The 72,089-nt window shown below is 39.7% G+C and overlaps 5 protein-coding genes across 5 annotated transcripts; 3 read left to right on the forward strand and 2 right to left on the reverse strand.

The window, feature by feature from the left end:
• Positions 1-13,032: 13,032 nt before the first annotated feature.
• LOC138869141 (uncharacterized) lies at positions 13,033-15,181 on the reverse strand. Its single transcript, XM_070146736.1, has 4 exons — positions 14,565-15,181; positions 14,212-14,350; positions 13,940-14,044; positions 13,033-13,509 (listed from the first exon to the last, which is right to left on the reverse strand). Exons 1-4 carry the CDS (start codon positions 15,179-15,181, stop codon positions 13,033-13,035), a joined length of 1,338 nt encoding a protein of 445 aa, XP_070002837.1.
• An 11,438-nt stretch (positions 15,182-26,619) lies between these two features.
• On the reverse strand, positions 26,620-37,425 carry LOC138869142 (uncharacterized). Its single transcript, XM_070146737.1, has 5 exons — positions 37,293-37,425; positions 37,176-37,248; positions 36,962-37,019; positions 36,677-36,790; positions 26,620-26,718 (listed from the first exon to the last, which is right to left on the reverse strand). The coding sequence occupies exons 1-5, from the start codon at positions 37,423-37,425 to the stop codon at positions 26,620-26,622; spliced, it is 477 nt and encodes a 158-aa protein (XP_070002838.1).
• A 2,676-nt stretch (positions 37,426-40,101) lies between these two features.
• On the forward strand, positions 40,102-41,460 carry LOC104222303 (uncharacterized). Its single transcript, XM_070146738.1, has one exon. It carries the CDS (start codon positions 40,102-40,104, stop codon positions 41,458-41,460), a length of 1,359 nt encoding a protein of 452 aa, XP_070002839.1.
• Positions 41,461-41,818: 358 nt separating this feature from the next.
• On the forward strand, positions 41,819-42,733 carry LOC138869143 (uncharacterized). Its single transcript, XM_070146739.1, has one exon. It carries the CDS (start codon positions 41,819-41,821, stop codon positions 42,731-42,733), a length of 915 nt encoding a protein of 304 aa, XP_070002840.1.
• Positions 42,734-44,143: 1,410 nt separating this feature from the next.
• On the forward strand, positions 44,144-45,607 carry LOC138869144 (uncharacterized). Its single transcript, XM_070146740.1, has 3 exons — positions 44,144-45,104; positions 45,204-45,259; positions 45,362-45,607. Exons 1-3 carry the CDS (start codon positions 44,144-44,146, stop codon positions 45,605-45,607), a joined length of 1,263 nt encoding a protein of 420 aa, XP_070002841.1.
• The last annotated feature ends 26,482 nt before the right edge of the window (positions 45,608-72,089 follow it).

Below are 72,089 nucleotides of genomic sequence, written 5' to 3' on the forward strand. Positions count from 1 at the left end.
TGCTTCCCATCAAAATTGCTCCATGAATCCTTGTTAAATCATTGAAGATAATCAAGTGAGGGACCTAAACTTTCATCCCAAGAGGTAAGACTTCATCACCTTAGCTCTTATTTTTACACATAGCTACAAGTGGTCATTAGTGAGGTAATTCATGGGGATAAGGGGGATTGAATTGCATGCATGTGTTCTTGAAGAATATGGGGAATTATAAATAAAGAGGCATGAGTAATGGGCTAGTGTAATCTTGCATAAAAGAACCATAAGGCCTTAATGAATATTAAATGCTCGATAAAATGCTCAAGAGAGCTTAGATTATGATCTTATCCTGATTTTGAGTTAAATTGTCTATATTGCTTAAATAGATTGATGTGCAAACATTCCGGAACGTTATAGGATTAAGGAAAGCTCGGTTGAGGTATGTATGGCTAAAACCCCATCTTTTAGAAATTGAGCTTTATCGGTGGTTGTGTGAATACGGTAAGATTAAAATTGAATTGTTGTACTGATTGTTATTTCACTTGAATTAGTGTTGCAACCTTATATGCGTGGAAAGTGTGTCTCAATATGATAAATATGTTATTCTTGATAACTTGAAAAGGTGCAAGGACTATGAATCATGAATGAACTGCTTGAACCTTAAATTGAAATTGAAGCTGCATATGTTGTGCCATCTATGTGAAGTCTCCCCTATTCCTACAATTTTAATAGCTCTTGTGTGCACTTATTATCCTATATTACAAATCTAACCTTGAAATTGGAAATGATGTGAAATATGGCCTAGTGCCAAATATATGACGTGATAGTTGTGGCCCCAAGTGCATATAGAATAATATATGTGAAACAAAGATTGAATTGAAATGATTGGTGGAAAAGGAAACCCCTTGGTAAGGCGGCCTAGCAGATCGGGCCGAGATCGGATGCCATGCCGCACACATGGTGGCAATATGTTGATATTGAACCCCAGATAAAAAGGAAAGTGAGATTATGATTGGAGTGTATGTCTCAAATGAGGAAACCTATCCAATCGAGTCGAGATTGGACTCCGCTTAAGCTAGAGGTTGTATAGCGAACAAGGATGAACAGTAAGAAATTCCCCAACCTAAAGGCTATGGAAACATAATGTGAAAAATTGCATGATTCTTCTACATTGATAATGTGGTGATCGTTTAAAGCTATTGAGTTATACTTGTGATTTCTTTATGTTTGGTATAAAAGTTCTTACTAACTAGATGGTGTTTAGTTATACATAATAGTCTCAAATGTAGGTGGCTCCATTGCGGGTAGTGTCGATCGCGCGTAACAAAGTACCTTCTTCTCAAAATCTTGGTGAGCCCCTTTCTCCTTCAAGGGGTTATATTGTACATCTTTTGTTGTTGTGGACTTCCACTTTTGAGGTATTGCCGGGGCCTTGTCGCCGGCAATGTCTTACTTGTCTTTTACATCCTTAGAGGCTCCGTAGACATATGTGTGGGTTATGTACGAGTGTTTGAGGGTTCTATGAACTATGTTGTAATTATAAACTCTTGCTATCTATAAATTGTAACTCTATGGGAATCTTGGAAACTAACTTTTAACTACGGCCTAAAGTTGTAGTATAAAATGATCTAACAATGTTGAATGTACTATCTTTCCTTGTTTAAATAAAGAGGAAGCATGGTTTCCTTGTTCATAAAGAGTTGGGTAGGAAGTGTGTGATAAGGCTTGCTCGGTTGGGTTTACTCGATTGAGCGTCGGTCGCGCCTCCCAAGGTTGGAGAGTGACAACCTTATAGGTGCGTGGCCCGGGGGCTCGACGATTGGGGCATTTATGTCGTGCCCTTAGGCATGTTGTAATTTCACTGTTTCGGGTCCAGTCTCTGAGTCGCATTGAAATTCGAGCTGTAACTGACCCTTAAGTTCTTTCCTACCTACATAGGTGGATAGCAATGGCCTTTATGTTGTTCGGTCGTAGAGACCTGTTAATATGTGGCCCGTAGGCTTGCTTAGTTAACTATTTTGGATCTGGTCTCTGAACCGAGTTATGATTCAAGCTCACTTTAATCCTCAAGTTGTCAATTTTCGGCTAGCGACAATGGCTCTTATGTTGTTTAGTCGTAAAGACCTTTTTATGTGTGGCCCGTAGGCTTGCTTAGCTAACGACAATGGCTCTTACGCTGTTTTTGTTTGTGGGCTTTTTTGTAAGCTTTGTTTTTCGCTCGTTAAGGTCTTTTTGAATATTTTTTCCTGACCCGTCGTCGGTTCCAAAGAACCTTGATTTCAAGACGTTATCAGCAATGTTTGAGCACCTCAGAAGGTTCATAGCTCGTAGATCGATGTTCTTGCGATTTGGAGCCGACATGGTCGGAGCCTGTTGAGGGAAGCCTGTTTTAACTGATTCTTTTCGAAGTAGTAGTCTGAGATTTTAGCGACAGTCGGGCTTCCCCGAGTCGCATTATTTTTGTTGTATCAGCCCTTTTGATTGTAATCATATGTGGTTGGTCGTATCCATTTTTGATCCCTAGTGATAGTTTAGGTGTCTACGCCGAGGGTAAGCCCTTTAGGGATTCTTACAAATGCGACGTATGGCCTAAACTTCGGGATTGTCATTCCTGTTGAGGTCTTACAGTTTGCCATGCCTATTGAGGTTCTGCAGTTTGTCATGCCTGTTGAGGTCTTATAGTTTTCCATGTAGGTTGAGGTCTTACAGTTTATATAATGTAGAATAGATCTGGTTATGCCGAGGCTACCCGCTAGGGGTCTTATAGTTTTGGGTTTTCTAGCGTATGGGGATTAATGGAAGTCTCCGAGTCATCGAGTTTGTTTAAGCTTGAATACAGCTTCTCATGAGCTCGGAGTTGCCTTGTAGGGGCTTCTTGAGCCCGGAGTTTTGACCCTAAGGTTGTGCGGGTGCTGAATTGCTGACGCTAAGTCTCCGAGTATCTCCGGATGCGTTCTGAGGAGAGGTCCTTATTGCAAGTATGCTGAGATCCCCATTTCCAAAGTACGAAATGCTGAGAAGATATTCTTTACTACTCGATGTAAATATATGTTGTAAATACATGTGGTATCGTTGTTCTGGTCTAGTTATTGTGATCTCGGCAGTACAGGCACGACTTTCCGGACCATTTGACATGGTACATAATTCCCGATTGGGGTTTAGTCTGCCGTTTCCCGGTTTTCCCGAGGGTGCAGTGTCCTTAGAAATTGTTCAATGCTTTGTTGTCGGGCTATGGAAGAAGGCTTGTGATCTTGTTGGATCCTGATGGCAGGACCTTTTTTGGGCGTATGCTGCTCCGCTAATAATCTTGCTGGCTAGACCCTTTTGGGGTTGAAAGTCCGTTCGAGGGAAGAGAGCACGGCGGGCCCTATTAAGGCCTTGGATCTCCAGGTGGAGTTAAAACTTCCAAATGCCCCGGCTGGTTGTCTGCATACAGGTTAGTGAAAAAAATAACAAAGGAGTGAAATATTTCGTCCTTACTGCAGGATGTGTAGGTTACCTTTCGAGGTTTGGGATGTTTCTACCATTCCTGGGTGCGAGCCCTAATACAACCTTCTACTGTATTCAACCAGGCTTAGTCGATGAAGTGGTTTGCTTACCCTCTGATCCTTCTAAGGGTGGGGGCATTGGTGCTAGCGATGCATCATATGGTGAAGGATTTCCTCTCGTTGCGTATCGCTTTATGTCGACTTATTTTTTCTGCCCTTTGCGAGGAGTTCCTTAGTTTTGGCAAAACGTGGTGTGCTGGCGGTCGTCTGAATAAGATGCCTGTGCTTTGTGCCTCCTCCGATGGCATAGAGCTCGACGTCCTGGCCCGAGCTCATACGGGTCGTGTTAAGAGGATGGTCTTTGTGGCGATTTGTCATTAGGAATTTGCAAGGGATTCAGGATGCGGGAATGATTTGGTCCGTTAGCCTGGACCGCCATATTGACTTTGGTTCAGCACCGCTGTTTGTACATGATTGAACCTCCTGAATTTACGAGCACATGTTTTATTTGAAATAGATCAAATGAGGGAGAGGGTTACCAATGCATCGATGTGATGCTGAGGCGAAGTATCGATGTCAGTTTCCCTATATGCTAGAGTGTCCTTCGGAACACTTCCCTAGGCCCATCTTTTCTTGATGGCGAACATTTTCACTCTTCATTTTATGAGCCTATGCAGGGTGACGCCACTCCTTCACTGTCGTGGTAATAAGTCATGGCATGTTGAATCTGGTCCTACTGGAGATTCCTCGAGGGTGTTGTCCTCGGGATATGTCTCTATTGTTGTGAGGTGGGTTGCATCTTTTGCCGTTCTTCCCATACGTGGCGCATGGATGGTACCTTAATCTGTTTGGATTAAGTTCCTTGTTGGGAGTCTTCTTGGACGTATCGACCCCGAGGACGTTCCCAAGCGGTTGTCCACGGCCCTGCTCCGTGGCTGGTGCTGAATGCGGGTATTCGGCCAGGTCTTGGCTGGGTTTCTGATTAGGCTTCGTCTGAAATGTCATAGAGTCGTCGGGCATGCTTCGTTTGAGCTTCGGGTGAAAGCCTGTGTTGCCCACTTATCCGAAACCAGGAGTGATCTTATTCGTTCCCTCAGGAAATGAGGTGCGGCTTCTCATTGGTCGATATGTTGTACGCTACCATCGGCGCGCGAGGCTTCGTCGACTTGTTGTGCATCCTGCGAATCTGCGTCCGCCAGAATCGGTCAGAGTGTGATATCAGGATTCTATGAAGGTTCTCCAACGATCGGGACAACTACGCCATTTCCCCCATGGTTTTTGAGGTTGCCGTTCTCTATTCCATTTATCGAGCCAGACATTTTAACCTGAAATCAAAGGATCTTGCACAAGAAAAATGTAAATTGTAATGTGTGCTTGTGTGACGAAACTAGCAAGAAAATAATCACTATTATTTTTATCCCCACGGTGGGTGCCAAACTGTTTACTGTCAAAATGGTAATAACAATAAAATTTGTAAATGGGATTCTAAAAATATATGATTTATTCCCAAGCTAGTTGTTAGGGCAGTTGATGATAATAATATTAAGTTTGATGATAAAGTGCGAGCTAAAATGAGGCAGTAATCAAACCAAAGGGACTGATGCCCGGTCGTAGGGCTGATCGATGGGGACCTCGGGGTCCGAGTTCGGATCGAGCTCGAGGTATCAGGTATAGCTGGGAATGGGATAACACTTAAGGATATGATTGAGCGAGGCTCTTTATGACCAATATTGAGCAATATGATGAAGAACAAGTAAGAGGACTATATATTAAAGCGGCCTCGGGCCAGTGAGAACAAATGAGTTAGAAAGAAAATAGAGAGAGAGAGATATTATTGCATTTGTGGAGAAATGGAGGAACATGAGTCCCTTACAATGTGGCATGGGTTCCCCTTATATAAGCGAGGGAACGCGATATGGTACAGAGTGCATTAAATGTAAAGGTACGGGGATGGGACGGCTAAGAGAAGTACTAGAGTTTGCGGAGTCTAGCTGCCTGTCTCGAGAATTTCCCATCCTCAGAGCCTTTATTGGGCCGCTGGCGATTTCCTAATTCTCGAAATCTCTGCTGATTCGCAGAAGATCCTCGAGATAGGGAGATTGATCACAATCTCATAGCCCCGAGGTGCTGACATGGTATTCCGAACATAATTCAATGGCGGGAAATCGATTCCCCTGATTTCACCGCATACAGGTTCATCTAAAAATTATTTTTAATTATACACTTATATCATATCTTTACAAAATCAGGCATATTTATTATTGAAACCTCTTTATTTAGCAACACTACCCCAATGATATAGATGATATCACCAGATCAAAGCCGAACAAGTCAAGCAAAGCCAGCGGGGATACGAACTAACCCTTCCCCTTACAAAACTCACGATTTTTCTTTGGATGTAGGTACTAGGATTGTGAAATCATTAAACATATTGTACTCCCAGAGAACAAACATTGTTCAAGAGTTTGACTCTCCGAACCATCGCACTTGCCAAACATTTGCTATCAACACACACAAGTAATGCTCTGTAGTCACAATGCACCCAGTAATCACAATGCCACAAGCTACTATCAGCTAAGAAAACTCTACTATCATTCATTATTTCATTTTTTGCATAAGGCTACCATTCTGCCTTCCGAGACTAAACGCAGTCTCCATCTGCATTTGCATTGCATAAGGCTTCCATTCTGTTGTCCAATTTGCGTAAGGCTTCCATTTTGCCTTCCGAGGTTAAGCTCTACCTCCATCTGCATTATTGCATAAGGCTACCATTCTGCCTTCCGAGGTTAAGCTCTACCTCCATCTTCATTCTTGCATAAGGCTACCATTCTGCCTTCCGAGGTTAAGCTCTACCTCCATATGCATTCTTGCGTAAGGCTACCATTCTGCCTTCCAATTTGCATAATGCTACCATTTTGTCTTCTGAGACTAAACGATGTCTCCATCTGCATCTGCATTCTTGCATAAGGCTACCATTGTGCCTTCCGAGGTTAAGCTCTACCTCCATCTTCATTCGCATCTTTTCCATAAGGCTATCATTCTGCCTTCCGAGGCTATGCTCTACCTCCAAATTTTCTTTGAAACTAAGCACTATCTCAAGCACTATTTATCTCGCTCTTCTTATGGGCTAAGCTCTGCCTTTCAATTCTCAAGACTAAGGTCTATTTTGTCCACATCATACTATTGTATTCTTCATGGGCTGAAATATCGCCAACTCATCCGAAGGCGTCATCGTTCGGAGGCACTATCTTCATAGCCCGAGAACACCATGTCATGGCTTTAGGATCCCTTTCGATCTCTTGCATATCATTATTCAAAGGCGTCATGGTCGGAGGCACCATCCTTATAGCCCGAGAACATTATTTCATGGCCTGCGAATCCCTTATCATACACTTCATGGCCCAGGACATCATGGTCAAAGGACGTCATCCTCATCGTCCGAAGACAACATTCATGGTCCGACGGGAATTTGCATCATGTTTAAATTTACGCACAATATATGCTTGTATTGCTTATTTGCAGGTAAGACAGCGAGCATCGGCCAACCTAGCAGGAGCGGTACTGCTCCAGTTGCCCAAAGACATATCAAACCTAACCATTCTCGTAAGTCGTTCACTCACCCAGCCTTAGATATTCTGTCCGTTCTTAAAAAGTCTCCATCGGCATACTCCGCCGACGGATCCTGAACTACATACGACCTAATTCCTGTAAAAGAATGGATATGTAGGCAACACAGAAGCCAGGGTGCGGCCAAAATCTTCTTCAAACTGTTTCACTCGGTCAAAATTGGCCATCATATCTTTACCCGACAACTCTTTCATCCTTCCCGGGTAAAGAGGGGCAGCTGTTGATATCCAATTTTTCCTATACTCTTTCAATATGAAAAATACTTTCAAAATAGCATATATATGCATATATAAGCATGTCCAAGTGTTTTATTATTTTTTCCATACTTTTTAAGGTTTTTAAATTGATTTTCCCCCTTTTTTACCCATAAAATCCCAATAATTATTTCTAAAATTATTATTTTGATAATTCATCTATTGGATTTTTATATTTATGCCAAAATATGGCTAAAATATTTTTTTACATATTTTTACAGTTTTATTTAGTATTTTAAAGCAAAATTGCACATAATTGCAATATTAGCCATTTTAAGTTTTAATTGTGTTTTATATTCACAAAATTGAGTCTTGTATTTTTATATTGTTAATTATGAATGGTTAATCATTTTAGTACTTTGAATTTATTTTCAGAAAAATATTTACTATTTATTTTAAATTAAAAAGTAAAAAGTGGCTATTTAACTCGTAGCCACATTTGGCTTTCAATTATAACCAAATCAAGCCCAAATTCCGCGGCCCAATTTCTAATTAAAATCCTCCCTTGACCCAGTTAAATCTTACCCGACCCAAACCCCTTCTCATCCTGGCTGTTGATTACAGAGATCAACGACCACCGTTCACCCTAACCTTTTTTAACCCAAACGACCACCGTAACCTAAATCATTCTCACCAACCCGCCGCCCTTGAATCCCCTTCCTCTCCAATTCTCTCTGCAAATTCAATCGAACCCTAGTCGCCGCCACCCAAATCCACTATAATCCCCTTCAACCCCCACCCAATTCATGGACTCTCATGGTTGTTTGAGACGTGTACTTGTCTCCTACATCCCCTGATGGCCCGCTTGTGTGATTTCATGGACAGATCTCGAAGAGATCTGGTCTAGTCCTTGCTCAACTCCTATCCATGGCCTCTTTCCGACCATCCATCGCTGTTCGAGTCAGATCCTTAACTTTTCGGCTAGATCGGTAACTTTTCGAAGTCTTTCTCATCTGTCTAGGTTCTCAGAAACCCTAACTTTAAAGGCTTTCCGATTTTATTTCAGATCTGTCTTAGATCTATGTACATTATGAACCTCTCAAGTGTTTTCCTTAAAGGTTTTCCGATTTTTCAAAACGAGTCTTCGTCTTCAACGATTAGGGTTTCTCAACCTCTTTTAAAAGATCTTTTCTCCGATTTTCAGTGTTGTTTTATGCTTTTATTATGTTTAAATGATTTGTTCATGTTTTTCTTCTACCTGGTTCATCGTGTTAAAGCCCTAGGTATTTTTTTGGTTTTATCCGGGTTCTGAAGTTGTCTTTGTTTGTTTGTATGTATACTTGTTTTGATTAAGTTCTTTGTGTTTTGATCCTCTTGTTTGTTGACTGATTCAGAGTTCTTACAATTTTTAACTCGACTATTGTTAAAACCCTAATTTCTCAAAAGGTTTTCCTCACTCATTACTGTGAGTTTAAAGGGTTCTTTACTGGTTTCTGACCTTCTTACCTGTTAGTTTGGTTCTTCACCCTGGTTCTATGTGACTACTTGACTTTGTTAACTACCATGTTTCAAGTAGGTTCTTTTACTACTGAGTCCTAGCCTACTCCTGCTACTACTATATATTTGTGTTGCTTCTTTTGTCAATATGGTTGGCCTTGCATATCTGATGCTCTTGTTCATTCTTCTCTATTTATATGGCAAAGTGCAGAATCATGATTCTTTCTTGATTGATCTTGATTTCCTCAAGTTACAACTGATTGCACATGTTTTCTTATAAACCCCTAATTCTACCCGATTGTTTGAGTTGATTGATTCCTTTCCTTTATTTGCTGTGATATTGTACCCCTGCTGAATCCTTTTCCCAATTAAGTATTTTTTGTACTTAGACTCAATTATTTACTCTATACTTTTAATATCCCCTATATGGTCAGAAATCAATCTTTCTCAAAATTGTTTTTCTCTCCTTAATTATTCCTAGCAGTATCCGTTTGAATAGTAATTCGTTGATTAAAGGAAAGTACTTGTATTAATTGATTTTGATTGTGATTATTTCCATGTTTTTGTTAAAACTTTACTTGTTACCTTATTTTATACTCGTTTTCAAAACTATAAATACCCTACCCTCTCTTCTCTAAAGACACGAACAAATGAGTTCAAAAACACACACTTACACATTCAAAACTCTCTTTCTTTCTCTATTACTTATGCTACTGACTTGTCTAGCCGGCTCAAAGCCAAGGCTAGACTTTGGAACTCTGGTTGCTTTACTTTTTCTGCACTTTGCTCCTTCAACTGGTATGTTCCTAGTTTAAATTCTGAAACCCAAACCTATGTGTTTCCTTGTTGTCAATCACTGCCTCTTTCTAACTTAATGGTTCATGATGCTGAGATGTACTATTTGTTTACTGCCTTACTCAGCATGCATAAAATTGTGCCCTTATTTAAATGTGATCAACATATTTACTTGTTCCTGTTTATGTCCTTTAACTAGCATGTCTATAATGCAGCTAATCCATGACTAATTATGTGTTTCTAATTTGGATCCTTTATGTACCCAACCCCTATTCCCTGTCTATAACTGCTGAAGCATGTAATTCTTTTTGAAATGGTTATGTGTGTGTTGTTGTTGCTCCTACCCCCTTTCCCTTTCAATAAAGCTATTTTATTAGGCAATTCTTCTGCTGTTTTTACAAACTCACTTCAAACATGTTGTTTCTAAAACTATTTTCCAACTCAACTCCTTTGAGTCCATGTCCAGCACTCTCACATGCATTCTTAGATTATTAGTTTCTGCCCCTCTTGTGTGAGACTTGCTTTGGGACCCTTGAGCTCCCTCTGAACCTAGACATATAAGGGCTGGCTCTTCCACACTGCACTTGCTCTTGGTTATGCAATCTGGGTGTGAGCACTGCCCGGGATCCCTTGAGTTCCTTAGGAAACTCTGAGACACCTAGGTATGAGAATGGCCTAGGAACAATATTGATATTGAAGTTGTTTATTACATAACATAGAGAGGAAGTCAAGATCAGGCTTCCTATGGTTGTAACTTACTATTTTCTTTGCATTTTTTCTTATGTAATTCAATCACATGGTTTGTAATAATTTGTAAACAATTATGAGGTTGGCTAGTGAAAAAGGAAGGGGTGACTATGCATGCTTTAACTATCAAAAGGGTAGAAAATATGTTATTAGGTTTATATTCCTACTTGCGCAATAGAAACCATGCTTAGGACTCATTTCATGCATTAGAGATCATGTTCCCTAGAACTTACACTTATTGTTTTCAACATGTCCATTTCACTATCAAATCACTTCGAAAATCCTGCGTTAAATGTGTTAATAACCGGTGTTTCTGTGATCATGTTTAAGGCTAAAAAACACTAACAAACATATCATCTCTGCATATTCTGGGAATCATGTTTAAATATTGGTGCATATAGAAATCCTGCTTAGAATTCTACATATATGTCATTCTTCATCTCTGTACATTAGATACCATGTCTTTAGGATTTCATTTATATTCGCTTAAGCGCTTAGGCTAACTATTAATGCATAAAAAGGAATAAAACAATATTACTCATTTTTTTTACAATCAACGGGCAATAATCCGATGTGCTGAACACCTAGAACAACATATTTTAGGTAATAATAAGCTCCAAATTGTCTCAACAATTCTGAATAATTACTGAATACTGCTTACGCTTAGGAAAGCCTTAGGTAATTACTTAAATAAAACTGGAACTGCCTCTGTTTAATCCTAGACTACTACAACCAGAAGGCAGTCCTGATTCGGACTTCTTTTCTGAGTTATATAATGAATCTGGTTCTGACTTAAACACCTTGCTTGGGATTTTAAAATTCAGACCTTAACTATGTATAAGTCATGCTGTCTATGAGCACTATCTGTGGAGGTATAACTGAGCCTTCTATATGCTTATATGTTTCCCCCTAATTGCAGTTTTCTATGTTTTGTATGTTGCCTTAGTTTTTTTACCTTTAAACATGAGGGTCTGCCTAGAACCTCCTTCTTATAGGAATAGGAGTCCTAAAATTCCTCTGGGACTGATAGGAAGGGAGGGGTAGCAACATGCACTAAGAGTCGAGACCAATTATCACTGTAATTACCTTCACGGGGTGGGAAAGGGTAGATATGGATATGATGACCCGTGCGCTAATACCACATGTATCTGCTCTTCTAAGGAGTGTCACACCGGGTATTGCATTGATGTGATCCATATTACAAACAAACCTAGGACACCCTTTTATTTTTATAAATATGCATAGATTATAACTCTTTTCAAAAAACTTGCTTTTATTAATCGTTTTTCAAACACTTGTGCATCTAAACTTAAATCCCCTATTACTTGAGCCTTTATTTGTTTATTTGCTAAATGCACAAATTCACAAAAACCTGCCTGGCCAGGAACCACACTAGTGGATCTTGAGGGGTGCCTAACACCTTCCTCTTAGGATAATTTCACGCCCTTACCCTATCTCTGGTTATCAGACATAGTAGTAGTTGAACCTTATAGGTCCCCAAAAGCACCTTAAAATTGTTAGGTGGCGACTCTTCAAATACCCAATTTCCAAAAGGAATAGTCATTACACCCCATGAATATCGAAACCCGGACTCCTTTCCATGGAGTGGAAAAAAGGGGCGCGACACCCTTCATGGGGGGAACCTTCAAAAATGCCCAATCATCTTCTTTTAACTCTAAATATCTGCGACGAATGTCCGAATAAGACTTTTGGTGACTCTGAGCAATTTTCAACCTCTCCTTAATAATCTTGACTATCTTCATTTCCTGATGCACGAGGTCTGGTCCTATCAATTCTGCTTCCCCAATCTCGAACCACCTAATGGGAGATCTATATCTCTTACCATATAAAGCATCGAACGGTGCCATCTGAATACCAGCATGATAACTGTTGTTATAAGAAAACTCTATGAGTGACAAATGATCATCCCAGCTACCTTTGAAATCAAATAACACAAGCTCGCAACATGTCCTCAAGTGTCTAAATAGTCCACTCTACTTGCTTGTCGGTCTGAGGATGAAAAGATGTACTAAGATTTACCTACGTACCCAAGCCTTGCTGAAATTTCTTGCGAAAGTTGGCCGTGAACTAAGCTCCTCGATCTGAAGACTGGAGTGCCATGGAACCTAACTATTTCTTTCATATACAACTGAGCGTACTGTTCCACTGTGTCGGTAGATTTGACTGGCAAGAAGTGCGCTAATTTCGTGAGTCAATCCACGATTACCCAAATTGAGTCAAACTTGCGCGGAGTGCGTGGTAACCCTATCACAAAATCCATATTGATCATTTCCCATTTCCACATTGAAATTTCTACGCTTTGAGCCAATCCACCGGGCATTTGATGTTCGACCTTTACTTGTTGACAGTTTGAACATTTTGCCCAAAGTCTGCCACATCCCTTTTCATGTTGCTCGACCAATAAACTTCCTTGAGATCATGATACATTTTTGTAGAACCTGGTGTACGGAATACCTAGAAGTGTGGGCTTCGGCCATGATCCTTTCTCGAAGACCGTCAATATCTGGAACACATAGGTACCCTTGCTGAAATTTCTTGCAAAAGTTGGCCATGAACTAAGCTCCTCGATCTGATATTATTGAGACTGGAGTGCCATGGAACCTGACTATTTCTTTCATATGCAACTGAGCATACTGTTCCGCTGTGTCGGTAGATTTGACTGGCAAGAAGTGCGCTGATTTCGTGAGTCAATCCACGATTACCCAAATTGAGTCGAACTTGCGCGGAGTGCGTGGTAACCCTATCACAAAAACCATATTGATCATTTCCCATTTCCACATTGAAATTTCTATGCTTTGAGCCAATCCACCGGGCATTTGATGTTCGACCTTTACTTGCTGATAGTTTGAACATTTTGCCACAAAGTCTGCCATATCTCTTTTCATGTTGCTCGACCAATAAACTTCCTTGAGATCATGATACATTTTTGTAGAACCTGGGTGTACGGAATACCTGGAAGTGTGGGCTTCGGCCATGATCCTTTCTCGAAGACCGTCAATATCTGGAACACATAGGCACCCTTGGTACTGTAGGGTACCGTCTTCCATGACATAGGAAAAAGCTATGGTCTTATGTTTATGAATCCCCTCCTTCAGCTGTGCCAACAATGGATCATTGAATTGTTTCTCTTTCACCTCTGCAACAAGCGATGATTCAACCCTATTCTGCACAATTACTCCTCCTTAATCAGAGTCCGCAAGGCAAACTCCCAAAATAGCCAACCGGTGAACCTCTCGGGCCAACGACCTTTGGTATGCCTTCAAATGAACCAAACTTCCCATGGATTTCCGGCTAAGAGTATCCGCCACAACATTGGCCTTTCTTGGATGGTAGAGAATATCGATATCATAGTCCTTGAGTAACTCGAGCCATCTTCTCTGTCTCAGATTCAACTGCTTTTGTTTGAAAATATATTGAAGGCTCTTGTGGTCCGTAAATACATGTACATGGACCCCATACAAATAATGTCGCCATATCTTTAGTGCGAACACCACTGCCGCAAGCTCTAAGTCGTGGGTTGGATAGTTCTTTTCATGATTCTTGAGTTTCTTAGAAGCGTAAGATATAACCTGGTCATGTTGCATTAGCACATACCCAAGCCCAATCCTCGAAGCATCGCAATACACCACAAATCCCCATGTACCCTCTGGCAAGGTTAATACTGGCGCTGTAGTCAATCATTATTTCAATTCCTGGAAGCTACTTTCACAAGCATCAGACCATTGGAACTTAACTTCTTTCTGCATCAATTTAGTCAATGGAGAGGCAAGAGGAGAAAATCCCTCCACAATTCTTCTATAGTAGCCGGCCAAACCTAAGAAACTACGAATCTCTATTGGGGTGGTAGGTCTAGGCTAATTCTTTACTGCTTCAATCTTTTGAGGATCAACCGTAATTCCTTCCCTGGAGACGACATGACCCAAGAACGTGACAGATTCAAGCCAAAATTCACATATTGAAAATTTTGCATATAGTTGGTGCTGCTGAAGAGTATGCACAACTACCCTGAGATGGTCAGCATGATACACAATAATATCGTCAATGAACACTATCACGAAGGATTCTAGAAAATGCTTGAAGACTCGATTTCATAAGATCCATGAAAGTTGTCGGGGCATTTGTTAGCCCGAAAGACATCACCAAAAATTCAAAGTGCCAATACCGTATCCTGAAAGATGTTTTTGGAATATCCTGCTCCCTTATCTTCAATTGATGATACCTGGACCATAGGTCAATTTTTGAGAAGCACTTAGCACCTTGCAATTGATCAAACAAATCATCTATCCTTGGTAGAGGGTATTTAATTTTGATGGTGACTTTGTTGAGTTGACGGTAGTCAATACACATCCATAGCGACCCATCTTTCTTCCTTACAAACAAAACCGATGTTCCCCACAGTGACACACTCGGCTCGATGAAACCTTTTTCTACCAAATCCTTTAATTGTTCCTTTAGCTCCTTTAATTCTGCTGGTGCCATTCTGTAAGGTGGAATTGATATAGGTTGCGTGTATGGCATCACTTTGATCCCAAAATCAATCTCCCTGTCTGGTGGTATCCCAGGGAGGTCATCTAGAAAGACATCCAGAAATCCGTTCACAACTTGCACGGACTCAAGGTTAGGTGCCTCATCATCGGTGTCAGTAACTTGAACTAAATGATAGATACACCCCTTCTTGATCATCTTTGCAGCGTTAAGGTAAGAAATAAGCTGACCTTTTGGCACTGCATTATCTCCCTTCCATTCAACAACGGGCTCATTAAGAAATTCAAGCCTCATAGTTCTTGTCCGACAATCAAGTTTGGCAAAACATGAATAAAGCCAATCCATTCCCATTATTACATCAAAATCGACCATCCCCAATTCAATAAGATTGGCGATGGTATCCCTACCACGTACCGTAACAACACAACATCTATAAACTCGAGCAACCTTAATAGACTCACCAACTGGAGTAGACACCGAGAATGGCTCATGAAGTTATTCCGATTCTATCCCAAATTCCATAGCAACATAAGGGGTAACGTAGGACAAGGTGGAACCGGGGTCAATAGCATATTAAACACATTGAGATACACCTTTCACATATATTCTTGCAACTCCAACTACTTTGAAATAACAAGTACTAGATCAATCAAATTTCGGACTTACAATATTTGCATGGACACTATGGGAGCTCAATTTCTAAGATGAAGGGGTTTTAGCCATACATACCTCAATAGAGCTTTCCTTAAATTCTTTTAATAATTCCGGAACTCCTAGAAACATCGATCTATTTTATGAGAATTACAAGTTGAACCAAGAATTAGAGGGATAATCAAGATTCTATCCCATTTGGGCACATTATCAAGCACTAAGTGTGGGTTATGATTTTTAAGACCTTTTTGTGAGAGATTCTATCATCTTACATGTCACGACCTAAACCGATGGGCTGCGACGGGTGCCTGAGTCCTACATGTCAAATGTTCCTAAGCTTGCGTCTGGGATATGAACCTGTATAACATCTGTTGATTACGAAGGTAACATATATGAAGAAAAACTGGCAACAAGGCATATGTACGTATATATGTAGAATACAGTGGGCGAGCCGGCAAGGCTACTATAGACAACTATACATCCAATTACTGAAAGCCGATAAGGCCACATACAACCCAATTAGACATATTATCTACAGACCTCTAATGAAAACATAAATGTACAAAGACGGGACTGAGCCACGTCATACCCATATATATATATACACACAGAGAAATGTATCATACCAAAATAAAAAGCAGCTTCGGATCAAGTAGAGCACGCCGACTCTTGCTAATCAGGGATCCTAAGAAGGGGGACCGTCAGCTGGCCTACCTGGACCTGCAGGCATGAAATGCATGCCCCGTAAAATAAGGCGTCAGTACGAAAAATGTACTGAGTATGTAAGGCATGAAAATTAGTACGTAAAAGACATAGATGAAACATGGAATACAGTAACATATCTTTAAATGCGAATAACTTTGTAAATTCTGAAACGTTTATAATGTCATGCACGTGCATATAAATGACGTGCCATACATAGGTATGGATGTATATAATATCATCAAGCCATTGAGGGCATCCCATTATATCGTCTCGACCACTGTGAGCATATCATCAACATATACCATCTGATCAGGTGGTAGTGCGTATATAACGCCGTAACCGTTTCCCATATCCCATATACATGTATTTACATATATACGCATATATAGCACCATTTGTTCATGGGTCAATGCACATGAGTGAAATGCATGAAAAATACGTAATAATCTCAATATTCCTTCTGGATAAACTTTTCCAACTGCGTAGTATTCTGAGTCCCATGAACAGAAGATAATAATAATTCTCATTGGGAATCAAGAATATAGACACCCCTATCATTTCTATGAATAGAGTAATTTATGAAAACTGTGTATTTGCTCGTTTCTTCAGTATAATTTGGACCATGCCAAAAGAAAGAAGGGAGGGCCTTAACATACCTGTTCCTTGAATTATTTGATCGAAATGAAGCTTTTACTTACGTGAAATGTATTGGAATGAGAGAATGAAGCTTCTACTTCGGAATTTGAACGAATTTTGGCTTTGGATTTCGTTGAAATTTTTGGACGAAACCATTTCTGCCCTTTTGAACCAAATGAACGAAATATGCTTATGTTTTTTAACGAAACTTAGCTAAAGAAAGCTTTTGAATTCCAATCCTTAAGAAAGGATTATAGCTTCTGAATTCCAATCCTTAAGAAAAGAATCATTCTTGCCCTTTTTTGGAAGGAGTAACGTTTCTAGTGTTTTTATTTAGTAAAACATAAGTTATTTTAAGTCTTGGTGGCTTTGGCCACATTAATGAGTCCTTAAATTGCCACATGGCATGATGACTAATGAGTCATTTTTGTTGTGGTGGATTTTTGCCAAATTTTATATGGTATATTTTATAAATTTTTATCGATTTATTAGTTAACTAGGCAATGTCCCGTTACCCGGTAATTAGCCAATTACCCGCATAATTTAAATGTTTCCCCAAATTACCTAAAATTTTACTTATTATTTTTATTTTTATATACTTTATATATTATACTAATGTTGTCATATAGTACCTTGCATGGTAATAGTTCATAATTATCGGACATTATCGCTCAACCCGTATTTTATCCCAAATTGGCCACTTTCAACGAAACTCATTTTATTTAATCTGTGTACCCTTTTATCCTTCATAACACTTATTTATAGCTTGTTATAAATAGCATAAGTATGTTAACATCAACATGATCCCATTCCCGAATCTACGTCGGTTAACTGAAAATGAAATTTTAACGTACAAAAATAAGAGATGTAACATCCTTCCCCCCTTGGAAACATTCGTCCTCGAATGTTCAACTCCTTGTGATCCATGTAACACTGACAGGGTTACCTTTGTAGCAATGCTACTACCAATCTCCCCATAGAAGCTTAATAATCCAACAACACACAGGACCATAATTATTAATAACGACAATGGCCTCACATGACCAATGATAATAACCAACACAAGAATTTATACTCGTACCTTATGATTATGACGTCTCAGTCAGACCCTACTCTAGAGGAGGAAATAAGTAGGAATATCTAAAACTCATGTTTTCCTCGGCCTCGCAAGTAATTTCTTCCATATTGTTGTTTCTCCAAAGTACATTCACGGAGGCTACCTCCTTATTTCGCAGCTTTCGGATTTGTCAGTCTGGGATGGAAACCGAAACTTCCTTGTATGATAAGTCTTCTATAATCTCTATATCATTCGTGGGCACGTACCGTGTAGGATCGGCAATAAACTTTCATAGCATAGATACGTGAAAAACCGGATGGACAGGCTCCAATTCTGAGGGCAATTCTAACTCATCAGTTACTCGTCCTACTCTCCGAATGATCCTATAAGGCCTAATATATTGTGGGCTAAGTTTGCATTTCTTGACAAACATCATCACACACTTCATAGGTGACAACTTTATGAATACCCAGTCATCAACTCCGAATTCTAAATCTCGACGCCGCATGTTAGAACATGACTACTGACGACTCTGAGTTATCAATGTGAGCACGTGATTTTTGCCCTACAAGAACTACTCCCAAAAATTCAAAATAAAATAGTTTTGTGTTGCTTGTGATTTATTTGTACTTGTTTGTGCATGTTTATTTTTACTTTAATTAAGAAAAATACAAAAATATGTGTTGCATGTGCATTTAGGAGTTAATTTTACAAGTAGCAATTAATTAAACAATATTTGGATTTTGCGAGAATGAAAATCACAAAATATGTACTTGGCATTATTTTATTTTATTTTAGCATTTATTCTCCAATTGTGTGATTTTATTTTAGTTGGTATTTAATGGTGTGATAAATGTTATTAGGAATTAATTAGTATTTTTTTAATTTTGTTTATAATTTAATTTAGAAGTTTAGTTTTATTAATTAGGAAATAAAAGAAAATTGAAAAGGAAAAGAGAATAAGAAGAGGAAATCTGGTTGGGCCAATTTGTCCAAGCCCAAGACCAAAACCCAGTTCTAACCCAAGAAAATCAGCCCAATACCCGCCCCAAATCCAGTCCACCTGCGATCAAACTAGAATGACATCGTTGGGCATTGTGAATCTGGACCGTCAATCTCATACGATCAAACGGTCCAGTCCGTCTTCAGATATATCCAAACGACCTCGTATCTGGCCAATAGATCCAAGCCATTGATTTGTTTTGATCGAATGGTCCAGATCACCCCTCCCGACCTGTTTTGACCCATTCCCTGTACCCGGTTTAACACGATCCCCAGTACTACTCCAAACGTCACCGTTTCTCATTAGTGAAGTGATCAAGGCCGTTGATCGAGAATGATCAAACGGCCAAGATCAAATCCCCACCCCACTATATATTCCTAAAACCATACCCCGCCCCCTAAGCCATAACCCCCTTTCGCCTTCGTCTCTAACCTAGAGACAGGACCCAACACCCGCCGCCTTCAACCACCGCTTTCCGGTGGTCCAAACAGCCCCAAAATTACACCATAGCCTCCCCACGACGTCCTCTTTCCAAATCCCATATCAGCTTTCCTTGAATCAGTACCCAACGATTCGAATCTTAGATCGAAGAATCGAACCAAACCCTAATCCGTCCAATTACCACCAAAATTACACCATAGCTTCACCTCGACCTCCCCAACCTAAACCATCTAACCATCACCCCCGAATCGTGGCCGACTGCTTCGAATCTCAGATCGAAGGCACAACCTCAAACCTCAAACCTACCCAATCAGTCCCAAAGTTACACCACTGAACCACCTAGCTACCCCCGTCCCAAATCCCACCCAGGTTCTATCAAAATCTTGTTAGAGCTTTTCGAATTTCAAATCGAAGGCAAACCCTAGAGGGACCAGCTTCAGACTGTGTAAGAAGTTAAAGGTTTGAGGTCTTAACCAACTTTAGTCTAGTGTTCTCAGTTGAGAACACTCGATTAAGGTCAGTTTTGGCTTCAAAATTTCAAGACGAAGTGTCAATGAGAACAGAGTTCATTTGGGTTTCTAATTTTTGAGGTATTTCTTCTTTTTTTACTTTTTCTTTTTTGATTGTTGTTTGTTGTTTGCCTAATTAGGTTTCCTTGCTATGTTTGTCAATTAATCATCCTCCTCTTTCGGACCTTTTTTTGGTCCAAATTTTCGTCACTGTATTAATTGGATTTCATAGTTGATAGGATTTAGTTGGAATCGCTCGAACCCCTGTCTGTTTGGTTGCACTCTGGATTAGCTTCTTCTTTACATTGTTGAGTATTTCGAGTTAGAAAAGTTCAGTGGGTGATTGTATAAAACTGTGATTTGATATTACTGTAGATTCAAATTGTCTTATTAGATTATGTTTGATTCTTTCCTCTCTGTTGCCAATCAGTTTGTTGCATATGAATTTGGGATATTACAATGTTTCATTCATTTTAGGCAAGTATTGGTTTAGAATTGTGAATGCAATCAGTTATTCCCATATACATGTGCATCTTAGCAGTTTTACATCAGTCTGCTATTTGATCTAATCTGAGTTCTAAGTTCGAACTGCTAAGTGAATTTAAATTAAATTGGTTATAGCTATTGTAGTTTGGTGATCAATTAGGAATCAACTTAGTTATTTGATTAAGGAGATTGGTTATAGCTGATGAGGTACAGGGGATTGGACTAGGACAGTAAATCACAGTAATTTCAGGGGTAGTTTGAGGTTTAAAAGTTTGGCAAAATGGTCTTGCTAAGTGGGCTGTTAGTAAAGCACTTAATTAACATTAAACTAATGCATTTGTTTAGTGCTAATGGGGAACAAAACATAATGGTAGGGGAAGGCTTAAAAGGGATTGATTAAAATATGTGGCCCATGCCTGTTTGAACATTAAATAAGGAAAAGACAAGGGATAATGGGAAAAAGAGACTCTAGTGGAATTCTAAAAGAGATCATGGGCAGAATTAGTTTCTTACTAGGAGGAGACTGGAGAAGAGAAGAGCAATCTCAAAAAGAGAGTAAAAAAGATAAAGGAAGAGAAACAGACAAAAAAATATATATTATCGTTCCATTGAGGAAGTTTTCTGATTCTAGTTCATCTAGGATTAAAATAGCTTAAGTTTTCTTGGTATTGTTGGGTAACTGAAGCTTGAAAGGTACAACAATATGATTTCAAGTTGAATCTAGTTTGTTCGACGGAGTTGATTGGTTATCTGCTTGGGTTTATTGATTGCTGGGGTTGATTCTTTGATTCTCTGGTGTCATTTGTTTCTGAAAATTCTCCTATTGTCGTTGTTGAACCCTGCTGGATTGGTCATTTGCTGTTGTTGTTGCTGTTTGACTGACCCCCTCATTTTTTGGTTTATACTTCAACTTCCAGGTACATGACTCGAGACTCTATGGTTGTAGCTTCACATATTGAAACATAAAATCAATGAAGATTGACCAAATGTCTTCTGTTGTTTTTTTAAATTGATTCATTGTCTGTGATTTGAACTTGGACTCTAGTTCAATTGTGTGGAACAAAATTAGTTTTGTAATCATATGAACTAGATTCGAACAGGGTTGTTGTATAATTTGAACTGCAATTGGATTGTGTTAACTATCATTTGGTACAGACTGTTAGGTAGTATGAGAACTTGCGTTCCTTATTAACTGGGGATTTTCATGTTCGATAGCTGTTATTTTGAAAGTTTTTCTATGATCCGTTTATTGTGCAGTAGATGTTAGTTGCATTTTGAGGACCAAAATAGGGATTGTTGTAGTTAAGGTAGTTGTACTGGGCTGCACCAATTGATTGAACTATTTGAATTGGTCATAAGTAATCTGGTTGTTAATATGAATACAGGTTGATGCACCTTCACCTAAAGCCAAAGCTTTTTGTAGTTATATCAATCAGCCACTTAGTTAATTGTAACCTCATATGATTAATTACCTTAAGCATCAATTGATATATTAGCTTGAAATAGTATTTTCAAATTAGTACAAGAATGTTAGTAAACATCAGAATGTGCGCGTCTATTGGATTTATCCATTAAACCTGATAAGTTTCACTTAGTTATTAAGGTGTTAATCTGATCAGCAACATCTGAATAATGCATCAGAACAATTGTTAACTGTTGCTCAATTTGAACTATCATGTTTGGCTTAATCACGTGGGCTTAACCATTCCTTTTCCCCCAAGAGGTGTAATCTCCAGATTGATAAACGTGCAGCCCAGGTCCCATTTTATGACTGTATGCGCTTGGACATGGGCTGAGATATACGGATGGCCAGTTTCGAAGCCCGATGTTTGGCTTTGGTAAATCATCACCAATTAGTCTGCTCCAACCCCGAAACAAATCGATTAGGACCTGTACTTGTTTATTTATTAAAGATCAACAAAAATAGAAATCATAGTTACCTTAGGATTTTCCCTTTAAAATAAATAATAGATGAGATGAGCCTCACCAAATAAACGCATAAATTGCGGGGCCCTCAATAAATGGTTAAAATGAAACATTTAGAATTCGGGATGGGCCATTTAGTGAATTTTACGGCCCTCCCCAAAGATAATAATGCGCTAGTCATTCTAGACGCGCTTATAATAATTTACTTTCTTAAACTCGGGTGCACATTTATGTGACCCAAATCTAAATCTCAACAGAGTTGAAATGTGTCAATAACCACGGGTGCATTGATGTGACGTGGTTAGAGATGTATTTTCACAACGTTGCAATTCTCGTTAAAAATAATAATGATAAAAGTAGTAAAAAGTTAAAATTTGCACATAGGTTCAACATGTATTAAAGTCAGATAAATAAGCCGAATATGACAGTTAAGCGACCGTGCTAGAACCACGGAACTCGGGAATGCCTAACACCTTCTCCCGAGTTAACAGAATTCCTTACTCGGATTTCTGGTTCGCGGACTATAATACAGAGTCAATCTTTTCCTCGATTCGGGATTCAACCGGTGACTTGGGACACCATAAATCTCCCAAGTGGCGACTCTGAATCTTTAAATAAAATCCCATTTCGATTGTCCTTTAATTGGAAAAACTCTCTTACACCCCTGCGGGCGCAGGTAAAAATGAGGTGTGACAGCTCTGGCGACTCTGCTGGGGATCAGACCCAGAATCTCTGGTTCAGGATTCAGAATTCGAGCTTAGATAAATTGTTATATTTGGCTTTATCTGATTTTGTTACATGTTTGGGCCTAACGTGCTAAGTGATGCTTTTACCGCTTTGATATTATCTGAACTGTATATAAATTGTTACAAAACCCTTCTCTTCTCATCTTCGGGGATGTGCTCGTTGGTCGAGACTCCCTATTCTTTTAGTGTCATACCTTGAAATAAGAAAGAGGCTCGGACAAGTTACTAAGCCGGATGGCCTTTTGGTTCCCGGTACGAAGCCCCCTCCTCGACTCGAGTTGTCCGCTCGGGTACACAGTCTAGAACAAATACCCTAGGTTATGAACCTAGAATAACTCAGCTTCATGCCGGATCCCTAGTAGGAACGTTTGTTTGCATCACGTGCATTTGACTTCGGAGGCTCAACACAGGGGTTGGGTCTGTCTAGGACAGGTGTACCAAAAATGACAAAAGACTATCCTGATGCATCTTACTTGCTACTTGTGCATTTGTTTGCTTCGGAATTGCATGTTGATCGGCTTTTGAATGTTTTTAAGGAAAGAGAGATAGAGGTACGCGAGTTAAAAAGAGTTAATCGCATGTTTTGAAAAAAAAACAATATCCAAATAGTGTCGAAACTCTGCCGAATTTTTGAAGAAATGAAAAAAAAGGAAAAAAAAAAGAGAAAAAGAAAAAAAAGGTTTTGTTTATGAAAAATAGTTTTATTCGCCAATGAAAAAAGAGTCTTGTTTTCAAAAGAAGTTTGTTTTATCAGCCCGAACTACGCCATTTTGAGTCTCACAGGGTGTGAGATACGTAGGCAGCCCTCATCGGGTCCAACTTCCTTTTCGCAAAAATAGCCAAAAGAACAAAATTTTACTTTTATTTGAAAAATAGTTAGAGTAATGACATTCTTGTCAAAAATAGCTGAATGTCCTTAAAAAGGGCGCTGGAAGGCCGTTTTTGCAAGAACAACCACCTGTAGTCATTTTTTACAAGGCTTTCACCAGTGAGCCAACACAGCCTTAAAATCTTCGTTCTCGAAGTACTGAAAGGCCGTATTTGCGAAATCGGGTTTTTATTTTATTTTTGAAAAAATGTGTGTTAATTTTATTTTGAGTCAAATAAGTCTTAAATTTTAAACACCCCAGTAGACAGCAAGAATGAGCACGAGTCAGAATTTGTCGGTAGCAGTTATGAACAAAATCCCTTTGGAGTTGCATATGTGGTGGGAAGATCTGGGCAAGTCAGAGTAGGATAAGGTCAATCTACATTTTGGGGGGTCTCACCGGGTTATTAAAGATCAGACCTAGAGGAGACATCATAAAGGCTTCGGTTACGTTCTGGGACCCGGCCCATAACGTATTTCACTTCTCGGATTTTGAACTCACCCCGACCTTGGAAGAGATAGCAGGTTATATGAAAAGTATTGCAGGTTTGAGGCATAAGTATCGGATCGCGCCAAGGGCAGTTAACTCTCACAAATTCATGGATTTGCTAAAGATAAGCAAGGAAATCCAATATTCCGAGTTGGAAGGGGGGTTTTTCCACTCTACGTTTTATATACCAGAAGTACGGGCATGTAGGGGGGTTCAATGATCCAGAAAGCGGGGTTTGCAGTAAAGGAAATCGAAGAAAATGGGACGAGCATAGGCGTTTCGCTTTCATGGTAGCATTCTTGGGCATTGTGGTGTTTCCCCGAAAAGACAGAAATATTGATTTAAAGGTGGCGGGAGTCGTCAAAACCCTGATTACCAATAACAAAAGCACGCTTGCCCCTATGATAGTATCCGAGATGTACCGAGCTCTCACATGCTTGTAAAGCCGAGGTAGATTTCTTCGAGGGGTGCAGTTTGTTATTGCAGCTGGGGATGATCGAGCACTTGTGTCATCATCCTCAGTACATGAGCTATAGATCTACAAACAAAAACTGTAGTGAAAAACATAACAAGAGGGTTTCAGGGCTTAGATTGCTGGAGGGGTTTGAAGACTGGGTATCCTATCTCCGTGCCATCACCGCGGTACAAATAGATTGGACATTGGGTTGGCTTCTTGTTGTGTATATGCCCACCACTGGTCCTTACTTCCTCTTAGTGGGACTCCGAGGTATTCAACCTTATGCACCTTACCGGGTGACGAGACAATTGGGAAGATGTCAGGTGGTACACCCAGATGAAGATCTTAGTGTTTATGCAGTCGAGGTTGGCAACGACGGCCAATTTCATGAAAAGACCGTTCGTTATATATGGAGCAAATGCCAGTACTTGCCGGCGAATACTCGAGTGCATGACCTATCCAGAGGCAAAGTCTCACCTGCTTATCTCGCCTGGTATAGAAAGAAGAGCATTTCAAGAGACAAACCAGAACGGCCGACCAAAAGACCTCACCTCCAAGATTTTGCTGAGTCATCGCAAGAACAGTGGGGTTGGCTTGCAAAAGAAGAAAACTACAGGGCAGAAATAGGCAAGCTAAAACAACAGATTAGGGACCTGGAGTTTGAAAACAGTGTGCAAGCTGCTGCCGACAAAGGGGAAAGGAACAAATTGGCCCAAGAAATAGGGGCCCTAAAGGCCCAAATCCGACAAATAAGAAAAGATGCTGACAACCAACAAAAGAGTCGGTCGGATGAAAGGTTGATAAATGGGCTAAAAATCAAATCACCGAATGTCAAAAAGGTTCAGAAAGATCGGAAGCTAGCAAGAATCTGAGCCAGATGGGCAAGGGGTACAGAAGCGCGAGCAAATCATATGCGGCAAATAAAGAGGGACTACGAAGGGAACATCGCTATAATGAGAGAAACAATATCCACTCTCAAAGAGCGGATCTTTAGACAAGCCCGAGATGCCAGAATAGATAGGAGGCATTGTTATGATCTGATGGCCCGAATGGAGAAACAGATGAATGAGTTTCAGGATCAACTCTTTTACAACGCTTAAGTGCTAGGGACGCGGAATCAACAAATAGAGCGATTGCTTATGGAAAGGGAAGAATCGACGATATCGGGCACTACATCACCATAAAGTGCCTAGCTTGTGAGGATATCTCCCGTACCACCTTCTTTGATTCAATAATGATTTATGTCCACCATATCATTGGAAGATTTGAAAGATCTACAGAGGGTCTTGAACCAAAGCCCGCGGCGAGGCCGAACGACGCCCCCCGGGCGCCAAAATTCAAAACTCTGAGACATTCACAGTTTGAAGTCTGTATGTTCCTTGTCTTCAGAGTCTGTTGCCCGTTGGAGTTTGTATTTCCCCTTTTTGCATAAAGTCTGTAGTCTATATCAAGTCTGTCGGTTTCCTTTCAAAAATGTCTTCCCTTGTAATAGAACGTTTTTGCTAATGAAGATTGAAAAATCCAAAAATGATGTCTTTATTTTTCGCACTTGTGGTCAGAACTACGCACGGTCTGATTCATGCGGGGACATGATACGTAGGCAATCCACATAAGATTCGACCACCATCAAAAGGAAAAAATATATACATATAGAAAAGAGAAAAAATGAGAAAACAAAGAAAATAAAGGAAGGATTGGGAGGCGTTCAAAAGGAGCACAATTATAAGAAGCCGGAATGACGCACGTAACTGAAGCAAATGCATGATAGAAAGGGTTAATTGCCTAGTTTCATTGCATCCTCAATGTGTGTTTTCCTATCTGTTGAAAACCCTAACACTAACAGGTTGCTCCCATTTTTGTCCTCTTTCAATCTCCAGAAAGGTGGTTGGTTGTGGTTCTAAAGTAACGCTTCCCTGCAACACGAAGGCAAAAGACAATGGCAGAGAACAACAGAATTAATTGGGTTGGTACCGATGCCCGAAAACACCTGGTTGAACAGGACTACGGGTTGGTAGAAGAGGTAAAAATGTTGAGACAGCATGTGGCAGACATGTATCGGGCATGGATGATTGGGAAAGCACCACCCTTGCCACCGCCTAGCTTCCTGAACTCTATCCTTACCCAAACACCTAACACAATAGCGGATGGTCCTCCATACTCTCCATATCTACCCACTTATGACAGCTTTCCCAGCCACCTGAGTAGCTCCATCACTCGTCGTCCAACTACATTTTTCCAACGCTACTCCCCTCCCCAACACTATTTCTCTCCATGAGACTCCCAAAGACATGCTTCACTTTCCAAGTACCCAGCTGCACAAAATGCCTATCCACCCCCACGAGCACACTAGAAACCCCCTGGATCTGGTTTTAGGCCAAACCAGGCATTTAGGAACAAGAGGTTGCTGAAACGAGAAAAGTCTCTCACCCCTATCGGAGAATCTTATGCAAGTATGTTTGAAAGGATAAAGCATGCTGGTCTGATTGAGCCGCTCCCCGAATATACTCCAGATCCACGTGCAAGAAGCTTTGATCCTACTACATGATGCACATACCACTCCAATGTCCCAGGCCATAGCATTGAGAGTTGTCATTCGTTGAAAAGGGAAATAGAAAGAATGATTCACGAAGGAGTGATTGCGATTGACGACAGTAATAAAGAGCATGTGAACCCTCTTGGGATATTGACTATGGTTGAATATGTTGAAGCGGATAGTGGTCTCGATGCGAAGCTCAGTGGCTAAGATGCCATGCTTGGTAATTGGGGAGACGCTCTATTCCTTGGTCAGCCGGAGTGGGGCTTTTGGTGGTTTATTTTGTTGTCATTTATGTTATCCGGGTTATTCTAGGGTTGTGATACAGATATTTTCTTGTGTCAAACCCTATTATCCTTCCATTTTGTCATAGGTGTTTGCTTAGTTTTGTCCAGGTTTGTTTCAGGTTTGTTCCAAGATTGTACTCTAGTTGCTTTACTTGTCTTGTTGTGCGAACCATTTCACCGATTGTCTAATGCAAATTCTGGTCTTTTGTTATCTCCGGTCATCTTCTTTGTTTAGTTCCTTTTTATCCTTTTGTGTTTTCTTTTGTGCAAACGTCGATTCTAATGACATGACATGAGCGCAAGGTTTAGTCCTAATCTTAAAAGTTAATTATAAAGCCATTGGGAGATGATCGGGACACTTAAGGGAAATAGGAACAACTTGAGGTCATTTGAAGCCCGAGCCGCGTGAAACTAGGGCAAGTAAAATACAAAGAAAACCATAAAAGCAAGTTAGCCATATTGGCAAGGAGGTTGTTCATGGTAACGAAAGTGAGAGTGTTTCCCAACGGTGCTTTAAAAATGACAAATGAAAAGGCGAATGTATGGATATGGTTATCAAGTCTGGCACAATCAGAAGATGTGGCGAATGTTTAATTGGGTTGTTTGTGCTTGGCATGTTTTGAAGATTGGAATGACTAAGGCATTTTATTCCTCTACCTAAATACTTCATCCTTCGTTTAAACCTTTGAGCCTTATTGGTTTTCTTTCATACCCCTCGTTCGGAATCGGTAGCAAAGATTAGAAAACACAAGCATGGAAGATAAAGAAAAAGAAAAAGAAAGAGGAAAAGAAAACAACAGAAACAACAAAACAACAAAAGAGGAAGGAGAAAGGAGAAAGGAGAAATGAGAAATGAGAAATTAGAAAAGAGAAAGAAAAAGGAAAAGAAAAGAAAAGGAAAAAAAAAGTGGGAACTACATCTGACCTGATTCCTCAAAAAGGATACGTAGGCGTTTCACGGCTCGGTCATAGTGTAACAAAAAAAATCAAAAATCCCCAAGCAGAAACTGGGGCAGGAGTTGTGTGTGAGGTAAAGAAATCTGATTCCGAAGGTTGTAAATTTTGAACCCAAATCGATTCGTTTTGAGCCGCTAGTACCCTTTCTTTCTAGCCCTATCCAAAATCCCACGTTACGGTCCAAAGAAAGACCTTTTGACCAGTCTTCGAAAGATGCCAAGTCATGCAAATGGAAGTCGAGAATAACACTCTGATCCCCGACAGAAAAGTAATAAAATGAGAGAGTCTCATCGGTGAAAACCTTCACGGGCACCTTGAGGCGGCTATAAGTTGAGAGAAAAACCAAAATGAGAGAGGCTTGTTAGTGAAAACCCTTCGGGCACTACAAGTCGAATAAAGATTGAGAATCAGATAGGAAAGCACCAGACGAAGATTGTGAAAGGGAATTAACGACGGAGGATAGGCCACGTGTGCATGTCATGGCCAATAGAGTTGGTATCCACATCTGATAGGTTTTACTTTGTAGTTTTCTTGTTAGGAGTCATCTCTTTCTTTTGTCTTTTACTCCGTTCCTTTTTTTTATCTCCTCTTCTTTAGTCTCTTTGGTCAGAACAAGTGAGAAATTATTTCAAAATTTGCCATCAGCTTTCCAATTATGCAAGACGAGATCTGACTAGTACCTCAAAGTGGTATAAGTTAGGAAAGAACAAGCTCAATAAGCTGGTAATAGTCAACGTGCTTTGAGGTTCGGGCAAAATACCCAAGATTGGTCTATATCAATTCAGGGACAATGCAACAAAAGGAGGGCCAGGGGGATTGAACTGAGGGTGTATGCGATGATGAGATTGACAAAAGGGTGAAAGAGTGTCAAGAAGGATATCCCCAGCAGAAATCGAAGGTTATAAGGCCAAGGACAGCGTAAAAATCAAGAAAGAACAACGCGGAAAGCGATGAACATAATTTGGAAATTCATAGGAGACTCGAAGGTTGGGGAAATGCCAGTTCACGAATAGTACCACAAAAGAAGATATTGGGTCTGCACGGGGAAAATGTATTTCAGTAACACAGACGATGGAGAAAGTGGTTAATCAATAAACATGCAAGATCTTTAAGTGAAATCAACTGTTATGAAAAATACATGGGGTCAGATAAGGAGACTGGGAAAATGGTTGAAAAGTTTGTGAATAAGGAATCGTCAAGAAGGTCGGAAGGTATCAGCCAAGTTTCAAGATGGTCAGACAACGCATAGCATGGAAAAAAAAGAAGGAAAACCATCCCCAGCAGGAGTATCACAACCAACCACCACGTTTTAAACTGACCGAATTCTTTCTTTGATTTGAAATAGGGACAGGAAATGCTATTGATGACGGAAAGGTATGATATAAGGAAAGTTATCAAACTGGGGCAGAAAAATTTTCGTTCATTTTTGAAAATTTTTCTGAAGTCAGGTACCCACTTGAGGAAGAAGGAAGATAACATATTTTTAAAAAAGTGTTATCCCCAGCAGTTTGTGAAGGAATGAAACATCAGTTTTGAGGGAAGTAGTGTTGAAGAAGGAAGACAATACAGGTTTTGAGGGAAGCAGTTCTGAAGAAAGATAATTCAAGTTAGAAGGAAAATGGTTCAGAAAGTAAGGGGGAACAATGGCAATACGAATGCAGTTCTAAATTTTTGTTGAAGTCAGGAGCCCACTTGAAGAGAGGAATGGCGTTTTATTTTGTAAGTTGTTGTTGAAGTTAGGAGCCCGCCTGAAGAGAGGAATAGCGTTTTATTTTCTAAGTTGTTGGTTGAAGTCAGGAGCCCGCCTGAAGAGAGGAATGGCGTTTTATTTTCTAAGTTGTTGTTGAAGTAAGGAGCCCGCCTGAAGAGAGGAATGACATTTTATTTTCTAAGTTATTGGTTGAAGTCAAGAGCCCGCCTGAAGAGAGGAATGGCGTTTTATTTTCGAAGTTGTTGTTGAAGTCGGAAGCCCGCCTGAAAAGAGGAATGGCGTTTTATTTTCTAAGTTGTTGTTGAAGTCAGGAGCCCGCCTGAAGAGAGGAATGGAGTTTTATTTTCTAAGTTGTTGGTTGAAGTCAGGAGCTCGCCTGAAGAGAGGAATGGCGTTTTATTTTCGAATTTATTGTTGAAGTCAGGAGCCCGCCTGAAGAGAGGAATGGCATTTTATTTTCTAAGTTGTTGTTAAGTCAGGAGACCGCCTGAAAAGAGGAATGGCGTTTTATTTTCGAAGTTATTGGTTGAAGTCAGGAGCCCGCCTGAAGAGAGGAATGGCGTTTTATTTTTGAAGTTGTTGTTGAAGTCAGGAGCCCGCCTGAAGAGAGGAACGACGTTTTATTTTTAATTTGTTGTTGAAGTCAGAAGCCCGCCTGAAGAGAGGAATGGCGTTTTATTTTCTAAGTTGTTGGTTGAAGTCAGGAGCCCGTCTGAAAAGAGGAACGGCATTTTATTTTTAAGTTGTTGTTGAAGTCAGGAGCCCGCCTGAAGAGAGGAATGGCATTTTATTTTCTAAGTTGTTGGTTGAAGTCAGGAGCCCGCCTGAAGAGAGGAATGACGTTTTATGTTCGAAGTTGTTGTTGAAGTCAGGAGCCCGCTTGAAGAGAGGAACGACGTTTTATTTTTAAGTTGTTGTTGAATTCAGGAGCCCTCCTGAAGAGAGGAATGGCATTTTATTTTCTAAGTTGTTTGTTGAAGTCAGGAGTCCGCCTGAAGAGAGGAATGGCGTTTTATTTTTAAGTTGTTGTTGAAGACAGGAGCCCGCTGGGAGAGAGGAAGGGCATTTTATTTTCAAGTTCTGAAGTCGGGAGCCCGCCCGTATAAAAGAGGAATACATTGAAGTTTGTAGTCAGTAACGCGACGGGTTACAACAAAAATCCCCAGCATAAATTAAAGTTCAGAAGTCAAAAGGAAGGCAACACTAGTCAGAAGAAGGCAATTCAAGCTTCGAAGGAAAAATAATTCGAAGCTCACAAAAGGAAATGAGAATTTCAAATTCGGCAATCAAGTGAAGACTACGAGTCAAGACAGAAAGAAAGAAACATCAGAGGAAATACCAGTCAGCAAGACATCAAAGCAATAAGAGACACAGGAGCAAGTCTGAAGATCTAGATAAGATTTTGTAATTCCTAGTTTAGTCTAGCTTCTTGTTTTCTTTTAGCATGGTGTAATAAGGAGGTTAGTAAGCAGGTAGCAGCAGCAGCAATAGCAGTAACAACAAAACCACAGCTTCATGGTAGTCTCAACTACCGAAACTTCTCGAACTACATTGACCTGATTCCCTTTTAGCCAGGGATATGTAGGAAACCTTTGAAGCAGAGGTTCGGTCAAATCTTTCAAAAATGCTTCACACGGAGTAGCCGAACGGGCAAAAATCGCTCGTATCCGCTCACTTTATCTTTGCACGAAAACTCTTCATGTTTCCGGACAAAGAGGGGCAGCTGTGAGCATGTGATTTTTGCCCTACAAGACCTACTCCCAAAAATTCAAAATAAAATAGTTTTGTGTTGCTTGTGATTTATTTGTACTTGTCTGTGCATGTTTATTTTTACTTTAATTAAGAAAAATACAAAAATATTTGTTGCATGTGCATTTAGGAGTTAAGTTTACAAGTAGGAATTAATTGAACAATATTTGGATTTTGCGAGAATGAAAATCACAAAATATGTACTTGCCATTTTTATTTTATTTTTTTAGCATTTAATCTCCAGTTGTGTGATTTTATTTTAGTTGGTATTTAATGGTGTGATAAATGTTATTAGGAAATAATTAGTATTTTTTTAATTTGGTTTATAATTTAATTTAGAAGTTTAGTTTTATTAATTAGGAAATAAAAGAAAATTGAAAAGGAAAAGATAATAAGAAGAGGAAATCTGGTTGGGCCAATTTGGCCAAGCCCAAGACCAAAACCCAGTTCCTACTCAAGAAAATCAGCCCAATACCTGCCCCAAATCCAGTCCACCTGCGACTAACCTAGAACGACATCGTTTGGGCATTGTGAATCTGGACCATCAATCTCATACGATCAAACGGTGCAGTCCGTCTCCAGATATATCCAAACGACGTCGTATCTGGCCAATAGATCCAAGCCATTGATTTGTTTTGATTGAACGGTCCAGATCACCCCGCCCATAACCCGTTTTTGACCCATTCACTATATCCGGTCTAACCCGATCCCTAGTACTACTCCAAACATCACCGTTTCTCATTAGTGAAATGATCAAGGCCGTTGATCGTGAATGATCCAACAGCCAAGATCAAATCCCCACCCCACTATATATTACTAAAACCATACCCCGCCCCCTAAGCCATACCCCCCCCCCTTCGCCTTCGTCTCTAACCTAGAGACAGGCCCGAACACCTGCCGCCTTCAACCACCGCCCTCCACCCACCAGAAATCGCCTCACGGCGGTTTCGGTGGTCCAAACAGCCCCAAAATTACACCATAGCCTCCCCACGACGTCCTCTTTCCAAATCTCATATCATCTTTCCTCGAATCAGTACCCAACGATTCGAATCTTAGATCGAAGAATCGAACCAAACTCTAATCCGTCCAATGACCACCAAAATTACACCACAGCTTCCCCTCGACCTCCCCAACCTAACCCCTCTAACCATCACCCCCGAATTGTGGCTGACTGCTTCGAATCTCAGATCGAAGGCACGACCTCAAACCTCAAACCTACCCAATCAGTCCTAAAGTTACACCACTGAACCACCTAGCTACCCCCGTCCCAAATCCCACCCAGGTTCTGTCCAAATCTTGTTAGAGCTTTTCGAATTTCAAATCGAAGGCAAACCCTAGAGGTACCAGCTTCAGACTGTGTACAAAGTTAAAGGTTTGAGTTCTTAACTGACTTTAGTCGAGTGTTCTCAGTCGAGAACACTCGATTAAGGTCCGTTTTGGCTTCAAAATTTCAAGACGAAGTGTCAATGAGAACGGAGTTCATTTGGGTTTCTGATTTTTAAGGTATTTCTCCTTTTTTTTCCTTTTTCTTCTTTGATTGTTGTTTGTTGTTTGCCTAATTAGGTTTCCTTGCTATGTTTGTCAATTAATCCTCCTCCTCTTTCGGACCTTTTTCTGGTCCAAATTTTCGTCACTGTATTAATTGGATTTCATAGTTGATAGTATTTAGTTGGAATCGCTCGAACCCCTGTCTGTTTGGTTGCACTCTGGATTAGCTTGTTCTTTACATTGTTGAGTATTTCGAGTTAAACAAGTTTAGTGGGTGATTGTATAAAACTGTGATCGTTTGAAATTACTGTTGATTCAAATTGTTTTATTAGGTTATGTTTGATTCTTTCCTCTCTATTGCCAATTAGTTTGTTGCATATGAATTTGGGATATTACAATGTTTCATTCATTTTTAGGCAAGTATTGGTTTAGAATTGTGAATGCAGTCAGTTATTCCCATATACATGTGCATCTTAGCAGTTTTACATCAGTCTGCTATTTGATCTAATCTAAGTTCTAAGTTCGAACTGCTAAGTGAATTTGAATTAAATTGGTTATAGCTGTTGTAGTTTGGTGATCAATTAGGAATCAGCTTAGTTATTTGATTAAGGAGATTGGTTATAGCTGATGAGGTACATGGGATTGGACTAGGACAGTAAATCACAGTAATTTCAGGGGTAGTTTCGGGGTTTAAAAGTTTGGCAAAATGGTCTTGCTAAGTGGGCTGTCAGTAAAGCACCTAATTAACATTAAACTAATGTATTTGTTTAGTGCTAATGGGGAACAAAACATAATGGTATGGAAGGCTTAAAAGGGATTGATTAAAATATGTGGCCCATGCCTGTTTGAACATTAAATAAGGAAAGGACAAGGGATAATGGGAAAAAGAGACTCTAGTGGAATTCTAAAAGAGATCATGGGCAGAATTAGTTTCTTAATTTTTCCTGAGTACTTTTGAGAGCTGGCAAGGCCAGTGTTTGGGTATAAGTGGAGGGACTTAGTACAGAACTAGGAGGAGACTGGAGAAGAGAAGAGCAATCTCAAAAAGAGAGTAAAAAAGATAAAGGAAGAGAAACAGACAAGAAAAAATATATTATCGTTCCATTGAGGAAATTTCTGATTCTAGTTCATCTAGGATTAAAATAGCTTAAGTTTTCTTGGTATTGTTGGGTAACTGAAGCTTGAAAGGTACAAGAATATGATTTCATGTTGAATCTGGTTTGTTCGACGGAGTTGATTGGTTATCTGCTTGGGTTTATTGATTGATGGGGTTGATTCTTGGATTCTCTGGTGTCATTTGTTTCTGAAAATTCTCCTATTGTCGTTGTTGAACCCTGCTGGATTGGTCATTTGCTGCTGCTGTTACTGTTTGACTAACCCCCTCATTTTTTGGTTTATACTTCAACTTCCAGGTACACGACTCGAGACTCTATGGCTGTAGCTTCACATGATTGAAACATAAAATCAATGAAGATTGACCAAATGTCTTCTGTTGTTTTTTTTAAAATTGATTCGTTGTCTGTGATTTGAACTTGGACTATAGTTCAATTGTGTGGAACAAAATTAGTTTTGTAATCATATGAACTAGATTCGAACAGGGCTGTTGTATAATTTGAACTGCAATTGGATTGTGTTAACTATCATTTGGTACAGACTGTTAGGTAGTATGAGAACTTACTTTCCTTATTAACTGGGGATTTGCATGTTCGATAGCTGTTATTTTGAAAGTTTTTCTGTGATCCGTTTATTGTGCAGTAGATGTTAGTTGCATTTTGAGGACCGAAATAGGGATTGTTGTAGTTAAGGTAGTTGTACTGGGCTGCACCAATTGAGTGAACTTTTCGAATTGGTCATAGGTAATCTGGTTGTTAATATGAATACAGGTTGATGCACCTTCACCTAAAGCCAAAGCTTGTAGTAGTTATATCAATCAGCCACTTAGTTAATTGTAACTTCATATGATTAATTACCTTAAGCATCAATTGATATATTAGCTTGAAGTAGTATTTTCAAATTAGTACAAGAATGTTAGTAAACATCAAAATGTGCGCGTCTATTGGATTTATCCATTAAACCTGATAAGTTTCACTTAGTTATTAAGGTGTTAATCTGATCAGCAACATCTGAATAATGCATCAGAACAATTGTTAACTGGTCTTTTGCTCAATTTGAACTATCATGTTTGGCTTAATCACGTGGGCTTAACCATTCCTTTTACCCCAAGAGGTGTAATCTCCAGATTGATAAACGTGCAGCCCAGGTCCCGTTTTATGACTGTATGCGCTTGGACTTGGGCTGAGATATACGGATGGCCAGTTTTGAAGCCCGATGTTTGGCTTTGGTACATCATCACCAATTAGTCTGCTCCAACCCCGAAACAAATCGATTAGTACTTGTTTATTTATTAAAGATCAAAAAAATAGAAATCATAGTTACCTTAGGATATTCCCTTTAAAATAAATAATAGATGAGATGATCCTCGCCAAATAAACGCATAAATTGCGGGGCCCTAAATAAATGGTTAAAATGAAACATTTAAAATTCAGGATGGGCCGCTTAGTGAATTTCACGGCCCTCCCCAAAGATAATAATGCGCTAGTCATTCTAGACGCGCTTTTAATAATTTATTTTCTTAAACTCGGGTGCACATTTATGTGACCCAAATCTAAATCTCAACAGAGTTGAAATGTGTCAATAACCACGGGTGCATTGATGTGACGTGGTTCGAGATGTATTTTCACGGCGTTGCAATTCTCGTTAAAAATAATAATGATAAAAGCGATAAAAAGTTAAAATTTGCACATAGGTTCAACATGTATTAAAGTCAGATAAATAAGTCGAATATGACAGTTAAGCGACCGTGCTAGAACCACGGAACTCGGGAACGCCTAACACCTTCTCCCGGTTTAACAGAATTCCTTACTCGGATTTCTGGTTCGCGGACTGTAGTACAGAGTCAATCTTTTCCTCGATTCGGGATTCAACCGGTGACTTGGGACACCATAAATCTCCCAAGTGGCGACTCTGAATCTTTAAATAAAATCCTATTTTGGTTGTCCTTTAATTGGAAAAACTCCCTTACGCCCCTGCGGGCGCAGGTAAAAAGGAGGTGTGACAATCAATAGTCGATCCCAAATCAATTTTACCTTTTCTATGGCTTGCTGAACCAGGTCTGGCCCGTGTAATCCATATTCTCTAACATCAAACCACCTTATAGGCGACCTACACTTCCTTCCATAAAGAGCTTCGTATGGAGCCATCTGAATATTGGAATGGTTACTATTATTACATGCAAACTCAATAAGCAGAAGGTGATCATCCCAGCTACCTTTGAAGTCTATTACACAAACTCATAACATATCCTCCAGTATTTGAATACTACGCTCAGCATGTCTGTCTGTCTAGGGATGAAATGTTGTACTAAGACTTACTTGAGTCCCCAATTCTTTTTGGAAAGACCTAAAGAAGTTAGCTATAAATTGAGATCCTCTATCAGAGATAATAGATACAAGGACATCATGCAGTCGTACTATTTCCTTAAAATAATGTTTGCATAATCCTCTGAGGAATATGTAGTTCTAACGGGTAGAAAATGGGCTGACTTTGTAATCCTATCTACAATCATCCATATCAAATCGAACTTACGCTGGGTACGAGGTAAGCCTACGATGAAGTCCATATTGATTACTTCCCATTTCCATGACGGAATCTCCATAGCCTGCAATAAGCCAGGTTTTTTATGCTCAATCTTAACCTACTGACAGTTAGGACACTGAACAACAAATTCTGCTATATCCTTTTTCTTTCCATCCCACCAATACACTTCCCTAATATTATGATATATCTTTGTTGCTCCTAGATGGATAGAATAACCAGAATAGTGAGTTTCTCCCATAACCTACCGACGCAGCTCCGCAACATTAGGCACATTTAATTGCCCTTGATATCTAAGGACCCCATCTTCTATAATTTCAAACGGCATCTTCTCCTTCTGAAGGGTGGTATCCCTATAAAGAACTAACACAGGATCCTCGTACTGCCATTCCTTTACTTAATTTATTGAAGAGGATGTTACCGTATCCTGAATAGTAATTCCAATATTGTTTGAGTCCAGTAACCGAACTCCAAGACTAGCTAGCTGATGAACCTCATGGGCTATTCCCCTCTTTTCTGGCTACAAATACGACATGCTACCCATAGATCTACGGCTGAGGGTGTCGGCTACTACGTTCGCCTTCCCCAGATGGTATAAAATATTAACATCATAGTCTTTAGGTAGCTCCAACAATCTCCTTTGACGTAGATTCAATTCCTTTTGCTTGAAGATGTACTGGAGGCTCTTATGATCCGTATAGATATCAACGTGAATGCCATACAAGTAACGCCTCCACATCTTTAGTGAATGAATCACCGCGGCTAACTCTAAATCGTGGGTCGGGTAGTTCTTCTCATGCTTTCTTAGTTGTCTAGAAGCATAAGCCACAACCTTACCACGTTGCATCATCACACAACCCTATCCAACGCCTGAAGCATCATAATAGATAACGTAACCATCAGTCCCTTCTGGAAGAGTTACAACCAGTGCTGAAGTTAATCTGTCTTTTAAGGCCTGGAAAACTCCATTGGCAAGCGTCGGTCCACTGAAACCTAGTTCCCTTTTGAGTTAACTTACATGGTTATCCTAATCTTGTACAATTCAGGAAATTCCTCTCTTCGGAGGCCCAAACTTCATCTTTTATCCCTCACAATTGCGCCCTTATCCCATTATTAGGGCAACATTTCATCTATTCTAAACGTTACTAGTCTTAGACTCCTTTGAGTTCACTCGGGCTATACTGAGCCTTCTATAACTTAGAGAAACCATCAACTCTCTTATGAACTTATCCCCAAGGACTTATCCATTCTTGTTACCTTTTTACTAATCTTTTCTTATCCTTCCTCCTGTCTTCCTAGAACCTTGTCGTTTTACCATACTTTGGCTTGCGACCTACAGATATCTATTTATCTTTATTCGCAACCTTTATTAAAGCTTCTTGCACCATGGATTTCCATATTTTATTCCAGAACATCAAGCAAGACACCACATATCACTTTGGTCAAATGAGCTTAGAAGAGAAGAAAATTTCGTTACAAGTTTCATGCAATAACATGCCAAATGGAGAAGCTACGAACCATCATTAGTGTTGTAGGTCTAGGAAAAGTCTTCATTGCCTCAGTCTCTTGTGTATCCACTCGTATGTCTTTACCCGAAATAATATGCCCAAGAGTGCAAAAAAAGTCGATAGAATCAGAAACCTCTCTCTAAAAAATTCTCTGCCTTCTCTCTAGAAAATTCAGTGAACAGTACTTTCGACATCACTTTCCGGTCCCGAAATACGGTGGTGGTAACCAACCAACTTGGTGTCAACAGATACATAATCTCCTTACAAGTAATACCCAATTGGTTACAACTTCAGATCTATAGTCAATTTTTGTAGATCTTAATTTCATTTTCACAAGTTACTGTAGCACACAGATCTCTTCATTCAATTTCAACACAGATTGCGTGAAGCAAATTCAAATCACAGTAGTATCGGTTTATTGCAAACATACTGCAACTTTGTCATGTAAGTAAGTGTTAAAGAAATACAACTGTAATGGACACACAGGAAGGTGGCCAGCCACTTTTGGTGGCTGCGCTACCTACACAACAACCTCCAAACATGGCACAAACATCAGGGATCACAAATAAGCCGATGGATTACTCCAAATTTCTAAAACCTTGCACTTTAAATGCTGCAATGCAGGAGCAACAGGAAGTGGAGCCAATTGATATTCGTACACCTACAATATTAAATGGAGAACATGTTATTCAGTTCACAGAAGCAGAAGTAGAAAGGATGGATATCATTGAAGGATTACAATATGCAATAGTTGGTAAATGTTTTTATGGAAGCCCAGAAATTCAACAACTGCGTAAGTTAATACCAATTCAATGCGAATTAAAGGTGAATGTAACATTGGATTTCTAAGGGATAGACATATTTTGATTAGAATGACATTAAAGCAGGACTATCTTCATTTCTCATCAAAAACTCATTACATTAAGGACAGGGATGGCTATCAATATCAGCTTAGGCCGTTGATCTATGACTCAAAGTTTAGAGCAGATGAAGAAACACCCAAGGCAATGGCTTGGATCTCATTCCCAGGTCTATTTCCAACCTTTTTTGTAAAGGAATGTCTATTTTCTCTAGCTTCAGCAGTAGCTAAACCTATGCATCTCAACATGGCTACAATTAACAAAACCAGACCTAGTTGTGCTAGGGTGAAGGTACTAGTTGATCTACTTGCAGATTTTCCTAAAAAGGTGAGGATGGACATATTCAACGAAGCTAAAGGAACAACAAGAAATGAATGGGTGAGAATTCAATATGACATGCTGCCTAAATATTGCAGACATTGTAAACTTCAAGGGCATGATCAATTTGAATGCTGGAGGATACACCCTTAATTATATGTGGAGAAGGAGAATGATGACCAAGCAGATACAACTAAGAAATAGGACATAAAGAACTCACAGCCTATAAAAATGTTATCTAGTGGAAAGGTCGTGGGAAATGTGATTAATACAGCAAAAGAGCAATGGAAGGAAGTAAAGGACAACAGAGTTAGAATTGCAGTAAATCAAAATACTAGTCGTAGTAATAATGGAATGGAGATATCACCAGCTAAGCAGCTGGAAAACAATAACAATAAAGAGGATACAAGCATTGTAGAGAGACAAGCAGAACCACAGAGCAACAATGGTAAGGAAGTGGAGGCTATAGACAATGAAGATAATGATCATGTTCATGTAGCTAACAAGTTTGAAATATTACGAGGGCTGGAGGAAGAGGAGGAACCTATTAATCAATTGGCAAAAGTGACAGATAATGCAGCAGCAAGCAGTAGTACACCTCACAACCATGCATCTACAAAACAAAAACCAAAAAATATGGTCAATAATGAGGGAAATTTAAATCCTGCAGCACAAATTTTTCTTCTTAATTCATTGGGGATTAGCTCGACTAATGGCCTAGTCATTGGAAATGAGGCATCAAAAGCTATAAACGATACTGCACAATGGGTAGAAAGAAGTTTGAAGAATAAAACAGGAGAGGGAATAGTGAAGAACAATAAACCATGCCAGCAAATCCCTTCACAAGATAAATTAGTGAACAAGGTACCTAATAAAACTCCATATTCTCAAGCAGAAGGGTCAAAATCAACTACATTTAAAGAAAGAGTGCAAGGTTGTGGAGGCAGGCTATGGGATACACAAAGGGAATACGATTCAGAGGAGAACGAAGTACCACAAGGAGCACAAGCTGATGAGGAACCAAATGAGAAGGACAAAGAAGAAGATGAGGAAAGTATAAATGGAGAGCACCAAGTCAATGACAACAATACAACTGAAATTACAGAAATTAGAAACTATGAAGGAAGAGACCAAGAGGTAAATGATCCTGGAGGAACAAAAGATAATCAAATTCAGATATCACAAGAAGACCCACAAGGACACAACACAACAGACAAGGAGAAACAACCAAGACATAAAACAAAAATATTGAATATTACTGTTACAATGGAGAAAAATCAGTTGCAGCTGTTAAAAAGAGGAGAAGAGAAGGCCTTGGTCCCTAAAAGGAATGCATTTGCAGCTACATCAGGAAGTAAGGAAGACAATGAAGAAAGAGAAGAACCTGGTAAGTCAGGATACGACATGGATCAAGAATCAATTACACAACACCTTATGAATGCGGCAAGGCAAGGTGACTTATCACCTGCGCAAGTGGACAAGGCAAAATCAGCAGCAAAAGGCAAGAAGAAGCAACAAAAAGATAACCATGCAGTACCAAAAGCTGGGGTGCACACAAGGAGAACACTAACTAAATCCAACAATCAGTAATGAATGCTATCAATTGGAATATAAGGTTAGTCAACACACAGAAAGCCTTTGAAAGGTTGACAAAAATGCACAGGAAAAATCACTATGATTTTGTAGGATTAATGGAGCCAAAGCAACAAGCAAAAAAATGGAAAGGTACAGAAACAAGATAGGACTTGCACAAGCAATTTTAAATGTTTCCAACAAGATCTGGGCATTCATAGATGAAGCATTTGAAGTAACTGTCATGTACAATATGGTGCAATAATTAACACTACGATTGGTTCATACTGAATTGCATGTGGAGTTTGTTCTAACTTTGATATATGCTAAATGTGATGCAATTGAGAGGATAGAATTATGGGATTCATTATATGAAATGACAAGGGATATGAATGCACCATGGCTAGTAGGGGGAGATTTCAATGTAATATGGGACGAAGAAGAGAAGTTTGGGGGGTTACCTGTGTCATTGAATGAAATTGATGATTTTCGACATTGCGTCAACACTTGCAATCTCTTCGATCTTGGATTTAAAGGTAGCATATTTACATGGTGGAATGGAAGAGCAGAGGAAGACTGTATATTCAAAAGACTAGACAGATGCTTAGCCAACTCACAATTCCAACAAATATTCCCGGGAATAGAGGTGCAACATTTGGCAAAGACTGGATCCGATCATAGTCCAATGTATCTGAAGTGTGATACTGAGACTCCACCAATAAAAAAGCCTTTTAAGTTCTTGAATTTTTGGGTGGAACATGAAACTTTTAAAGACGTGGTGAGAGAGAACTGGACAGCTGATTTCAGTACAAATCCTTTTACTATTCATAATCACAAGTTAAAACAACTAAAGAAAGCCCTTTCATTGTGGAGTAAGGCTACGTTTGGAAATATTTTCCAAAAGATAGCAAGCATGGAGGAGGTTGTGATGGTTCATGAAGCAGAATTTGAAGCAAATCCTACAGGGATGAACAGGGAAAGGCTACAAAAGGTTAAGGCAGAATTGATCAATTGTCTTGCACTAGAAGAAAAAATTTGGCAACAAAAGGCGGGCATGACTTGGTTTAAGGAAGGGGATAGGAATACTAATCTCTTCCACGCACAAGTGAGAGGTAGGAGGAAGAGACTTCAACTTAACAGAATTCAAGATAGTGGAGGAACATGGATTGAAGAAGAAAAAGAAATTGCAGAAGAGGCTATCAGATTTTACGAGGAACAGTTCACAGAAATAGCTTCTCCTTCTTTATTTGAGATCGTAGAACATGTTCCTAATATGATGAACAATGAATAGAATGCAGAATTGATTAAGCAACCAACAAAAGAAGAGGTTAAAGAGGCAGTATTTGGACTTAATGGTAATAGTGCTGGAGGGCCAGATGGTATGACAGGCAAGCTTTATCATTCTTGTTGGGACATAATAAGGGATGACCTTTTCGACATGGTGAGGGCTTTTTTCAATGGCCATGAGTTACCAAAGTGTGTAACATACACAAACCTAGTTCTGATACCAAAGAAAAAAGAAGTTACCACTTTTTCTGATCTAAGACCCATAAGCCTCAGTAATTTTTCAAATAAGGTTATATCGAGGGTCATTCATGAAAGGCTTGTGAAATTTCTCCCAAATCTGATATCGGAGGAACAGACAGGTTTTGTTAAGGGCAGGGATATAGTAGAAAACATCCTTTTAACTCAGGAGATAGTCACTGACATCAGGCTTAGAACAAAGGCTGGACCAAATATCATCTTGAAGCTAGATATGACCAAAGCTTATGATAGATTATCTTGGCTATTCCTAACAAAGGTAATGAGAAAGATGGGATTCACAGAAAGGTTGATAGGGATTGCCTTTGGATTAGTTTCAAACAATTGGTATTCTATTCTAATCAATGGTCAAGCTCATGGTTTCTTTAAATCCTCAAGAGGAGTAAAACAAGGTGATCCTGTATCTCCAACTCTGTTTATCTTGGCAGCAGAAGCATTATCTAGGGGCCTCAATGCACTTCATACTAACCTATATTTTTGTGGATTTGGAATGCCAAAGTGGAGTCCAAAAATCAATCATTTGGCGTATGCAGATGACATGATTATTTTTTCATCATCTGATGAAACTTCTCTGATGCTGATTATGCAAGTGTTGAATGCATATGAAAATGCATCTGGGCAGCTCATCAACAAGATCAAATCAGCAGTGTACCTGCATCATTTAACACACATGGATGTGGTCAGCAAGGTGGAAAGGATCATAGGCATTCAGAGAAATGAATTTCCTATCACATACCTAGGTTGTCCTATTTTTTATGCAAGGAGAAAGTTGGAATACTATCAGCCCCTAATTACTAAGGTAATGGACAAAATGCAATCCTGGCAGGGCAAATTATTATCAGTAGGAGGAAGGGCAGTTCTCATATCCCATGTGCTGCAAAGCATGCCTATGCATCTACTATCAGCTGTAAACCCTCCCAAATATGTGATAAATAGGTTGCACAAACTGTTTGCACAATTTTTCTGGAGCAGCTCTGTAGGAGGAACTAATAGACATTGGGCTTCATGGAATACCTTATGCATGCCACTTGAGGAAGGAGGAATAGGTTTCAGGTCACTACATGATGTAACAAAAGCATTATTCAGCAAATTATGGTGAAATTTCATAACAAAACCAAGCATATGGAGCTCTTTTGTATGTCAGAAATATTGTAAGAAAATGAATTCAGTAGTTGTTCCATGGAAAAGGGGGTCGCATATTTGGAGAAAAATGCTGGAATGTAGAGATCTTATTGAACATCAAATCTTTTGGCAAACAAAAAAGGGTTCCTCACTTTTTTGGTTCGAAAACTGGATAGGTCTTGGAGCACTATATTTTTTAGTTCCTCAGGACTTTGGCATAGATGAAACAGTACAAAATGTACATGAAGTTACCTTAGATGGTGGATGGGATGTGGACAGGCTATTTGAAAGGCTTCCTGAAGACTTAGCAGTACACATTCTAGAGAAAATCAAACCACCTTCACCTCAACAGATTCTTGACGTGCCTTTTTGGATGCTGGAAACAAGAGGATATTTTAGTGTTAAGTCAGCATGGGATTATACGAGAAGAAGAGAAGAACCACTTAAAGCATATAGAATGATATGGGTAAAGGGACTGCCTTTTAAAATAGCATTTTTCATGTGGAAAGTGTGGAAAACAAAGTTACCTTTAGATGATTTCTTGAAAAAGGTAGGCTACTGCATGCCATCAAAATGCTGGTGTTGTGTACATCCTGCTGAGGAATCTTTTCAGCATTTGTTTTTTAGATCAGAAACTGCAAAGACAACTTGGAAGTATTTTCTATCAAGGGCAGGAATAGCTGTGGAAGGACTTACATTGCACCAAGCAATCACAAAATGTTGGACTGCAAATGTGTGCTTAAGGCTCAAACCGGTAATGCAAGCACTCCCTTCATGCATAGTATGGGAACTCTGGAAAAGAGGAAATAGTATGAAATATGGTGATGTTGTGACAACCAGCAGGGTGATTTATCAAGTGTCATCAAATCTCCAGGCATTGGTGAAAGTGAGAAAGCCAGGGATAGACATGGTACCTCACAAATGGGAAGACCTTATAGCCATGATGGAAAATTTCACTCCTAAACTTAAAGTTACCAAAGTCATGTGGGAACCACCAAGTACAGGATGACTAAAGGTTAATACGGATGGGGCATCGAGGGGAAATCCAGGCAGGAGTTCAATAGGTTTTTGTATAAGAAATGAAAATGGAGACATAGTCAAGTCTGTAGGGAGTGAGATTGAGGAGACAACAAACACAGTAGCTGAAGCGATGGCAATGTTAGAAGCACTACGGTTCTGAAGATTCCAACAATACTCTCATGTATGGCTTCGAACTGACTCAATGTTACTAAAAAAGATAATGGATGGGATTTAGAAACCACCATGGATCATATCTGAGCAGGTAGAGGAAATTATGCAACTAATGATTGGGGGCAATTACACAGTTACTCATATTCATAGAGAGGGCAACAAGTTGGCTGATCATTTGGCTAACTATGCTTTAGATCATGGAGAAATCGAATGCCAGCAATTCTGGCATCTAGATGCACAAGGAAGGAGGTTGATTAATGAAGATAAGATGAAATGTCCAAGTCTAAGGGTGAAGGTGGACAGAAGATAAGAAGCAAACAGAATATAAATAGTAGGAGACATGTCAACTTAATCGACCATCAATTCATAAGGGAGGAGGGTGTGTCTAGCGACAAGGTACAATTATGCTATATTAAAAAACAAACACTCTCCAATAATCAAGATGGGCATGTGATATTAGGCTCAACTCAGTAAAATATAACAATTCTATTGGTATATGCACACGCACGCTAGGGACTTGGCATGGAGGGATGCGAAAATCAATTCATGAAAGCACATGGTTTACTCTGAAAAACGAGAAGCATGTCTTTTGGTTGGGGATGCGCAATCGAGCAAAAATAAATGCAGAAAGGAAAAAAAATGCACAAGCATGGAGGGTAGCTGGGGAAATCACATGCTAACTCATAGAAAAGAATGCTGGAAGGTACACATTATGAGTTAAAGTCCTTTGTTGCGGATTCAAAGCTTGTTCTTTTCGGACAAACAACTGCAGTAATGGTGGGCATGCTTGTCTCTAAAGCTGTGCTCGAGCAGAGAGACATGGAGGTCTATTCTACATCTACCCGAGAAGCATTACACAAAACAAGAGAAGTTTGTCTCCATGGGAAGATTCCAACACGCCTGGACCAGCAGCTTTTTTGAATTGACAATTATTTAATCACTTGGGGAAGACAAAAGATTCATTCTATTGTGTTGTCCAATGATGTTGGCATGATTAAAGGAGCTGGAACGGATCTCTAAATGCTCGAACACGCTTTGTGGTCTTCAATGGACTGTCCTTGGTTTACGTTTTCAGCAGGCAGTATGGAGGAATACATGTAATTCAAGGCGTGGTCCACCAGAATGGGAATCTGCAGAGCATATGCAGTCATTCTTTAATGCAAGCATGCTCATTAGGACCTATAAGGAAAGATTCAAGGGGAATCTGCATCTTGGACTACGATGGGAGACTCACGAGAAGGAGCAGCACGCCATTGTTGGGAACGCTCGTCACGAGAAAAAAAGGAAGCTCTGTATTCTCCAAGTCAAACTGGAGATCACATACTTATTGGAATGCACAATGGGAATCTGCAGACTTTTGAACTTTATATGCATGGAACGCAGGAGAAGGGGTTACAAATGCAAAGCTGGAAAAATGCTATGTATGTAAACATATGATGCATTGGAATTGGGCTAAAGAGACACAAATTTGGCATGCACTTAACTGGGCAATTACTTGTTCAACATTGGGCTTCAGCACAACCTGGGACATGAGAATTCCAGTATGGAAATGATGGATTATGGGCTAGTTTTTAATCTTGATATATCGAGTTTCATTTAATATAGTAGATCAAATGTGATATCAATGTTGAGTTCTTTACTCAATATTGATAGGTATTATGTACTTATCAAGTTTTATTATTTGCATTATGTTAGACATCTGGACAAATTGTTTTTGTTATGCTTTTGTACTTCATTTTGATATATTTATAAAAAAAAAAAATAATAACCCTAGGCGCTTGCCTAGCGGATAAAAAAAAAGAAATAATATGCCCAAGGAAAGCTACAGAGTTCAACCAGAATTCATATTTAGAAAATTTTGCATACAACTTCCCTTCTTGTAGAATTCTGAGCACAGTACATAGATGACCCGCATGCTCATCCTCTGAACGAGAATACACCAATATATTGTCAGTAAATACAATTAGAAATAGATCTAAAATAAGCTTGAACACACAGTTAATCAAATGCTTGAATACTGCTAGGGCATTGGTCAGACCGAATGACATAACCTGAAACTCAAAGTGCCCATATCTAGTCCTGAATGTTGTCTTTGGAACATCTTCATCCTTAACCCTTACTTGATGGTAGCCGAACCTCAAGTCTATCTTTAAAAAACACTTGGCACCTTGCAACTGATCGAATAAATCATCAATTCTCGTGATCGGGTACTTATTCAGTTGCCTATAATCAATACACATTCGTAAGGAACCATCTTTCTTTTTCATAAACAAAACAAGTGCTCCCCACAGTGACGTACTAGGTCTAATAAAACCTTTTTCAAGTAAGTCCTTCAGTTGTTCTTTCAACTCTTTCAGCTATTTGGGGGCCATTCTATAGGGAGGAATAGATATTGGGTGAGTATCTGGTAGTAGGTCAAAAAAAAACTTAATTTCTTGCTCTGGCAGGAGACCCCAAAGCTCATCGGGGAAAACATCGGGAAACTCATTAACCACTGGAATGGACTGAATGGTTGGTGACTCGACTTCCATATCTTGAACCCGAACTAAGTGATAAATATAGTCCTTTATGATCATCTTCCTTTCCTTGAGATAGGAGATAAATTTACCTCTTGGCGATGTGGTATTACATTTCCATTCTAAAACAGGCTCTCCTGGAAAGCTGAAATCAAACCATCTTTGATCTACACTTGATGTTAACATAACAAAACGTCAATCAATCCACACCTATTATAATATCAAGTCCTACCCAATCGAAAACCATGTATCTTATCCTTGTTTATTATCAAATCTATCACGGGCCATTTCGGGTCACATCCATATATATAAATAACAATATAAAAACATAACTTGCATAACTAATTTACAAAAAGTTTTATATACATAGGGGTTGACTAGGCCGCCCAAAACTATATACAGGATAATGTCTGCAAAACCTATAAGTAGGCATAACCATAATATATAAAAGTCGGGACAGGGCTCCCTACATCCTCATAAAATGACCTAACACATTTAGAACCCTGACTTGGTAAATATTCCAGCAAGAGGTGGAACTCATCAACCAAAAACTGACATTTGGAGGAAGTCTATAGTAGAGGGTCCTTGCCTCGTCCTATATAAGAACCACGATCGGACACACCTCAAAGCGGAATCTTCATGTCCTTATCAATTACCTTCCTCATCTTGGCCCGACTACTATCTTCTTCCTGTGTGTATCCTATAACATACACCGATGAACTTTGATTGACGAACTCCTAAGACTGTGGACTAATCGAAACCTTAGAAGAGCTGGTGTCCTCAAATACCTTGACATAGTTTTGAGCCTGAGGGAATCCCGACTGTGCCAATCCATGAACTACTCCCCTCATACCCTGATCAACAGGCTTGAAACTAAGGGTCTTGGTGAGGTCAGAATTCCTCTCACCCCATCTACTGCCGGAATGGTCGAAACAGCTCAAACTTATGATTCATATGGATCATCGGATGGATCCTCCTCACTAGAACCCATGATCTTTGATGGGTTTGAATCCATAGTATAACTTATCTCTCCTTCTAACACCTTCGTAGCCTTCTGACCCGTGCTAGTGGCTGTAGTCTTCGGAGGCATCGCTGAAAACATAACACATCATCAGGAACATGAATGCTTATATCGCACGATCTAAGATAAGAAGATAGGATAACATCCTATATGTCCCGTAGCTCCTATATAGAAGTGTGGCGAAAAACACACCTATAAACAAGACTCTACTAGCCACGGTCTGTAGACAACCCTAGGACAGAACTGCTCTGATACCACTTTTGTCACGACCCAAACCGATGGGCCGCGATGGGTGCCTGAGTCTTACCTGTCAAATATTCCTAAACTTGCGTCAAGGATATGAACCTGTGTAACATATGTTGAATTACGAAGGTAACATCCATGAAGGAAACCTTCCAATAAGGCATATGTACGTATACATGCAAAATACAGTGGGCAAGCCGACAAGGCTGCTATAGACACCTATACATCCAATAACTTTAAGCCGACAAGGCCACATACAACCCAAGTAAACATACTGTCTACAGACCTCTAATGAAAACATAACTGTACAAAAATGGTACTGAGTCACGTCATATATATATACAAACGTATCGTACCAAACTCAAAAGCAGCTCCGGATCAAGTGGAGCATGCCAACTCTCGCTGATCAAGATCCTAAGAAGGGGGACCGTCGGCTTGCCTACCTGTACTTGCGGGCATGAAATGCAAGGCCCGTGAAATAGGGCATCAGTACGAAAAATGTACTGAGTATGTAAGGCATCAAAATTAGTACGTAAAAGACATAGATGAAACATGGAATACATAAGCACATATTTAAATCTGAATAACTTTGTAAATTCTGAAACATTTATAATGTCATACACGTGTGTATAAATGTCGTTCCATGCATAGGTATGGGTGTATAATATCATCAAGCCACTGAGGGCATCCCATCATATCGTCTTGGCCACTATGGGCAAATCATCAACATATACCAGCTGATCAGGTGGTGGTGTAAATATAACGCCGTAACCTTTTCCCATATTTCATATACATATATTTACATATATACGCGTATATAACGCCATCTGGTCATGGGTCAATGCACATGAGTGAAATGCATGAAAAATACGTAATAAACTCAATATTCCTTCCGAATAAACTTTCCAACTGCGTATTATTCTGAGAACCATGAACAGAAGATAATAATAATTCTCATGGGGAATCAAGAATATAGACACCCCTACCATTTCTATTAATAGAGTAATTTATGGAAACTATGTATTTGATCGTTTCTTCAGTGTAATTTGGACCATGCCAAAAGTGAGAAGGGAGGGTATTAACATACATGTTTCATGAATTATTTGATCGAGTCGAAGCTTCTGCTTCGGTGAAATGTGTTGGAACGAGAGAATGAAGCTTCTGCTTCTGAATTTGAACAAATTTTGGCTTTGGATTTCGTTGAAATTTTTTGATGAAACTGCTTCTACCCTTTTGAACCAAATGAACGAAATAGACTTCTGTTAATTTGAACGAAACTTAGCTAAAGAAAGCTTCTGAATTACATTCCTTAAGAAAGGACTAGCTTCTGAATTCCAATCCTTAAGAAAGGATTATAGCTTCTGAATTCCAATCCTTAAGAAAGGAATCATTCTTGCCATTTTTTGGAAGGAGTAATGTTTCTAGTGTTTTCATTTAGTAAGACTTAAGTTATTTTAAGTCTTGGTGGCTTTGTCCACATTAATGAGTCCTTACATTTCCACATGGCATGATGACTAATGAGTCATTTTAGTCATGGTGGCTTTTTGCCAAATTTTAGATGGTATGTTTTATAAATTTTTATCCACTTATTAGTTAATTGGGTAATGTCTCGTTACACGGTAATTAACCAATTGCCCGCATAATTTAAAAAATTCACCAAATTACTTAAAATTTTACTTATTATTATTATTATTATTATATAATTTATATATTATACTACTGTGGTCATATAGTTTCTTGCATGGTACTAGTTCATAATTATCGGGCATTATTTCTCGATCCGTATTTTATCCCAAATTGGCCACTTTCCCTTTTTTTTTTAATCCGCGAACCCCTTTATCCTTCATAACACTTATTTATCGCTTGTCATAAATAGCGTAAGTACGTTAACGTCAAGATGATCTCATCCCCGAATCTACGTCGGTTAACTGAAAATGAAATTTTAACGTATGAAAACGCGAGATTTAACACTACACCCCATTTGTTATATTTTTTTAGCTCACAATCTCCCCATATCCTCTTATCATACATGCATGTGAGATAATCAACCCTTATACCCATGAACCCACTTGTTAATTACCCATATTTAGCTAAAATTTGAAATTAAGGGTTAGGGTGTAGAATCATACCTCAAGGATGAAAATCTAGTGTGTTTTCCTTGTTAATCTTCAAAGATTTGAGTACGAATTGAAGAAGGATTTGATGAAGATTACTTTATCACTCTATGTCTCCCTCTCTCACTCTAAAGCATCAGATTTTTCATCAAAAAATGAGACATTGCGTGTATATAAAGAAGTTTGGTCGGGTTATAAGGATAAAAAATGGATAGTCCAAAATTATCGGATCGGGATATAGGCCTGGCATCGCCAGCTTAAAGCCTGGTCTATCCTGGCTTTATCCAGGCCTCACCAGCTTAAAGCCTGGTCCATCCTGGCTTTATCCACGCCTCACCAGCTTAAAGCCTAGTCTACCTGCGATGAAAATTTCAACTCCCCAACGCATTGTTCAATCAAAAACCTCGAAAATACAACGTATTAGCTTACTTTGGCACCACAAAATCGTTAATTACATAGCGATGTTTTTTGGGTCGTTACACCTAACACCTTCTCTCGGATTAACAGAATTCGTTACCCGAATTTCTATGTTTCACGGACTGCAAAACAGACTCAAACTTCCTCGATTTGAGATTTTAAACCGGTGACTTGGGACACCATAAATTATCCCAAGTGGCGACTCTAAATTTGAATATAAATAATCCCGTTTTTTTATTGTCACTTTAATTGAAAAACTCCCTTATACCTTTTTTGGGGTAGAAAAAAGAGGTGTGACGGCTCTGGCGACTCTGTTGGGGAAAAGAACCTAGAACTTATGGTTCAAGGTTCAGAATTTGAGCTTAGAATAACTGTTATAGTTGAATTTTTTTTATTATCTGATTTTCCATGTGTTTGGAGCTAATGTGCTAAATGTCGTTTTTACTGCTTTGATATTATTTGAACTGTTTACTGCTGCGAAGCCGATGATAGGATCGGTTACAAAGTTGGATGTCCTTTTGGTTACAGGTACGTTGCCCGCCCACCCACCCCCCGCCTCGAGTTGTCTGCTCGGGTAAGCCAGGTCTAGAACAACACCCCCAGGTATTAAACCTAGAATAACATAGCCTCATGTTGGATCCCTAGTAGGAACATTTGTTTGCATCACATGCATTTGACTTTGGGGACTCAACACAGGGGTTGGGTCCGTCTAGGATATGTGTGCCCAAATCAAAAGACCATCCTGATGCATCTTATGTGCTACTTGCGTATCTGTCTGTTCCAACTTGCATGTTGACTGGCTTCTAAAGTAGGGAAATAAAATAAAATAAAAAGAGAAAAAAAAAGAAAATCAAAAAAGAAAAGAAAGTGAGAGGTAGGCAAACCTTATTGGTTCCGGCCCATAATTTTTAAAAAAATCCAAAAATATTTTTCATTACTTGTTTCTTTAGAAATTCTTTCTTTTAGACCAATTTTTTTACAAAAAAAAATTTCTTTTAATTTCTTCTCAAAATCCAAAATATTTCCTTTCCTCTTTAGAAGTTTTTCTTTCAAAATTCCAGACAAAAAAATTTCGAAATTCAATAATATATATTTTCTTTCTTCTTTAGAAGTTGTTATTTTCAAAAATTTAAAAAAACAAATAAAAAAAATATTTCATTTCTTCTTTTTAAGTCTTTCTTTCAAAAAAGGAAAAAATCCAAAATCCAAAAAAAAAATTAGTTTATTTACTTTATTCTTAATATTTCCAAACTACGCAAGATCTGATTTGTGTTACGACATGATACGTAGGCAACTCACATCAGGTTTAATCAACAAATTAAATCTGAAAAAAATTATGATAATAATAAGGATTGACTGAGTTCATTCTAACGTGTCTCTTGTTTTGAATTGTGAAGAAAGTTTAAGGTGGTTGGTTTGTGGTAAGCTGGCAACACAAGATCCAAAAAAAGGTCATTGACAACAGACATCGAAATTGTTACTAGTGCTCAAGAGACTCAGGGTCAGAGGGTTCATCAAAAGTCTACTGTCGATGAGGAAAATGGGGTACTAAAGCAGCAAATGACTGAAATGTGTCGAGCATTGGCCAATGGCCAAGGACCGCCCTTTTCTTCTCATGGTTTCCCAGAATTCACACCCATCTCAACTACTGCCATTCCAGTCTCATTGTCTGATCAATCCTATCCACCTGGGTTCAGTCAATATCCTAATTGTACGGATACAACTGGAACTTCTATTGTGCTCTCCCAAAGTTTTCCGTTAATAACCAATCAGACAACCACTACTGTTATGACAATCTTCACCATCCCAAAGCCGATGGTGGCATGGAAGAAAACTCATGAGTCATAGTTTGCTACCCATCAAGAACAATCCCACTCTCCTGAGTACCATTCATACCTATTTGATCTTCCTGCAAATATTGAGAAGCCTACCCAAAAGATGGCACAGGAAGAAATGACCCAAAGAGTGAAAAGCTTATAACAACAGTTGAAAAACATGCAACGGTTGGCAGGTCAGAAGAGTATTGCCTTCAAGGATCTATGTATGTTCCCCGATGACACTTTCCACCTGGTTTAAAGACTTCCAAATTTGAAAAGTATGATGGACATGGAGACCCCTATAGCCCACCTGAAAAGGTATTGCAATCAGCTAAGAGGTGCAGGAAGAAATGAAGAATGGCTAATAGCTTATTTTGGGGAAAGCCTTACGGGAGTAGCCTCTGAATAGTTTATGGATCAAGACACCTCTCACTGGCATGTATGGGATGACATGGCTCAGGATTTTGTCATACAATTCCAATATAACATCGACATTGACCCGAACCATAATTCCCTTCAAAATTGAAGATGAAACCAACTGAAAGTTTCAGGGAATATGCCATCAAATAGAGGGAACAAGCAGCTAGAGTTAAGCAACCCATGGATGACCACGAGCTAATCACTATCTTTCTTCAGGATCAAGAGCCCGATTATTTTCAAAACATGATGTACGTAGTGGGTAAATCCTTCCTGGAAGCAATCAAGATGGGGGAAATGGTTGATAGTGGTCTTAAGACATGTAGAATTATAAGTCAAGCAGTTCTCAAAACTGCAACTCAGGCTGTCCAAATTGAATCTGATAATTTTAGTGACATGAATGAGAAGGACCAAGAAATCATGATGATATCAGGGTCGAGAAGAGGTCCTAGGAGAGAATCTCAAAGGTATAAATAGTCTCGTTTATTTCCCGATAATGCTCCTGAGCACTACTATCCACCACAGAACTCACAATACTCTGTTGCTCCACCTCAGTATGTTGTTCGACCACCAATCACCCATGAAGTCAAGCACGAGCATCACAAAATTTCCAGCAACCTCTACTAAATTTTCAAGTGCCCTATTACCCACATCCAAGCCAGGGTATAGAAGGGAACAAAGGTTGAAAGATAATTTTACACCAATAGGATAGTCCTATGCAAGCTTATTTGAGAAGTTAAAGCATTATGACATGATTGCACTCATTCCTCCAAATCATGTAGACCCACGTGCAAGAAGCTTTGACCCTTCTAGAAGGTGTGAATAACATTCCAATACCTAGGGGCACAATGTTGAAAACTGTCAGTATTTGAAAAGAGAAATAGAAAGGATGATACAAGAAAAACTGATTGTGATCCAAGATAGTGACACCCAGAATATCACGTAGAATCCTTTACCTACACATGATGATGCACACTTTTTGGGGATGATCCCTGGTGACATGGAGTATGAGAATCCTCTCGAGAGCTTGTCGACTGAAGTTGGAGAAGGTCATGGTGATTCTGATGAGCAAATTTGTGGCTAAATGTGAAGGAAGAAATCTTGGTAGCTGTTTTGATATTTTTCTATTATCTGGGTTATTTCAGGGTTGTGATCCATATTTTATTTGTTTTATTGAGTGAAACTCTTCTATCCCTCTATTATGTTGGTATGAGTCATGTTTGTCTGTTTTGTTGCTATTTTCTTTATCCGGGTTATTTTAGTGTTGTAACTTGGATTTTAGGTTGTTTGTCTAGTTGTCAAACCCTTCCATCCTTATTCAATAAAATACAGTTTGTACTTTCATATCATTCTGTGCTTAGTTTCTTCCCCGCTAGTTTTAATGATATGACATGCATGCGGAATTTTTGGCCAAATCTTAGAGAATTGATTTAAGCTTGAACTGGATAACTAAGAACAACACACTTTTGAGGATGAATAAAGAGTTGAAACACTTTGGAATTAAGGTCGAGTAAAATTCACCTTCAAATCATTGTGAAGATCGGGCTTGAGGATATTGAATCAATTGAAGCTTGGTTGAATGTTTGACATTAATGGATGGAAAGTGTCTTTCGACCATGACAGACCAAGAAGACAGACATGTTCGCCAATGTTGTGATCGCAAAAAGTTACTTTGTTTGGCGTTCTCGAGGCTGGGAGGCCATTTTTCTGCTACCCAAACACTCTATACCCTTCGCTACCCCTTTTGAGTCTATGTTATTTTCTTTGACCACCCTCTTTTAGAATCGAGTTTAGAGTCAAGAGTCAAAAAACAATAAAAGAAAAAAAAAGTCCATGTCCCAAGAGTACAAACTAGGGCAATTCTTACAAAGTTCAAGTGACAAAAAAAATAAAGAAGAAAAGAAATGGTAAAGGTCCATGCCCCCAGAAAATAGAAGCTGGAGCAACTTGTTTTGAAAAAAAAGAAGACAAAAGGAAAAAAGACAAAGAAAAAGAAAGAAAGATGAAAAAAATATAGTTAGATCAGATGTTTGAACTACATTTGACCTGATTCCTTAAAAAAAAGGATACGTAGGCAGCCTCACGGTTCGGTCCAACCAAATAAGAATTCAAAAAAGAAAAAGAAAAAAAATCCAAATATCCCTAGTAGTTAAAACTTGGGCAAATATTTTATTTCACCTTTGAAATAGTCGATTCCAAGAGTTGTAAGTATACAACCCCCTTATTTTGAGTCTATTTCGACTCTTCATGACGTCCTTTCTTTCCAAGCCTATCTAGAATCCTTCCAAATAAAGACCTCCCGATATGCCTTTAAGAATGCCAAGAGAAGCATGTAATGAGCCACGGTTGTCACACGACATAGAACACTATCAAGATTCTCGCACAAGAAATCAAAAAAAGGAAAAAGAAAAATAAAAGAAAATGAGAGAGTCTTACTAATAAAACCCCCCACGGGCACTGTATGACGATGGTGAGTAATGATAAACAAATGAGAGAGGCTTGTTGGTGAAAATCCCTCGGGGCACCATTAGTCGAAAGTGAGTCATGAAGCTAATACGAAGAATTGTAATAAACAAGCCCGACTTCAAAGGTCATAGAAATGGTAAAAGCAAAGTTTAGATTAGTTTGATAGATCAGGTCGTTAAGTCCAAAATGCATGTCATGATCATTAAGGCTAGTTATTGAAAAAAAAAAAGAAAAACACACTTCCTTCTGTCCTTCCGACCGGGGCATTTTTTTTTAATACTTGTTTCTTTGCATCATTGTTTCCTTCACTCTGAGTCAATCCTTGTCAAAACAAGCAAGAAAAGATTTAAAAATTTGCTACCAACTTTTCAATTGCACAAAGTACATTTGTCCAGCATACTTTGTTGTTACTGTCAATATACCTTGAGTATTCATGCAAAGGCTCCCCCCAAAAGACTCTTGTCAGCCTACTTAGCGTAAGAAAAGATATCTTGTGATTCTCTCTGACAGTCAAATTGCTCGAAAAGAAGGAAGTCATTCAAGATATTAGAAAAGGTCACCTAAGAAAAGATCTCCAGTTGAGATAAGGCTGATTGAGCCACAAATACAAATGGTACTGGGTGTGACATAATTAGGGTTGATGTAGAGAAAAGGTCTCTTGAAACCGACTCAAGCTGATTGAGTAGAAGCCAAGCTGCCCAAGACTCAAGGCCACAAATCGACCACCATTTTTAAAACTGACAAATTTTTCTTTGCGTGAAATAGGAACAAAGCAGTGCAAGGAAAATGGTTCAAAAAAAAGAAGAAAAAAAACGAAAACAAAAAAAAAGAAAAAGAAAAGAAGAGAAGAGCCGACAAAGGGAAGTTTCTCAAATCTTTGCTTTTATTGTCTTGTTATTGTGCATAAAATCTTGCCATTGATGTTCACATATTTCCTCCTAGGATAAAAAGCCCTAGTCTGATGAACTTTCTTCTAGGATCAAATCATAGTCTTATGAATCTTTCTCCTAAGATAGAAGACCTAGTCTAATGAACTTTCTCCTAGAATAGAAATCTTAGTCCGACGAATCTTTCTCCTAAGACGCCAAAAAAGAAGAAAAGAGACCTAGTCTAATGAACTTTCTCCTAGGATCAAAATCTTAGTCTGATAAATCATTCTCCTAAGATAGAAGACCTAGTCTGATGAACTTTCTCCTAGGATAGAAATCTTAGTCTAACGAATCTTTCTTCTAAGATACCAAAAAAAGAAGAAAAGAGACCTAGTCTGATTAACTTTCTCCTAGGATCAAAATCTTAGTCTGATGAATCATTCTCCTAAGATAGAAAACCTAGTCTGATGAATCTTTCTCCTAAGATAAAAGACCTAGTCTGATGAAATTTCTCCTAGGATAGAAAACTTAGTCTGATGAATCTTTCTCCTAAGATACCAAAAAAGAAGAAGAAAAGAGACTTAGTCTGATGAACTTTCTCCTAGGATCAAAATCTTAGTCTGATGTGTCACACCTCCTTTTTCACTACACCCGCAAGGGCGTAAAGGATTTTTTCCAATTAAGGGACAATCGGAACGGGATTTGGTTATTAATTAATCAGAGCCGCCACTTGGGAGATTAATAGTGTCCCAAGTCACTGGTTTTAATCCCGAACCGAGGAAAAATATGACTCTGTATTACAGTCCGCGAACCAGAAATTCGGATAAGGAATTCTGTTAATCCGGGATAAGGTGTTAGGCATTCCCGTGTTCCATGGTTCTAGCACGGTCGCTTAATTGTTGTATTTTATTTTATCGGATTTTAATACATGCTAGCTTATGTGCCTTTTCATTCGTAAACCGATTTTATCATTATTTTAAAAGAATTGCAACGTCGTGAAAACGTGTCTCGAACCATGTCGCAATCAATGCACCCGTGGTTGTTAACACATTTCGACTTCGTTGAGACTTGGATTTGGGTCGCATCAATGCGCACCCGAGTTTAAGAAAATAATTTAATTAAAATTGCGCCTAAAGAGTCTAACGCATTCTTATTTTTGGGGAAGGCCGTGAAATTCGCTAAACGGCCCTCCCGAATTTCTAAGTACTTTCATATAACAATTATTGAGGGCCCCGCAATTTGTGTTTTTATTTGGCTAGGCTAGGCTCGTTTTGTTTTAAAACGTTTGTCTCTACTAATAAAACAAAGGTCCTAATTAATTGTCATGGTTTAGAAGTTATTACATTTGGGTTCCACCTAAGGGAAAACATATCTGGCCATTTGCTGATTTGGGCCCAAATCCAAACGGATGCCAACGTCCAGAGGCGTGCACGGGCCACATCTCACTACAGTTCTCATTTCGAGCATCTGGGACGACAATTGGATTAATCATAACTTTGGCCAACATTCATACCCAGGTACGTTTAGAGGCTTCAAAGTTCAAAGCCAACTGGACAGCTAATAACGACCTCAACCAATGTGATTTTGTACCTTGAATTACTAATTTGTTACCAATTAACTTCTAAGACCTATTGATATTCAAGATGCAATCACTGTTTTTCGAAGGTGACCTTGGACTATTGCATTAAAATGAATCACATCTCCAGTCACACTAATTTTAACCCAACTGACTGTCACGGCTATGATTTCCACTCCAAACCTTCAGCTAATGACCAATCCACTAATTCTCTAAGTTATTAACCATTCGATGCCAACTTAATAGACCATTAACACAGGAAATCAAGCTACCATATACTAGCACACTACTTCCAGAACAACTAAGTACAGATTCGAAATTAATAGTCCACTGCAATTCATTTATTACAAATTACAAAAGTGTTTCATTCATCCAATTCTCTATTATTACTGTTACGCCATTGAGATTCCAATTTACATGATATTGCACAGATTCGACATCAATTTAACATGACTTGGATTTTATTTCTTCAATCGACCAACACACAGATTTAGTCTGTCAACATCAAAGGAAACGGAAAAAAGTACCTGGAAATCGACACAAGTAGAAGAAGAGGAGGTCAGCCACAGCACAGTAGCAACAACAAACAATTCCCAACAGTTATCGAATAACCAACAGCCAAGGAATAGGTTCGAAATCCAAAAATATTCAACAAGTTAACAGAAAACTAGCAAATCAATCCTACACTGCTTGAACCAGCCCATAATAGCTCAAAATCACAACCAGATGGTCCGTAAATGTTTAAAACCAATCAAATTCACTAGATCAAGTCAAAATCAATTTGAATGGACCCAAGGCCACTCAAAAACCAACCAATAAACTTCAAAGGGACCTCAGCGATCAGAAGAGAGTAGAGTTGATCAGAATTAACCCAAGATCAATGTAACAGTGCCTATTTTGATTTTTGTTGCATATTTTCTGTTTTTGATTTTAATTTTTGTTTTAACTAAGAACTAAAAGAAGACTTTAGTTTCAGATTTTAATTTCCAGATCTGAAATTTGGAGAGGATTTTTTTGGGGAATTTTGGGCTCTCCTCCCTGAATGAAGTAAAGGGCATGCCCTTTTATAGGCAGAGCTGAGGGCAGCCCTCATTTTCTCTTTTCTATGTCAGTCCCTTATCTATTTATTCAATTAGTCCCTTATTTTCTAACTTGTTATCCAAGTAATCCCATTAAAATTATTGAAATCTACACTATAGCCACTTTGGAATGTTCTAGAAGATTCTAGTTTCAACTATCATGTGTTACCCAATCCTAAATATTTGAAATACCCTTGAACTCAACCTGAAATTACCTACTCCAGTTAACTGACCCAACCCCTTAACATTAGTTAAAACTAACAGCTATAACCAATCTCTTAAATCTAAACTAGCTGCTGAATTTCAAACCACCAATTACCGTTAACAATCACACTAGCTAATCAATTATCCATAATAACATCAGTATGAAACTGGAATATTAAATCCATCTAAGGAAATTTCTGACTAACATCATTAACTTGCACTAATTAAAAGCCATACTAAATAACAAATTCAAACTAATCGAGCCCAGACGAAGTCAATTAAACTATCAAAGCAAAAGATCGAACTAATGTTTAAAACAGAATTTAAACTAAAACTAGAACAACTTTAAGAACAGAACCAATCAGAACAAATTCCAATCTACCAATCCAACTAAAACCAGAAATCAAAACGAACTAGTATTAAACAGTCAAATCGGAATATGAAATTAAACAAAATTGACAAAAATTGAAAGTAAACTAGAAACTAACAAGTATCAGAACAGAAGCAAAAGAGGAGAACTAAACAAAGAAAAGAAAAGAAAAATCAGATTTCACTGACACGGCTCAAAATTCTACTACCTCTCGATTTAAAATTCGCCTGATTCTGGTAATGTTTGCATGCCACTGATGGTGAATTCGTCACGAGGGAGGTGAGGTGACTATGTGGAATCAATTTGGTGGAATTTGGAGAAACCCGGGTTTTGCCGGAAAACTTTGATTTAATATTCGAACATATCTGGTGAGATTCGAAGGATGAGGTTTGGGGGATTTGAAAGAGGAGGCCAAGTCGGTTCCACGGGGTTAATTTGGTTGGATTTGGAGAGGGTGGTGTTCTGGCCGGAAAACATCAATCGAAGATTCGAAGCTTTCGGAGTGGATTCGAAGGAAGCCATTTGCATATTCGGAAAGAGGGTGAAAAGGGGAGTTTGGGGTGTTATTTTGGTGGCCATTAGCGTAATTGGCGTCGTCGCCGCCGGCGAGTTCCGACGAAAGGATATGGGGGCGACTGGTTTTTAGGGTTTAGGTTAGAGATGGATGGACGGGGGGTTTGAGAGACGAGATAGGGGGGTAACGTTTGGACATTAATATACTCAACGACCCACACTTCTCATCCGTTCGATCAAGAGACCTCGACGGTCCTGATCTGACGCCCCTCGAAACGACGTCGTTTCGTTTAGCTGAGGGAATGGACCGGGTCAAGGGGTTTGGGCTTGGGTGAATCAATTGGGCATGGCCCAAATCGTGGGCAGCCCTTTCTCTATTCTTTTTGTTTTCTTTTTTCCTTTTCATTTGTTTCTTTTATCTAATTTTTGTATTTCATCTTGTATATTTTTTGTATTTTTTTCTAATTTTATAAAATTGCAACAATTAAAATAAAGTCCTAATATATTTCAAAATTAAACTAATTGATTTGTAAAAAAAATTAAAAACTATTTCGGGACGAATTCACAATTAAACAATTAAAAAATGCAAAAGTGAACTATTTTTGTTATTTTCTTCATATTTTGTTCTAAAACAAATTAACCCCTAATTAATACTAAAATATGAAATTAAATCCTAAATGCAAATGCATATTTTTGTATTTTTCATATGAATTAAAATGCACAGATAAAATGCAACAATTAACAGAAAATGACACCAAAATTCACAAAAATTGTAAAATAATAAAGAAATTGTTTTGTTTGAATTTCTGGGAATAATTTGCTTTGGCCAAATATCACGTGCTCACATGATGAATCTTTCTCTTAAGATAGAAAACCTAGTTTGACAAATTTTCTCCTAGGATAATTTGAAAAAAAATGAAGTTTGTGATGACCCGGCCGGTCGTCTCAAGAATTAACGACCCGATCCCCTATTAACTGCTTTTCCCGTGTTTGTTTCTGCTATTGTGAGTTGCCAGGAGGGTTTATATTGGAGTTTCGGAGAGTTTTGGGACGCTTAGTCCCTAAATGAGAGCTTAAGTTTGGGAAATTTCACTGTAGTCGAAACAGTATGAAGACGACCTCAGAATGGAATTCTGATTGTGCTGTTACATCCGTTGGGTGATTTCGGGTTTAGGAGCTTGTTCAAATTGTGTTTTGGAGGTCCGTAGCTAATTTAGGCTTGAAATGCCGAAAGTTAAATTTTTTAAGTTTCCGGTTCAATAGTGAGATTTTGATCCGAGGGTCAGAATCGAATTCCAGAAGTTGGAGTAGCTCCGTAGCATTGATGTGACATGTATGCAAAATTTTAGGTCATTCGGACAAGGTTTGATAGTCTTTTTGATCGAAAGCGTATTTTGAGAGTTTTTGAAGTTCTTAGGCTTGAATCCGATGCTAAATTGGTATTTTGATATTGAGCATTCCGAAGGTTGGAACAAGTTTGAATGATGTTTTAGGATTGGTTTGTATGTTTGATTGAGATCCCGGGGCCTCGGGTGTGTTCCGGGTGGGCTACGGGGCATTTTTCCCTATGTTTGAACTGTTGTTCTGCTATCTAGTGTTTCCTTCTATGCGATCGCATAGGCATAGCCACGATCGCGTAGTACAATGTCAACCTGCCATATTTTTCTTCTATGCAATTAAATTGATTTGTTCGCAATCACGTAGCACAAAATTTGGACAGTAGTATTTTCCTTCTTTGCGATTGCATTGATTTGTTCGCAATCACGTAGCACAAAATTTGGAAAGTAGCATTTTCCTTCTATGCGATTGCATTGATTTGTTCGTGATCGCGTAGCACAAAATTTGGACAGTAGCGTTTTCCTTCTATGCTATTGCATTGGTTTGTTCGCGATCGTGTAGCACACTTTTGGCCAACAACTATTTCTTCTATGCGATCGCATCACTTCTCCCGTGATCGCGATATACAAATACTTGGGCAGTATTTAAATAGGCCATCCATGGCCCTTCTTTATTTTTCCACCATTTTTGAATGGGATTGAAGCTTTTGAGGGAGATTTTTGAGGAAACCAAAGGGGAATCACTTGGATGTAACATTTTTGACTTCATAACTCATTTATATGTGATTATAGGTCTAATTAGTGGTGAAAAATTAGGGAAAATCAGTACAAAATGGGTAATTAGGGCTTGAGATTAAGATACCTTAAAATGGGTATTTGAGGGGTCAATTGAACTCCGATTTCAGTGTTCTTAATATGTATAGACTTGTGAGAATGTTAGGATTTTGAAAATGTAAATTTCACCCGATTCTGAGACGAGGGACCGAGGGGCATTTTGGTTATTTTACTTAATTTCGCGTATTAGCTTAGAATTTAATTGTAGAATCAGTTACTTGAAATGTTATTTACATTATGCAATTGAATTGAATAGATTTGGGTCATTTGTAGTCGAGTACTCGTGGCAAAGACGTGGTTTAGAGTTGATTTTGAGCTGGATCGAGGTAAGTGGCTTGCCTAACCTTGTGTGGGGGACATTCCCCTTAGGATTTGGTATTGTGGTAGTTGAAATACCTTGTACGTAAGGTGACGAGTGCGTACTTGTGCTAATTATTGAATATCCGATTTTCACTAAAGTATCTTTAATTGTGTTTTCTTTTCTTGTTTATTCTACTTGAAATTTAAGCCTGTTGTTAGCTTAGGAAACCATGTTTAATTGACTTAATTGCCTTATTGTTTAAACTACCTTATTTGTATTATGTGAAGCATGTTAGATTAGAATTACTTGTTTTACTTTGGTACGAAATTGAGTTTAATTGAGTATTCTTTGTGTTGTTGTTGTGTGTTTTAGTTTGGGACTATGGGACGGCATCCCAGGAGATCCCCCATACATATATGATTTGAGCTGAGTTGCGGGATACCGAGAGATCCCCAACACGTATATTGAGGATACCAAGGGATCCTCTAGATACAAAGAGATCCCTAGCATATATTGAGGATGCCAAGAGATCCTCGGGATACCAAGAGATCCCTGGCATATATTGAGGGTACTAAGAGATCCCCGGGATACTAAGAGATCCCCAATTAGTATCTTATGTTGTCATACCTTATATTTTATTTAATCTTAGTAGGGCCCTGACTTTCTTCGCCACTACCCGATCGAGGTTAGGCTTGACACTTACTGAGTACCGTTGTAGTGTACTTATGCCCTATCTGTACATGTTCTTCATCTGTAGATCCATGTACCTCCACTCAAACTTATCACGCTTGAGACAGGGCGCTTGTAGAGACTCCGAGGTATATCTGCTACATTTGCAGACTGAAGAGTTCCTTTCTACTCTCCCTTTTAAGTATTAACCCTTCTGTATTTTCTTTCCTTTGTTAGATAATCTGGAGTTAGATATTTGTAGACATTCAAAGGATTGTGATCATGAGATTCTAGGTTTTGGGAAATTTATTTAGTTTTGAGAGTTAATATTATGTATGTTGAGCAGCACTTTTAAACATCGTTTTATTTCACAATTTTGGTTTTTAATTGTTTATTCCGCAAATTGGTTTATTTTTCGCATTGTTGGGCATACCTAGTCGTAGAGACTAGATGTCGTCACGATGGTTCATGGAGGGAAAACTGGGGTTATGACAAGTTGGTGTTAGAGCTCTAGGTTCATAGGAGTCATGAATCACAAGCCAGTTTATTAGAGTCTCGCTGATAGGTACGGAGACGTCTATACTTATCGGCGAGAGGCTATGTAATTGTTAGGAAAATTCCACTTCATTTGATTTTCTTGTCGTGCGAGATTTTGATGTCACAATTCTAAAGTTCTATCTTTTATTCTCTCACAGATGGTGAGGACCCGCGCTACCCGAGATGATCAGGCACCCGCGCCCCCTACTGCAGCCGTCAAAGGCCGGGGTAGAGGCCAAGGACGTGCATGTGGTGCAGCCAGAGCACCCGCACGAGTTAGCACCGAGGTACCCCCAGCAATTCCAGCCGGAGTCCAGGCACCTGATACGCCTACTGCTACTACTACTCCAGCCATTCAGGAGACTCTTGCACAGTTCATGAGAATGTACACCACTTTGGCTCAGGCAGGGTTGCTCCCCTTTGCTGCAGCTACATCTTAGGCCGTGAGAGGAGCACAAACTCCCCCCCCCGCCCGCACTCCTGAGTAGCGAGTGCATATTGAGAAGGTCCCTAAGAATATTCCTGTACAGCCTGCAGTCAGAGGTCAGCCCGAGGACAGGGAAGCAATTTTCGAGGATGAGCAACTGAGGCTTGAGAGGTTCAAAAAGCACAAGCCTCCTGTATTCAGTGGTCTAGCATCTAATGATGCTCTGGGATTTGTAGATGAGTGTTAACAGTATTCTTCGTACCATGGGTATATCAGGATTGAGCAGGGTTTTCTTTACTACTTTCCAGCTTCAAGGAGCCGCTTATGAGTGGTAGAGGACCTATGAGCTAGACTGTCCGGATGAGGCTGCTTCACTAACTTGGACCTAGTTTTTAGATTTGTTCCTGAGAGAGTATGTTCCTCAGAGCCTCAGGGACGCATTGCGTAGAGTTTGAGCATTTGCGCTAGGGTGCTATGACTGACTCAGAGTATGCTATCAGTTACACTATCTTGGCTAGACATGCCCCAACCTTGGTTTCTACTGTTTGCGAGAGGGTTCACCTGTTTATTTAGAGGCTTATTCCCAGAATCAGGACTAGCATGGCTCGTGTGTTGGAGATGGATATTTCTTATCAGCAGGTGGGGAGCAATGCTAGGAGTATTGATGTTATGCATGCTAGGGAGAGAGGAAAGGGAGGAAAAGAGGTCTCAAGAGTCGAGCCATTATTCTTGTGCCCGTGCCCCAGCTGCAGGTCGTCATTGTAGGGGTTATATGAGTCGCCCTATTCATTTAGCTCTTCCAACAGCCAGTGGCATTCCAGCTCCTCCTAGGCATTAGGAGCTTTATTATGCACCTCCGGTTTCTAGCATGCCTCCTGCGCGGGGTGCTTTCAGAGGTCAGTCCAGTAGACCTGGCCCGAGCCAGTCACATCCGCCACGTCCTCCCAAAGCTTGTTTTGAGTGTGGTGACACACTCCATGTGGTGAGGGATTGACCTATACTTGGAAGGAGTGCACCTCCACAGACTTCTCAGCCACATCGCTCCCCGTAGAGTTCTCAGGCTATGGTTACAACTCCAGTTGCTACCCCACATACTCAGCCAGCTAGAGGTGGAGGTCGGGGAGGTAGAGGTCGCCCTAGAGAGGGAGGACAGTCCCGATACAATGCCCTTCCTACTTGTACCGAGGTTGTTGCCTCCGATTCTGTCATCACAGGTATTATACTGATTTGTCACAGAGATGCATCGGTTCTATTCGATCCAGGCTCCACTTACTCTTATGTGTCTTCTTATTTTGCTCCGCATTTGGCTGTACCTCGGGATTCTTTGAGTTCCCCTGTTTATGTTTCTACTCCTATGGGAGATTTTCTTGTTGTGGACTACATTTATCAGTCATGTTTGGTTGCTCTTAGTGCTATTGAGACCAGAGCCGATTTATTATTGCTCAGCATCATAAATTTTGATATTATCTTTGGCATGTACGGGTTGTCGCCCCATTATGCTATTCTTGATTGTCATGCCAAAACCGTGATGCTGGCTATGATAGGTGTACCGTGTGTTGAGTGGAGGGGTACTTTAAATCACACTCCCGGTAGAGTTATTTGTTTCCTTAAGGCTCAATGAATGGTTAAGAAGGCGTGTGACGCATATTTAGCGTACGTGAGAGATGTCAGTATTGATACCCCTTCATTTGATTCAGTTCTAGTAGTATGGGATTTTCCCGATGTATTTCCAGATGATCTTACGTGCATGTCGCCCGATAGAGATATTGATTTTGGCATTGATCTATTGTCAAGCCCATGGCTCATTTTTATTTCTCCGTATCATATGGCTCCTCCTGAATTGAAGGAGTTGAAGGAGTAGTTACAGGAATTTCTTGATAATGGATTTATTTGGCCCAGTGTATCACCTTGGGGTGCTCCTATCTTGTTTGTGAAGAAAAAGGATGGTTCATGCGTATGTGTATTGATTATCGCTAGTTGAACAAAGTTAAAATGAAGAACCGTTATCCTTTGCCTCATATTGATGATCTGTTTAACAAGCTTCAGGGTGTACAAGTGTTTTCTAAGATTGACTTGCGTTCAGGTTACCATCAGTTGGAGATTCGGGAGCCAGATATCCCAAAGAATGCTTTCAGGACTCGGTATGGTCATTACGAGTTCCTTGTTATGTCATTTGGGCTGACCAATACCACAGCATCCTTCATGCATTTGATGTACAATGTGTTCCGGCCTTATCTTGACTCGTGCTTCACCCTTCTACACGAACGCGAACTCTGCCACGCATTCGCGATGCACATTCTAACTCAACCTTCACGAACACAGACCCATCATCGCGAACGCAAAGAGCAACTCGCCTACCTCACTCAACATCTCTTCGCGAACGTGAAGAACAAATCTCTGCAACAACAATACCAGAAAATCTGCTATCTTTCCAAGGTCCAAAAAAATCCGTTAACCACCCAAAACTCACCCGAGGCCCTCGGGACTTCAACCAAACATGTCAACACATACCATAACATTATTCAAACTTCTACCAACCTTCGGAACGCTCAAAACAACATCAAAACATCAAATCACCATCGGATTCAAGCCTAAGGATTTCCAAACTTCCAAATTCCGCAATCGATCAAAAAGTCTATTGAACCTCGTCCGAATGACCTAAAATTTTGCACACACGTCCCAAATGACACAATAGACTTATTCCAATTTCCAAAATTCCATTCCGACCCCGATATCATAATTTCCACTGCCACTGAAAAATGCCAAATTTTTAATTTCGCCAATTCAAGCCTAAATCTTCCACGGACCTCCAAAACATATTCTGATCACGCTCCTAAGTCCCAAATCACCTATAGAAGCTATCTGAACCATCAGAATTCACATCTGAGACTTTCTACCCAAAAGTCAACATTTGGTTGACTTTTCCAACTTAAGCTTACTCAAAAGAGACTAAGTGTCTCATTCCTCTGCAAAACCACTCTGAACCCGAACCAACCAACCCATACCACATAATACAACTTAACAAGGCATAAAGAAGCAGAAATGGGGGAAACAGAGGGGCAACTCATGAAACGACCGACCGGGTCGTTACATCCTCCCCCTCTTAAACAAACGTTTGTCCTCGAACAGGTCAAAAAACATACCTGAAGTCTCAAATAGGTGAGGATATTTGCTAAGCATCTCCCACTTGGTCTCCCATGTAGCCTCCTTCACGGGCCGACCTCTCCACTGCACTTTCACTGAAGCTATATCCTTTGATCTCAACTTTCAAACCGGACGCTCCACATCATAAGTCAAATCACCGTCCAACTAAACCATACTGAAATCCAAAACATGAGACATATCGCCAATGTACTTCTGGAGAATAGAAACATGAAATACCGGATGTAGACTCGACAAGCTAGGTGGCAAAGCAAGCTCATAAGCCACCTCCCCAATCCTCAAAATGCCCAATGAACCGAGGACTCAATTTACCCGTCTTCCCAAATCTCATAACACCCTTCATGGGTGAAACCTTCAGTAGAACCTTCTCCCTAACCATGTAAGACACATCGCAGACCTTCCTGTCAACATATCTCTTTTTTCTGGATTGCATTATACGAAGCCGCTCCTGAATCACCTTCACCTTGTCCAAAGCATCCTGCACTAAGTCTGTACCCAAAAGCTTAGCCTCACCTAGATCAAACCAACCAACTGAAGGTCTACACCGTTTCCCATATAAAGCCTCATATGGAGCTATCTGAATACTCGACTGATAACTGTTGTCATAACAAAACTCCGCTAGCAATAGAAACTGATCAATGACACAAGCGCAGAACATGTCCTCCAACATATGAATAGTGCGCTTGGACTACCCGTCCGTCTAAGGGTGAAAAGCTGTGCTCAACTCAAACTGAGTACCCAACTCTCGCTGCACGACTCTCCAAAACTGTGAAATAAACTGAGTACCTCTATCTGAAATGATGGAAACTGGGACACCATGCAAGCGAACAATCTCTCGGATATAAATCTCTGCTAACCACTCTGAAGAATAGTTAGTACATACCGGAATGAAGTGCGCGGACTTGGTCAGCCGATCCACAATCACCTAAATAGCATCGAACTTCTTCAAAGTCCAATTACAAAGTCCATGGTGATCTGCACCCACTTCCACTCTGGAATATCTATCTGCTGAAGCAAGCCACTCGGTCTTTGATGCTCATATTTCACCTGCTGACAATTGAGACACCGAGCTACAAATCCCATAATATCCTTCTTCATTCTTCTCCACCAATAGTGCTGTCTCAAATCATGATACATCTTCGTGGCACCCGGATGGATGGAATACCGCGAGCTATGGGCCTCCTCTAGAATCAACTCCCGAAGACCATCTACATTGGGCACACATATCCGGCCTTGCATCTTCAATACTCCATTATCACCAATAGTCACATCCCTGGCATCATCGTGCTGAACTCTGTCCTTAAGGACAAGCAAATGAGGATCACCATACTGGTGCTCTCTGATGCAATGGAACAAGAAAGACCGAGAAAGCACACAAGCTAAGACCCGACTGGGCTCCGAAATATCCAACCTCACAAACCGATTGGCCAAGGCCTGAACATCAAATCCAAGAGGTCTCTCTCCAACAGGAATAAATGCAAGACTGCCCATACTCACCGCCTTCCTACTCAAAGCATCAGCCACTACATTAGCCATCCCCGGATGGTACAAGATAGTAATATTATAATCCTTTAGCAGCTCCAACCATCTCCACTGCTTCAAATTGAGATCCTTCTACTTGAACAAGTGCTGGAGGCTACGATGATCAGTAAACACCTCACAAGATACACCATAAAGATAATGCCTCCAAATCTTCAACACGTGGACAATGGCAGCCAACTCCAAATCATGAATGGGGTAGTTCTTCTCTTGGGGCTTCAACTGATGAGAAGCATAAGCAATCACTCTACCCTCCTACATCAACACACACCCAATACCAATTCTCGAAGCATCATAATACACTACATATGAACCTGAAGTTGATGGCAAAACTAACACTGGAGTTGTGGTCAAGGCAATCTTGAGCTTCTGAAAGATCACCTCACACTCATCCGACCACATGAAAAGAGCACCCTTTTGAGTCAATCTGGTCAAGGGTGATGCTATAGATGAAAATCCCTAAATAACCGACGGTAATAGCCCGCCAAATAAGAAAACTGCAAATCTCGATGGCCGAGAACGGTCTAGGACAACTCAGAACCGCCTCTATCTTCTTCGGATCCACCTGAATACCCTCACTGGACACCACGTGCCCTAAGAAAGCCACTGAACTGAGCCAAAACTCATACTTGGAGAACTTTGCATAAACCTTCTCCTCCCTCAACCGCCTCTATCTTCTTAACGGTCTAGGCTAACTCAGAACCGCCTCTATCTTCTTGGGATCCACCTGAATACCCTCACTGGACACCACGTGCCCTAAGAAAGCCACTAAACTGAGCCAAAACTCACACTTGGAGAACTTTGCATAAACCTTCTCCTCCCTCAACCGCTGCAACACAACTCTCAAATGCTCCATATGCTCCTCCTAACTACACGAGTACACCAGAATATCATCAATGAATACAATGACAAATGAGTTGAGATTAGGCCGAAACACGCTGTTTTCAAATGCATGAACATTGTTGGGGCATTGATCAGCCCAAAAGACATCACAAGGAACTCATAATGACCATATCGGGTCCTAAAAGCTGTCTTAAGAATGTCCGAGCCCCTAATCTTCAACTGGTGATACCCTAAACGGAGAGCAATCTTGGAGAACACCCTCGATCCCTGAAGCTGGTCAAATAAATCATCAATATAAGGCAAAGATACTTGTTTTTGATTGTGACCTTGTTCAACTGCCTGTAATCAATGTACATCCTCACAGTGCCATCCTTCTTCTTCACAAATAGGACAAGCGCACCCTACGACGACACACTAGGCCGAATAAATCCCTTTATCAAGGAGTTCCTTAAGCTACTCCTTCAACTCCGCCGGTGCCATATGATACAGTGGAATAGAAATGGGCTGAGTGCCCGGCACCAAATCAATACCAAAATCAATATCCATGTTCGGTGGCATGCCCAGCAGATCTGCAGGAAACACGTCCAGAAAGTCCCTCACTACCGGAATTGAATCAATGGTAGGAGTCTCTACACTAACATCCCTCACGAAGGCCAGATAAGAAAGACAACCCCTTCCCAACCATCCGATGCGCTTCAAAAATGAAATCACTCTACTGGGTACATAATCCGTCGAACCTCACCACTCAATCTGTGGCAACCCCGGTATGACCAACATCATTGTCTTAGCATGACAGTCCAAAATAGCACGACACGGAGATAACCAATCCACGCCTAATATCATATCAAAATCAACCATACTAAGCAACAAGAGATCCACTCAGGTATCCAAACCCCCAATAGTCACTACACACGACCGATATACACGATCCACAATAATAGTATCACCCACCAAAGTAGATACATGAACAGATAAATCAAGAGACTCGCGGGGCATATCCAGATAATGAGCAAAATATGATGACACATATGAAAAAATGGAACCAGGATCAAATAATATAGAGGCATTTCTGTGGCAGACTAAGACAATGCCTGTAATCACAACATCTGAAGCAAAAATATCTGGTATGGCTAGGAGGGCATAGAAATGGGCCTGACCACCAACTGATCGACCTCCCCCTCTAGGATGACCCCTAGCTGACTGACTCCACCCCAAGCAGACTGAGCGGGTGGGGAAGTAACTGGTGCTGAAGTCGAGGAATGACTCCTCTTCTGAGATGAACCTCCCGTAAGACTAGGACAAAACCTCTTAATATGGCCCAAATATTCACACTCAAAGCAACCTCTCCCAGAAAATGGCGGTGGGGACTGAAGGGAGCCCTGCGCACCAGGATGTCCACTAGAAGAACTAGGCATAAATGAGCCTTAAATTGATGGTGCCTGAGTCGAACTCTGTGCTAGAAGGGCACTGAGAAACGAGTGACCCTACTGTGAACTATGAGAATCGTGGCCAGATGATCAG

Source organism: Nicotiana sylvestris, chromosome 5 (assembly GCF_000393655.2).
Source record: "Nicotiana sylvestris chromosome 5, ASM39365v2, whole genome shotgun sequence".
NCBI classification, from domain to species: Eukaryota; Viridiplantae; Streptophyta; class Magnoliopsida; order Solanales; family Solanaceae; genus Nicotiana; species Nicotiana sylvestris.

Excerpts from the sequence above, each read along its gene's own strand:
- LOC138869141 (XM_070146736.1), bottom strand. The coding sequence starts at position 15,181 with ATGGGAATGGATTGGCTTTATTCATGTTTTGCCAAACTTGATTGTCGG. Across the intron at positions 14,045-14,211 it reads ATCCTCAAAAGATTGAAGCA|CTTCCAGGAATTGAAATAAT; the intron begins GTAAAGAATTAG and ends TTGTGAAAGTAG. Across the intron at positions 13,510-13,939 it reads GCTTCGAGGATTGGGCTTGG|AATAGGGTTGAATCATCGCT; the intron begins GTATGTGCTAAT and ends GTAATTGTGCAG.
- LOC138869142 (XM_070146737.1), bottom strand. The coding sequence starts at position 37,425 with ATGGGAGAAACTCACTATTCTGGTTATTCTATCCATCTAGGAGCAACA. Across the intron at positions 36,791-36,961 it reads AAAAAGAATTGGGGACTCAA|ATGGCTCCATACGAAGCTCT; the intron begins GTAAGTCTTAGT and ends TCCAATATTCAG. Across the intron at positions 26,719-36,676 it reads TTCAGCAAGCCATAGAAAAG|GGAAGCGTTACTTTAGAACC; the intron begins GTAAAATTGATT and ends TTCGTGTTGCAG.
- LOC104222303 (XM_070146738.1), top strand. The coding sequence starts at position 40,102 with ATGTTATCTAGTGGAAAGGTCGTGGGAAATGTGATTAATACAGCAAAA.
- LOC138869143 (XM_070146739.1), top strand. The coding sequence starts at position 41,819 with ATGACAAGGGATATGAATGCACCATGGCTAGTAGGGGGAGATTTCAAT.
- LOC138869144 (XM_070146740.1), top strand. The coding sequence starts at position 44,144 with ATGAATTCAGTAGTTGTTCCATGGAAAAGGGGGTCGCATATTTGGAGA. Across the intron at positions 45,105-45,203 it reads AGTCATGTGGGAACCACCAA|TCAAGTCTGTAGGGAGTGAG; the intron begins GTACAGGATGAC and ends ATGGAGACATAG. Across the intron at positions 45,260-45,361 it reads ACACAGTAGCTGAAGCGATG|AAACCACCATGGATCATATC; the intron begins GCAATGTTAGAA and ends GATGGGATTTAG.